Consider the following 72,089-nt stretch of genomic DNA (forward strand, 5'->3'; position numbering starts at 1 on the left):
ACATGATGGGAGGAAAAAAATACCCAACAATTTGATATGAAGTGCATATAAAACAAAAATGTTACCACTATTGGAAATTTTAAAAGAATCCAATAAAACCAGTGCTTGTAACTATTATTTTTAAGTTTGTTTGGATTTTACCTCACACATTTATGTAAATTATGTACAAATTATATCACATTATGAAGGCACTAGTTCATCAGGTTTGAGGGAGGATTTTGTGAGCGCTCTGAAATTAAAATAAATTTGCTACAAAGACAATTTAAAAGGTTTGACATTGCATGGGATCTGAAGCTTTCTGCCTTGTCCCTCTCATTCTTAGCCATCTGGAAGATACTGTATGCAGATGAGCAGCTTTTACAGTTAAGAAGAGGATTAACATCTTCTCTTGTTAATTCTGTAATCTGGTCACCATTTGAGAGAGCAGCAAAGCAAAATGGAGTGTGCATAGTAGAGGGGCAAGCAATTGAATAATTAGATATAAATTCAAGATTGTACATAAGATTGCGAAGAAGTGTGTATACCTGTGCAATGATAAAATGCCACTTGATTTCTCCGCTAGCTTTCCTTCACAGTCAAGTTAATAGTTGCATTATTACCTAAATTCAAATGATTTTTTTTTGCCATCAAGTCACATCTGACTTATGGCGACCCCTGGTGGGGTTTTCAAGGCAAGGGATGTTCAGAGGTGGTTTGCCATTGCCTGCTTCCATGTCATGACCCTGGTATTCCTTGGAGATCCTCCATCGAAATACTTGCCAGGGTTGACCCTGCTTAGTTTCTGAAATCTGAAGAGATCAGGCTAGCCTGGGCTATCCAGGTCAGGGCAAATGATTACATATGGAAAAATTAATTTATAGTGGCTTTTATTATATAGCAGGTTCTATTAAGCTGCGTTGGTATGAATTGTGAGCACAAATGTGGATCTTGTGAAGTGACAATGCAACAGTGCTGGTTCCTTTTCTAGTAGCCCTCCAGAAAGCTGGGAAGGTTGAAGGACTTGTTGGACAAAAAAGCCAGGCAGTTTAGGGGACTTCATGTTTTTATTCCAACATCAGCTTTTGTGGACTAGAGCCCGCTTCTTCAGATGCATGAGGAAGTGGGATCCAGTCCACACAACTTAATGCAGGACTAAACATGAGCTTTTTAGGAGCTGCAGCTATGGTATGTGTGACTGTACATATGCTGTGTATGCTAAGATGAACTGGTTTGCATTTCTGCTTTGACGAGCCTTTTAGTATGGTGAATTGCTGTCCTTATACTAAAATAATAGAAAACTGTGAACTTGAATTGTCCTTTAGAGTTTTGATTAACTGTTAGTGCTAGGTCTCTGTAAAGCTAGGAGAGATGGAAGCTTTTCTACCTTCCCTGTTTGCCTGTGACACTGCATGATGAAGCATGAGCCAGCTATTAGTGAACTGATGCTTTTCTTGTCCCAACTTTGCCAAGTAGTCAATAAAAGCTTACCAGAAAGCCACCACTTGCTTTAGAACTGGATCCGAGTCACTTAGTGGTTGTTATCTGAGAAATCCTGCATGTGTAGAAGCTTGAGGGAGTGTTCCTTCTGCTAAAGGCCTCATTCTAGCATTAGTTGAAGAACTTCTTTCTGTGATCTGCTTTCAAAAGAGCTACTTGTGGCTTTGAAATTGCAACCCAGTGTCTCTGATTCTCAAAGCCCAGATCTGAAGGATTCTTCAGCTTGTATTTGTAGACTGCAATCGAAGCTCATTGTCAGATAATGTTGCTCGGTAAGGTTAATGAGGAATTTTTGAAGAAAAGTGGGCAAACCCTTCATGTTGATCACATCTGTTGGAATCAATGGACCTGTCTCACTTTCTTACAGGGCTTTCTGTGAGAGTTTCTGTGAGAGTTAGTGGTTCGATAAATGCATTTAAGTTGAACCCTTGTGAGTCTCAATTCTAGCATTCCATTTTCTATAGTGCCCAACCAGATGTTTTTGAGAAAACATCAAACATAGGGTGAAGCTGCCCCTACTGTGAACCCCAAGCAAGTGGGAGTTCATCTCTTCTTCCTCTGCCATCAGGGCCAGAGCTGGAATTTGAGGAGGTGCACTTGGGGGTCGCTGAGTTGGAAGGAGCTACATGAAGATGGCAGATGGTGGTGATGAGGTTGGCAGTAAGGGGCTTCGTGCAGTAAATCTCTCATAGCAGGTAGAGAGCAGTGAGGCACTGCAGGGGCCAGGCAAGAGATTTGGCTGCTGAAGGAGCAGCAGCAAGATATAGCTCAAAGCACACACATGCCTCTTTTGATCTTCCTCTGGTTTTTCTATGTCATGCTGAACAGTTCCCACCTATTCTCCAACCTTACCCCTCCTTTCAGCTACTACCGTGAAGTTACTATCTGATGGAAGGTTTTCCCCCCCGTTATGGTCACAAAGAAGGAGGCAGAGAGAAGAATGTGAGAAGCTGGCAAGGAGGAAAGAAAGAGAAGGATGCAAAAGGCAGGAGCCACCATTAGGGAGGGCTGGCTGTAACCCATTTTCAGAGGTTTCACAACCCACTTTTGGGTCCTGACCCATAGGTTGGGAAACACTGCCTCTTCCTTTATGAAAAGGCCTTCCTTCTCCACATTATGGAGAATGACCGTTATTGGTGTCATATTGCAATGGTAGTTGCTGCTTAATAAATCTCTTGGTTATGTCTGTATTAATTTAATGCTATGTTGTTTTCTTTCATAGATTGTAAATCATGCCTTTGGTCAAAAGGAACATTGAACCTCGGCACCTTTGCCGAGGAGCTCTGCCTGATGGAATTACTAGTGAATTAGAATGTGTAACCAATAGCACTCTTGCTGCTATTATACGCCAACTAAGCAGCCTAAGTAAGTCGTTCAACATTTTTTAAAAGTTTATCTTAGCTGGCCAGTGATAACTGTGATTCACTTTCCTACTATTTATTGCATGCTAAGAGGCAGAATGAGTAGGGTAGATGTGTCACCCTGGCTACATGTAAAATCTTCTGTACAGTGCTCCTTCAGTTGTGGGGGTGCCAGTCTAAGCAGAAGAGGCACTTTGAGGTTTCTTAAGTAGATGCACTGGCCTTATAAGCTTGGTCTTTTGTTTCTCCCTGCTTATCTGGGATTTGGAATTGCTCTGATCATGTGGAGATGTGCAGCATTCCAACTGCAGGATTGTGCCAAAACAGAATGTCCTTCAATCAAATTGCAGGATAGAACTGAGAGTTCTTAATCTGCTTGATCACGTGTATATAGCGTTCGCAGTATAGTGAAAATATTGAACTCTGAAGAAACTCTGTGTTGCTGCTTTGTGCAGTAATTTATCAATAATATGTACTGTTGTGATTTAATACACTTTTCAAGTCTTAGGGAAATGTTCTCTTATGTCTCTGCAGGCAAGCATGCTGAAGACATATTTGGTGAGCTGTTTAATGAGGCCAACAACTTCTATATTAGAGCAAACTCCCTTCAAGACAGAATTGATCGCCTTGCTGTCAAAGTAACCCAGCTGGATTCAACTGTTGAAGAAGGTAGGTAACTGCATTTGAGCATTGAGCCGGAAGCGATACTGACAAAAGCACAGTAATTAATTGAACAACAGTTATCACATTTCCTGTGGAGGTGCTGTTTCTCTCAAAAGCTGGCATTTTGTGGAAAAATCCAGATTGGGGATAGGTGGAAGACCTACTCTTTAGGATGAATTGTTACAAAGAACCCACTCATTCTTTGACATTATATAGCAGATCCTCTTAGAACAATGGGCATAATCAAGATAGTGCCATCAGAGTTCATTGATTTCATTGTGGTTGGCCCCTTCTCATTACTGAAAAGTAGCTTTCTGGCAAATTCTGTTCTAAAAATAAATGTATAAATACTTATTCTAAAAGTAATAGGAATTATAGTCAGAATTGTAAGAATATAGTGCATTTCTTTGAAGGTAAGTATGATTTAACACTGTAATGTACTGCATTTTAACTCAGGTAGAATTTTTGCTATAGCTGAGATCAAAGAGATACATGATATTGTCGAAGGCTTTCACGGTCAGAGTTCATTGGTTCTTGTAGGTTATCTGGGCTGTGTAACCGTAATCTTGGTATTTTCTTTCCTGACGTTTTGCCAGCAGCTGTGGCAGGCATCTTCAGAGGAGTAACACTGAAGGACAGTGTCTCTCTGTCCTTCAGTGTTACTCCTCTGAAGATGCCTGCCACAGCTGCTGGCGAAACGTCAGGAAAGAAAATACCAAGACCACGGTTACACAGCCCGGATAACCTACAAGAACCAAAGAGATACATGGCCTGTGACTGTCGTTTGCTTGCAAGAATGATTCTATTTCTTACACACAGTTCAACGTCATTCTTGTACCTGGACTTTCAGGGGGATTTGAATGAAATAATTGCAGTCTTCTTGCTCTGGATACGAGGGCATCTTCAGGATGGGTTATTTTCCTTCTCTTGGTCAGGGTGGCAGGTGCAAAAATTCTAACACTTCCTGTCACCCGGGGAAAATAGCCCCTCCTCCTACAGCTCCATTCTTTTCCTGCCTTGATAGGGAGAGACAGGGTTTTTAGGCAGCTCTCTGCTGCTTAGATTTTTAGGAAACGTATCTTACTAGAATTTTTACTTTGTTTTGTTAGTCTCGTCTACGTTTATTTGTTCCCTTGTTCGTGTTCCCTTGGTATTCTGTGTGGGCTCTCTTTTCGCCTCAGGCTAAGCTAGGCAGAATTTCCCGCTAAAAGAAAATGGCGGTGGTCCGCTCAGACGAATACATTTAGTCAAAGGACCTAGACCCAGGTTTCCTTGTTGCCTCTCAGAGCTGGGAAGAGCCCTCAGGCAGCCACAGTCTCAGTGGCAAGACACAGAACAAAGAGACCGGGGGAAAACGAAAGAAGGATTTGGCATCAGAAAACATGCCAAAAAGAAGAGGAAAGACGCAAACACAAGCAGCCCGAAAACGGCCGAGTCAAAACGGCGCGGAGATGCTCCTAGACTAAAGGAACTAGCGGCGTGGCTCCTAGTCATTCCCCCTCAGCGCCGTGGGCATCGGCTTCCACTTCAGTGGATCCACCCGTTCCCTGCCTTGCTGTTCAAAGTGTTGCAACCGCCCACAGACCTTCTGCTCAAGCAGTGCCGACTCTGAGCACGCCGGCTCAGCCAGCAGTCACCCTGCTTCGGAGAGGCTACGACTGGTACAGTAATACCCGCAACGATTTCCAAAGCGGAGGGGGGGCTTTCCCTTTTAAGAGCTGAGCTAATTGAACTGGTCCGTAGCACTTTCGTGGAAGGGCTCCAAGCCGTCCAGGTTTCTTCCCCGGCCCCTTCGCATTGTGCTCCCCCCTGTACAGCAACAGTGACAGGAGCCCCGGGGGGAACTAGCCTGCAAACGGGGGATACCCAGACAGCAGCCAAACAATCCTGGCCCACAAAAGCGGCACGGAAGCCTCCGCTTTCTAAGCGTAATCAGCCCAGCCTTTCTCCCAGCACTTCAGATGAAGAATCAAGGGAGGACGGGCAGTTTTCCTCTGACGAGGAGCTTCCAACAGTAGAGGAAAAACAAACCAGGCTGTTTCCCCAGGAGGATTTCCAACCCCTCCTTATTAAAGTATTAACAGCCTTGGATTTAACAGAAGAGTCTGACCCCATGGCAGAAGCTAAATTAAAGGGCTCCAGAGAGTTTTTTCATAGACATTCCTCTACCTCTACAACCATCCCAGTCCCAGACTACTTTACTACCCTCATGAGGGCTGAGTGGGAAAGACCTTTGGCCACCAAACAGTTCCCCGCTGTCACAAGAAAATTTTATTCCCTTGCCAACTCCACTAACCAGCTCCTTCAGGCTCCAGTCCCAGCCCTCCATTCCAATGACCTGGTCGCAAGAGATGGTCAGGGCTCTATCAGAGACCCGCTTGACAGAAAGGTGGCACTGGCTATCAAGAGGGCTCACAAGGCGTCCTCCTTAGCTATTAGTGCCTCAGTCACCTCAGCACTCATGCCCAAGGCCGCCATTATCTGGATACATAAGCTGACCCATCTTATACCAGATGAGAACCGCAAAGCATTAGAAGGGGTGTCTAGGGTGCTAAAAGTGGTCATCTTTTTGGCGGATGCCACACTAGGCACAGTGTATTTTTCGGCAAGGGCCCTGGCGACCCAAACTGCAGCCAGAAGAGCCCTATGGCTGCAACCCTGGCAAGCTGATCCATGATCTAAAACTGACCTGATGGGCTTCCCTTACCAGGGAGGGAAACTGTTTGGGGATCCTCTGGAATCCATTCTAGTGGAGACAAAGGATAAGAAGAAAGCTTTGCCCAAAAGCTTTCGTAGGGACAACAGAGGCTTTTCCTCATCCTCCTTTTGTCCCTTTCATCCCCTCTCCCGCTTCCGTAACAACCAAAGAAGAGGGTCTTGGGCCCCTAGTAGAGGGTCCTTTCGCAGAGGAGGGCACTTCTTTCACCCCAAGTATGGCTCAGACAGACCAGGCAGTAATAATAACAACACCCGCCCTTCTAAGCAATGAAACTCTTCTGGTGGGGGGGCGATTGAGCAGGTTTGCTCACCGCTGGGCAGCTGCCCACGCGGACAACTGGGTGTCCCAGATCATCAACTACAAATACTACACAGAATTCCTCCGCCCCCCTCCCGATCGTTTCATCTCATTCTCCCGCCCACTATGCAGAGAAAAGATCCTCCACATGTCAAGAGCAGTGTGACACCTCCTGGTCATTCATGCCATCGAACCAGTCATTCCATCAGAGTAATGCTTTGGCGTATACTCAGTGTTTTTTACAGTCCCCAAGAGGAATGGGAACTCTGACAGACAGCGTGGCGGCAAAGGCCCACGTCAACAAGCAGGGCAGCTCCCGCTCATCCACACTACACAAGGAAGCCAAGCTTGTACATATCTGGGCGGAGAAACACCTGGCATCCATAGCTGCGGAACACATTCAGGGGATCCTGAATGTAGAGGCGGACTGGCTAAGCCGTCAGCACCTCAACGAGGCAGAGTGGCAACTCAGTCCAGCTGTCTTCAATCAGATGACGCAACTTCTCGGCTCCCCAGAGGTGGATCTCTTCGCCTCGGCGGGCAACCAGCAAGTTGAGAGATTCTTCTCCCGCTACAGTCAATTCAATGCAGAGGAGACGGACGCTCTTCTGGCCCCTTGGCCTCCGAGGCTATTGTACACTTTTCCGCCTCTGCCTCTGAGGGTCATTCGACGAATACGACTGCTGAAAGCCACAGTCCTCCTAGTGGCTCCAGATTGGCCCAAAAGGCCGCGGTACCCAGCTCTCCTTCAGATGTCCTTCAGGGATCCCTGGAAATTGCCACAGAGGCAAGACCTCCTACTGCAAGGTCCCATTTGTCATCCGAACCGGAACTGGTACCAACTGACTGTATGGTCATTGAGAGAAGGCTACTAGCCTTAGGCTACCAAGCTAGCGTCGCCGATACAATCCTGGTGTTGCGTCGACCTTCTATGCACCGCATCTACAATGCCACCTGAGAGTCTTCGATTCATGGTGCCGCAACAATCAGCACAACCCTTTCAAGCCTCGCGTCCGGGACCTGCTAGCTTTCCTACAGGACGGGAGACAACTGGGCCTCAAGGTGTCAACTTTACGCAGACAACTGGCTGCCATTGCAATGCTGGTGCCGAGGGTGTTGGGGTACCCCCTAGTTAAGCACCCCCACATCAAGGCTTTCCTGCGAGGGGTCAAGACCACCTCCCCTCCGGCTGTTCACAGATTTTCCTCATGGAAACTCCACACCATCCTGAAAGCCCTCACTAAGCCTCCATTCGAGCCTCTACGTGCAGTGGACCTCAAATGGCTCAGGATGAAGGTCCTCTTCCTGACTGCAATCACTTCGGCTCGTAGAGTGTCTGAGATAGGGGCCCTGTCCATCCGACCGGACTTGTGCATATTCCACAGGGACAAGGTGATCCTGCGTCCAGACCCAACCTTTATCCCCAAGATAAACATGCATTTTCACAGGCAGCAGGAGATAGTTCTCCCTACCTTTTCTCCTGACCCTGGCTCGGAAAAGGACTCGCAGTGGCGTACCCTGGACTTGACCGCCCTACGTATCTACATTAGGTGCACTCAGCCCATTCGGACTACCTGTTCATCATGCTGACGTCGCCTAACAAGGGCAAACCAATGTCCAGATCCGCAATCAGCTATACTATCAAGCGATGCATTGCTCAGGCCTATAAATCAAGCAATTTACAAGTCCCTTTAGGTATCACAGCACATTCCATCAGAAGCGCTGCCGCCTCTGCTGCTTACAACTGTAGTGTGTCTGTGGAAGACATTTGCAAGGCGGCAACGTGGGCATCGGTGTCCACCTTTGTATGCCACTACAGAATCTATTTCTTCCACAGATGCTGATTTTGGCTGTAAAGTGCTGCAGAGTGTGGAGGAAGAATAATTTAGCCCACCCGGGTAACGGGACAGAGCTCTTGTAAGTCCCATCCTGAAGATGCCCTCCTATCCAGAGCGAGAACAAGCCTTGGCCTACTTAACTGTGAAGGCTCCTTCTGCTCTGGTATACGGAGGGAATCTTCCCCCTCCCTATCTGCTAGCAGTTTCTAAATTATCACACTCAATGGCCAGTACAGGTTCAGAACAGTACATGTTCAGATCAGTACAGAAGGAGGAGCCATGGTCCTCTCTTCGATCCTAACATTATGTTTTTCATGTCTCCAATGTTTTTATGTCTCCAATGAGTTGTTGCTGCACATCTTAGCAGCAAAGTTACCACTGTTCATTTTGTTATTACGGGCAAGGCCATGTTTTTGCGGTCAACCCAGTTAAAGTTGTTTGAAGCTTCCTGTTCTTCCTGAATTTTTTTATGCATTGAAATAGAATGGAGCTGTAGGAGAAGGAGGGGCTATGTTCCCCGGGTGACAGGAAGTGTTAGAATTTTTGTACCTGCCTCCCTGACCAAGAGAAGGAAAATAACCCATCCTGAAGATGCCCTCCGTATACCAGAGCAGAAGGAGCCTTCACGGTAAGTAGGACAAGGCTCGTTCTATTAATCATTAGAGGATATTGTGTTAGGGAGTAATAGAAAATGAGCTTTTTTGTTTACCATTTCTGTTTACACTTATGCAAGTGGAATGGAGTGGGCAGAAGAGACCTTTATGCTACCTGTCCCTTATGTCTTCAGTCTTTTTTTTTTTGCCGTCAAGTCACATCTGACCTATGGCAAGTCTTGGTGGGGTTTTCAAGGCAAGAGACATTCAGAGGTGGTTTGCCATTGCATGCCTCTGTGTCAAGATCCAGGTATACCTTGGAGGTTGCCCATCCAAATTCTAACCAGGGCTGACTCTGCTTAACTTCTGAGTTCTGAAGAGATCAGGCTAGCCTTGGGCTATCCAGCTCAGGATCTAGGTTCAGTCTTCTGGACTCCTGAAGGTTCAAGGAATTTGGAGAACGGTGTGGGATAGGACATAGGGGAACTGCAATGTGAAAGAGGAATAGGCGGAAATCGCCTTACCATTCACATGCATGATCTCCACACAAGAGGGGTGGAAATGTTCCACTGATGCTTCCTTCCCCACTGCATCTCTCCCTCCCCCAACTCACATACCATATTATTCCTGAATGTTACCCTAACTTCTGGAGCTATTTTTTATTTGGAAGGAGGTTGGGAAATGGAACTAGAGAGAGTATGAGGACACTGCTGTGCTTGCAGAAGTTTACACCCAACTTAGTGCCTTTAGCCAAATCCTGATATGACCCACTATTCAAGAAGTTGGTTTGTTCTATTTAACGTATGTCCCAGTCAGATCAGAAAGGAACTGAACTATGTTTAATTTCCAGCCAAAGGGCATGTGAATTATATAAAATCTGTATAAGAACAAGAATATAATCAGTTTTGCTCTTTAGATATTTTCAATACTTTTGTATTTGGTTTAGCCATTAGACTTAGATGTGCTCATTCTTTATTATCATGTATATAGCTAATTCCTCTATGAACAGTTTCATTACAGGATATCAACATGAAGAAAGCTTTCAAAAGTTCTACAATACAGGACCAGCAAGTGGTTTCAAAGAACAGTATTCCCAACCCTGTGGCTGATATTTATAATCTGAGTGACAAACCACCTCCACTGAATATTCTTACAGCATATAGGTATGGTAATTTAATCCATTTCATCTGGCCAGCACTAGTCGATTTTGATGTAAGCTATTAGAAGAAAGATTTCCTTTCTTGTACATCATATGTCTTAGTTTTCTACTATCATAATGATTTAAACAGCGCTTTTAAAGGCCTAACTAACGCTGACATCAGGATCTCTTGCTCTTTTTATGTTAAGAATGATTGTGGAGAATCCTAATCTGGCGTCTAATCTCAGTTTTCTCTTCTCCCATTGACATTTTTCTAATTTTAATTTCTCTATAACCTGAGTTGCTGGTTGTCATTGGGGAAATCATATATAGAGACCATACAGGTACCAGTATGAGGCAAATTCAGATTCACAGTGGGGGAGGTACAGTTGAAACAGAGTAAGTGGGAAAAGATTAACTTTACTTCCCACACAGATTTGCCTTCAGGGCCCTGTACACCCTTTCCCCCCATAATGTCTAGTGTTAAACTGGTGTAGTTCACACCAAATTCTGGATAGAACTACTGATTAGCATTGCATTTCTGGGTTTGCAGGAAAGTGAGACCTTTGTTAAGTAGATGAACCTCTCCAAGCTTATCTGCCACTTGCAGTGGAACTCCTCTTGCCTTCATTAGGAGTCGATCTACTGGCTAGAAATGGCTCCATGGTAAAGCCCTACCTGCTAACTCATCTACTCATAAGTAACCACTCAGCAGGAACTGCTGCATGTTACCTGTTTCCCAACATTTGTTGTGTTTTGTTCACAGAGATGATAACAAAGATGGATTAAAATTCTATACTGATCCTTCTTATTTCTTTGACCTCTGGAAAGAAAAAATGTTACAAGACACAGAAGACAAACGGAAAGAGAAAAGACGACAAAAGGTAAACAGATGTGGTTTGTTGGGGGGAAATGTGCATGCATACATGCAGCATCAGTCATGTTTTGGGTTAAATGGCTTATATTTTAATTTTTTTCACATAAGAACACCTGTAAAATAAATTGTAGGATTATTTTATATCACATATATCTTTTTACCTTTCAAATATAAATATACTTTCCTGTCAGTTCTTTGAAAAAAATTGTCATGAGTACTTGTTAATGAAAAATCAAAACTTTTCTAGTCATTTTAGAAAATAAATATCCCTTTTCATGGAAATTCTTTAGCTTTAAATGGATTTTTCCTTAGTGGTTCCACTGTAAAATACAGATGGAAGATTTTGTTTTTCTTATTCAGAGATCTCTCAGACCCAACCTGTGCATTATTTCTTAATGTGTGAATCATTGTAACAAGCAAGTTCAAATATAAAATATTACAAAACCAGTAGAAAACTAAGACATAACATGTGAAACATATCAACAGAAAAGAAATGCCATCCTATTTTATTCCAGCTGAAACATGTTCCAGAGGAGAAAGCTGGATCCTAGTTTTCTTTAAATTAGTTGGAAGCATTTGGAAAGACGGATGATTGGTTTTGGTACGCATGCTAATTTCACTGTTGCTTCTGATTGTTTTGTATTATTTCTGTCTGCACTCAGAGGAGATGATTTAAAAAAACCCAACTAATTAAAAACTTCCTTAATATACTACAGAATCAATTATTTTCTGCTTCATTCTTTTCCTGTTTTTTCCTGTTGGTACAAACTACAATAAGTACCTTATGTAAGATTTTCTGTTCCATCTTTAATACTGAGTACCGTATTTTTCGCTCCATAGGACGCACCGCTCCATAAGACGCACCTAGTTTTTAGAGGAGGAAAACAAGAAAAAATCTTGTTTTCCTCCTCTAAAAACGCGGGCAGGGAGCGGGCGTGCCAAGCGCTCAGAGCGGGCGGGGAGGAGGCGGGCGGGCGCTCCAAGAGCTCAGAGCGAGCTGGGAGGAGCCGGGTGGGAGAGGCGCGCCAAGCGCTCAGAGTGGATGGGGAGGAGGCAGGCGGGCGCGCCAAGCCGCCCCCCCCCCTCCGCTTCCCAGCTGGGAGGCGAGCAAGCGCACAGAGCGGGCTGGGCGGGCGCACAGAGCCGGCTGGGCGCGCTGGAACGGCGCGAGGCAGCTTTCCCCGGCTGCCTCCCAGCGTGCCCAGCCGGCTCTGTGCGCACATTCGCTCTATAAGACGCACCCACATTTCCCCTCACTTTTGAGAAGGAAAAAAGTGCGTCTTATGGATCGAAAAATATGGTATATTTGTAGGTATTGAATAAATAAAACAAATACTTTAAATGTTCACAAATATACCAAACAGTATAATTTTATCATCCAGGTTATATATAATGTGTCTTGTCTTTTTAAAGTACTAGAGATCTGATAAAGAAAACATTGCATATAGTTCAGTTTTCCTTAAATCTGTTTTATACTGGATAAAAAGGATTATTTCATGTACCTCATACTTTCCCAAAATTGTATCTCTTCTGCGGATATAGAATTCGGTGGTTTGCTAGCTACTGCTTTGCAGATGGGAACAGTCTTTGTAATACATTTAAAAAATCACTTTACATTGACTATCATCAACTTTGAGTTCAGATATGTTGGGAGGGAAATAACTAGTTTTATTTAGATTTAAGTACTTCATACAGACTTGAACTTTTGACTCCTTTTCTAACCCACACATTACAGATGTTGCAAATATCATAAGCTCTAATTTTGTTGTTGTTTGACCAAATGTTTGCTATGATTTACTTATTTAAAGATCATACAGTTATTTTTCTATCTGATTAATGAAATACCGGCTGTCAGCATGGCTTCTATTACATTTAATTTCATTCTGCTTTGCCTTCTACTTGATGATCTTAGCTGTAGGTACTAGGTTAAAGAGCAGTCGTGACCGATATCTTTTGACCATAAGGCCTTGGCAAAGGCAGTGGTAATTTGATTTTTCTCTTTGAAATTTCAGTTGAGAGCTAGATGCATCGTTTTACATATCTGCCTTCAAAACAACATGGGCAAAAATGGATAATCTGTGTAAACTAGCTTTAAATTCTGGTTAAATTATTCCTGGTTCGCCTTAACCATAGTGCCAATATAACGTTTAATCGTAGTTCAGACGGCTTTTTATTTCTTAGCTAATTTTATTACGTCTACAGTAATTTTTAGTGACCTAGACAAGATTATTTTTCTTATCCTTGGTTCTTATCTATAATAAGCAAATAATAAATGCTAGCATATTTAATGGAGTTTGTGGCATTCCAAATCATGAGATTCCACAAGGTTAAGCTTCCTGGGGAAGAGAAAAAATCTTCCTGGATTGCTTTTTGGCTCTGCTCATGAGATAGGAGCGAAAGTACTGCAAAGAAGTGCCTGCAGCCCTAAAGAATACCATGGCCACTGGTATCAGAGGCCACGGAGCGGATGAGAACAATTAACACAGTTCCTTGCTTGATCTAAGTCACTGGTTCCCAACCAGGGGTCCGTGGACCCCCAGGGGTCCGCGAGAACTAAATTAAGGTCCACGAAACAAAGTTATAAACCCATAATAAATTAATATTTTCAATTAAAAGTTCTCTATTATAAAATATATATATTCAAATATTATTCTAAGTTTAATGTTTAACTAACAGTTATGATTAAAGTTTATTTTCAAATTCTCGGAATTTTTATTTTGAACCTTGGGGTTCCTGCACCGAACAAAAAAGTTCTAGTGGTCCCTGGTCAAAAAAAGGTTGGGAACCACTGATCTAAGTAATCTCTGGAAGTGGCCAAGGCAGTTTATCCTGAAATTATACTGATAGGGATTTAAGTAACCTTGATCAAGCTAAGAATGCCTGGAGCTGTGTGGGAGAAAAATCTTAAAGGAGAGAGTTCTTGTTTGTTAATAGTGAGTAATCAAATGATATGTTTTCATGGCTTCGTGGTAAAATATTTTTTGTATGTCTTACATTAAAATATTTTCCAAAAGCTTAGGGCAATTAAAAACCTGCTACTTAAAACTCACAAAATAATGAACCTTAACGCTAAACCCAACTAAACCAGAAAAAGCAAAATTTTTAAAACTCAGCTTGAGGAATCTGAGAACAAATCAAGACAATAAACTTCATCAAAAGCAACCTACAGGGTATTGCTTGACCTGGCGGCTAAAAATGGGCAGAGAACCTCAAATAGGAGAAAGGTCTACAGATACGGCACCTCTTTGAGAATTAGGTTTTTGGATAATCAGCTGGCATTGTGCATACAAAGTCAGGTTCCCTTCCCTCTAAGTTTTCAAGTGTTTTTTTAAGCAAATGATAGACAGGTGTTTAATCAGATAAACTTGTGAGATGCTGGAAAAATAATTACGAACAAGAGACAGCCTGCTTGAAACATGAAAAGAGCTGAAAGTAAAAACAAGGTTGTATTTTAAGCAAGTTTGTGAGTAATTTGAGCTAATTGCTGGTTATCATTGATTCAGATATGTTCGTAAATCTTAAAATTTGCAATAATGTTTTGTGGACAAACAGTAATATGCAAATATAAGCAGTTTTTCCCCTGTAAATGTTCAAATACATCTGCTGCCTGATGGATAAATAACCTTTTCAGTTCTTAAGTTTATGCAGATACATAGTTCATTTGTCTTAATTTTGCACAGCTTCACCTGCTTATCCGCTTATTTTCATACTTTTAACAGCATTTAACTTGCCGTCTTCTGCTTTTCTTTCTTTCGCATGCTTTCTCTCTGCATAATGTTAGGAACAAAAACGTATAGACGGCACAGCCCGTGAGGTGAAAAAAGTTAGAAAAGCAAGGAACAGGCGCCAAGAGTGGAATATGATGGCCTATGACAAAGAGCTTAGACCAGACCACAGGTTGTCTCAAAATGTGTACCATGGAGCATCCTCCGAGGGATCTCTGTCCCCTGATACTAGGTCTGTTTTCAAGTATGTTTGTAGCAAGCATTCAGATACTTCATATCCTTAGATTTATTAAGCATGTGACTGTAGAAATTGAACAGGCGCGTCTTGAAATGACAAAAATGGATCGCTTGCTGTACATCTGCTTTCCATATCTGTTGACTATGTCTGTCTATTCTAGATTGATTTGTTATACTGATATAGACAATTCAGTACAAATGTCTTTCTTCACTAAATGCACAGAGATAATTTCAAAGTAATTTTGGTGTTCAAGAAGCTGTGATTAAACATACAAAGAAATACACCTTTTGGCTGCTGAATAATGAAAAATGTGTTCTTATTGACATTAAAGTTGTGTTCAGAGTGGAGCTGGGTGGGGTCATATAGAACTTTGTCACTAGGGGTGGTGGTTTCCTTTGGCATGAGTAAAGGTTCTTCCACAGGCACAAAAGGAAAACAACATCTTCATCAGAGAAGCTGTGTAAGGAATCCTGCCTGTTATTTTTGTTTAGAGAAATGGATTTAAGAGAATATGTTGTCTTTGAGCTAAATGGGGGGTCTTCATGCATAAAGACACCAGAAAGTTCAAGTTGTTTGGCCAGCGATCCCATGACTCCTTCATGTTAGTTCTGCAAGTTAATGTATTTGGGAGCAAGGAACAAGCACCAGAGAAGTGTAGATTAGCATAACTTCATAGTTTAACTAACATCTGTTCCTTAAGCTGCTTCTTTTTAAGCACAGGCCAGGAAAGTAAAATCAGCGTGGTATTTTCAGGTCAAGAAGGTTCCAAGATGTTAACTACTGTGAAAATAATGGCCTCATCCAAACAGAATATCAATAGGCAATTTTGGAAATTAATATCAGTACATCCCACTTATACGATTGACTCTTATATTACAGCTGAGGTATGGGAAGAATTCTTTCAAAAACATTACTCAGGTAATCATTCAGCAGCTGTAATACAAAGTCAGTTTTGTTAATAGTGCTACATTCCAGTTTTGCCTATGATTCCATCATGGAAGGTGGGGCAATAGACTTACATTTTGCAACAAGACCCATCCTCACAACTTTTACTAAGGCTGTGCTCAATTCTGTATTGTCAGAATGTTTTGTCTGCACTAGGACAAGATTATCTAATATAAAAAATAAATTAGTGTTCAAAACATGCTATCGTGTATGCAGCTACCTGCAGACTTTGTGGGGTGGTACTTTCTTTCTTCTCCTGCTTTAGTCCACTGAGCCCCCTCCCTCAGTTTTGTTCTGGGGTTGCAAACTGTCAGGAGTAGTGCGGGGGTGGGGAGTGGGGGGTCTGTAGTGGGATGGGAAGTGGCAGAAATTGTCACTCCCTTGTCCTCAATGGGAAATGCTGTTTCATCTATGGAACTGCATGGTTAGATTCCTGCTGTTGTATCTGTGTTTTCTTTGTAAAATCCTAACTTTTAGCAGGATAATATTTCTGAAATTATGCCAGTTATGTCAGTATTCCTGTCACTTAACAGCAAATTCTGCTATCGTATCTCCCCCCCTCGCCATTATTAACTGAATGTATTCACTTCAGTCATAGCTACAGTGCTGTCCTTTAGTTTACTTGAGGGTTCTACTGCAGTATATGTTTCTCTTTTATCTTTTTCTGTAGTGTGAAAATTGTATCTCGTTCTGTTGTGAGTAATTTATGATCATTATATGATCAGTATATTGTAAAAGCAATGGTGCATTAAAATCAGCCATGCACACGCTCCCATCTTTCTTCTGATGCAGAGTGCTTGAACATAAAATAAATACTGACTATAGAAGTTCTTTAAAGTACCCGTTGGAATTGGAAATTCATTTATTTCCTAACTGGAAGCCTATTTACAATGCATTTATATTATGCCCACTATGATTCAGAGAGAAAGGCACAAGCTGAATCCAAGCCGGCGCCAGCAAATTAATGTGAGGAAAGTAAGGACAAGAAGAGAAGAGTGGGAGAGAAGGAAAATGGGCATTGAGTTCATAAGTGATGCAAAGAAACAAGAGCAGGCAGGAAGGACAAAAGAGGCCAAGATGCCCAAAGGGTTTGTCGTTTTGTTTTTCTCAAAACTCTCGGGTGCTTTATCGCTTGCCTTGGCTTCTGTCTGATATACGAGCCTCATTTTTACTGACATCCTCTTAAACCAAATGACAATATTGGCAGTTTGTCTTACTAATGCAGCTTTTTTTTTGCAGCTTAGGGGTGTGACTTGTCCATTGGCTTCTGTTGATAAGCATTAGAGATTTTGCATCTTTATGAGTTCTGCGTTCAGCTAATAATTCTTTCTGTCTCTCTAATCCAATTGCTTATTTGCAAAAAAAAAACCCAAGCAACCTCTGCAAGATGAAAGCCTTGAAGTTGGTTTGTTTGACCAAAGATAATCTTTTCAAATTTACATCTTTTGCTTTTCTTGTTACTATCGCAACTGTTATTTTCCCCAAAGAGCTAACCTTCCATAGTACTTTTAGTTCTGCTGTGTACTAGGAAACTCCGACTGTATGAGGATTCAGATCCTATCCTATGAATATGAACCATGATTTGGCTATTGCATTAATAATTGCTGCTAAGTGTATTATGGTCCACTAAGAACTGGAAGATTTTAAATAGGACATTTGCAGCTGATATTTCAAGTTTTCCCCTTCTCCCACTTGAATTTTAGATCCCACGCCTCAGATGTTACCAACTACTCGTATCCTGCTACTCCAAATCATTCCCTCCATCAGCAGCCAGTGATGCCTTCGTACGGAGCAGGAGACGGGTCCCAATATATGCTTGCAAACCAGGGCCTTGAACATGAATATAGGCCACCTTCCACAACAGTGCGACATGCTACTTTAAACAGACCTCAGCAACCACCTCCGCCCCCACCCCAAGCTCTAGATGGACAACACGGCACTGTGCCACTTGCAGCAGCAGATTATGGGTAAAACTTGTTTTCACCCTGGTTGATGTTCATGAAAGTCCGTGTCGGGGATATGCATGTTGTATAACTAGGTTGCTCCAGCAAACGGCTCTCAGGCTTGGATAAAAACACTCCAGCAAAGTTGGAAAGGTGGAAATTCAGTCAATCAATTGATATTGGCATATTCTCAGAAATATAGGAGATGGAAATTACAACTTCCCATTTGTATACTTGAGCTGCTTGGTGTAAAAATGGAAAGGGGGACGTGTTGATACTGAAACTGATACATGTGTTGAATTTGTTTTAAAGAATTTAAAGGGTTTTTTTTTGTGTGCATTATTGAATAAGTAAGACACAACTGGAAATATCTTGTAGTGTACATTGAGTGCTCTAGCCTGTCCTGGGAAAAGTTCAATTGTTGGGAAAGTGGAAAAACAACAACCCAACATTTGCATGCAATCTAAATATGCACACTGCATATCTGCCAATTGACACTTTTTGGTTTAACAAATATTGTGTTCTATTTTGTATATAGGATGCTTGCAGCTCAGATGGTGGATTATTACAATCCTTCAGGACCCCCGCCGCCTCCCCCTCCACCCATGATTCCTTCTGCACAGACTGCTTTTGTTAGTCCTCTCCAAATCCCTGTGCTACCTACCCATCCTGGACTAGTGACTGGATCTGTGTATTCTGCTGCTCTTCACCCTCCTTCTACTGGGCTTGTTGTTACAGCTCCCCCTCCTCCAGGCCCGCCTCCTCCCCCTCCAGGCCCTCCTGCTGCAGAATCCTCTGTCTCATCCTCTCCGATGCATGCTCCTGCAGTGGCTGAGGCAAAGCGACACGAGTCCTCGCAGTCCCCAGTAAGCGACGCTCGAAGTGATCTGCTTGCTGCTATTCGGATGGGTAAGTGTGCACCAAGCATTCCCCAAGATGCCCGGTGTTCTTTTTTTTTATATATATAATTTTTTTTATTTTTTCTCATTCATTACAAACTAAATCAGTTTTCATCATATAATTCTTATAAATTTAAACAAAGTAGAAAACAAAGACAATTATCTATTACAAAAAAAGGGGACCCCCTTCATTCTAGTCTGTCTAGCATTTAATTTGTATATACTTTTGCCAACATGTAATCCTCATTTGTAGATTTACATTATATTTATCTTATTTATCTTATATTATCAAATCCAGTTCATATAATATTCTAAAATATCTATAATAAGTTCAAATTAGGGATTATATTAAGGAATAACCTTTAAAGTGACCTATTGAGAAATAACTTTCACAGTATATTCTCCACGCCTCCCACTCCCCAAAAAATTGTTCATTATCACTTTCGTTAATAAAAGCTGTAAGTTTAGCCATCTCCATCATTTCCAGCATTTTACTTATCCAGTCTTTTTTTTCTGGTATCTCGTCAGACTTCCATTTAGGTGCATATATCTAGCCGCTGTTGTGGCATATATCAAAAATGTTCTATAAGCTGCCCGGTGTTCTTAAGTGCTGAAATAATTGGTGATTTTAACTGCACATAATTTGTCATTGCTGTGAGCAGGGTGTTCCAAAGTGAAAACCAGGGAGAGCCGTCCTAGTCATTTCTGTTTCTTTTGTAGCTTCCTCTTTTTCTAACACGCAATAGTGATTTCGCACATGGTGTAGTGAAATTCATGTCTTCATTATGTGCCATCAAGTCACTTCCAACTTATGAAGACAGTGGTTGCATTCAGAAATCACGACAAGCAGAAATTGGTCATGAACTCAGCTTGTTGCTCTGCTTTCATGCTCCCCTTGTTCATCCACCATTTGCTCAACTAGATTCAAAAGTTCCTGGTTTGACAGAGCTGTAATTCACTGAGACCTGACCGCAGACATCTCTGTGGAGTTTGTTTACTTACAGTCTAATTTCAGTGTAGAATCCCAGTCTGCAAAGAATAAAAAACTCCAGTATGCCAGGGTTCTGTTATTCAGATGTCAGGATGAACTGTAGCTTGATCAAACTAGGAAGTTTGGAATCAAACATTATGTTTGAAGTGAGGTGGGAAGAACAAGGAAGTATGCAACCATGGTGGCAAATTGTGTTTGTAGCCAATCTCAGTTCGGTGTGACCCAGGAACGCTGCCAGTGTTTGTTTCAGTATAACAAACCTATGAATTCTAATTATATATGAACAGATTATATTCACATAACTTTTCCTGTTTTTGTTCTTTAATTGTGCCAGTAAAAGTTGTTACAAGATTTCTTGTCTCACTGCCATCCTGTAGGAATCCAGCTGAAAAAAGTGCAAGAGCAGCGTGAGCAGGAAGCTAAGCGTGAGCCGGTTGGAAATGATGTGGCCACAATTCTTTCCCGGCGCATTGCTGTGGAGTACAGTGATTCAGATGATGATTCGGAATGTGATGAAAATGACTGGTCAGACTGAGACTGGAGTACCAAAGCGTTCTATGGATTTTGCTAGGAATTGTCCATGTGGGCATGGATGTATGTTGGAACAAGTAACCTAAATTACTATAGTCTAGTAACTTCCATTGAAATATTATGTTTATGAAGATTCCCAAATCTGGTTTATTTTTAGTATCTGCTTCATAATACTCAAGTGCCACTGAATGTAGCAAATCATGTTGTGTCCAAAGGGAAAGCAGCGTTTTTTTCTTCTTGAATTTGTATAGATTTAATATTTTCAGTACCCCTTGGTACTTTTGAAACTGGTAAAGTTGTTTAGATCTTGCTGAAGGTTAGTTGTACTGCTTGGCAAGCCAATATACTCAGGTTGCAAAATGTCATTATTTTGAATTTTTGGTTTAACTTTGCTAACTTCCTTAAAATGAAAGCGGTTAAATGTTTCTTTTGCTTTTTTGAGGTCCTATTCTGACTTGCATCTTGTATGTTCACAAAATTTACCATCTTAACTACACTTTAAAGAATTCAGGGGTTTTGGATGAGTTGAGTTAAAAATTCAGATTGTATTCAGTTGTGTCAGTAAAGGAGTGCAGTAATGTTATTAGTTTAAATATTGGAATGCTGATCTGCTCCACCTGCCATCTTTAATTGTTTGGAGTATTTTGATTTAATAATATAAAAAATATAATTTACTTCAGGCACACTGAATGGATGCTAACACTGAACTTTTTCTTTTCTTAGGAATAACTGAGGTTGACGGATGTGGATAGTTTCCTTATTTCATCCCGGTTATATAGAAATCAGGAACAGTGTTTTTTGGTGCTACCACCAAATGCATCCTCTAGATTTTAATGCTATAGGATTCAAATCATAAGTAATATAGGTAATTCTCATGTACGGTTACAATATTGGGTGTGTAATGTATGGGTAGACATATAATGCCATTGTCAGCTTAAGGGTGCATTTGTATCATGTTATATTCTCATGTGCCCCTTTTAAAAAGTGGCTTATAACCCTCATTTTGTGTTAAGCTTATACATCAAGAAAGTTTCTATAGTTTTCTTTCCATTCACACCCTATTCATAATTGAGTATAATACTGATTCCCCCCCACCCCCGGTCTGTTGGCTACAGTTCCGAATGCTGTAATCTGGTGCGTAGGAAGCTTGGAAAAAATCTATTGAAAGCTGCTGTTATACTATACTCACGTTATACAAACTCATGAATATACTGAATGAGATCTGTACATGGGGAGTTTGATAAATTACTTTTAAAATTACAAAGCAAGTAAAGTTGTATAATTACACATCTCATATGATTAAGTACTTTGAGTTTGACCAAGAAGTAGGAGTTACGTATCCATTTTCTATTTGAACATTCCTTCCCCCCGCCCCACTTCCCAGATAGAACACATTTGAAATTTCTCTATAAACAACCCTGCTGTCCATCTTGTCTTGGAATGGTCATATACTGCATTTTAGCTACATGGTAGCTATTTTCCTTAAATATGACTTTGGTATAGAGAATTGGTGCCACATCTGTCTGTAGGAATAAGTGGGGGGTGGGGAGATACAACAAGGGTCCAAGGCATGTTGTTGCCCCAACCAGTAGTATATTTCTCCATCCTACTAAAATATACAGTAGTATATTTCTCCATCCTCCCTCACAACTAAAATGGTGGTATGTAATGAAATAATAGGATTTAAAGTACACAATTAAATACAAATATAGGGATATTATCTTAGAGTTCTTATTTTAAGAGCACATTGCAAGTTTTGTACAGTGTAATGTTCATTGTAGAAATAATGAGCCTCATGCAAATCACAAACCAAACAGAAGAGCCAGTGAAATTTGTGCCAGGGCATCATCCTGATATAAAAGTCTTAACTTAGTCATCCTGGGCAGATGCAATGTGCTTTTCCCTCACTATACAGTTATTTGGTCCAGGATTTGGGCTTCCAGATAAATCTGAATACTACCCCCATGGAAATTAAGTAGTGGAGGGGAAAAAATTGTATTTCTGACACATGGAAACCTTAAATTGATTTGACTTCTTCCAGGACTGTTCATCATAGAACTCACACCTTCAGCAAGGAACTTAAGAATATAATTTTGTTTGAAGGTGGAAACATGCTTTCTCTTACAATATAAAGTTTCAAGCTTGTGCAATCATTTCCACAATATTACTACTTTATATTTAACACATGTGCTGTGTGTACTTTGTCGAGGCTGCCTTGCATGATTTGTGTATAACGTTTAATCTGTTCCTCAGAATCAGGAGGAGCTTGGTGGATGTGTATAACTATAAACACCAAAGTAGAATAAAATCAGAAAACTCTGTTGGACCATTAGAAAAATGCATAGATCAGTGAAATACTACAAGATACCCTCTGCCATGTTGATTACAATTTGCAATCCAAAATCAAAGGAAGCACACATAAATTCAGTATAAAGGAATTAGTACCTCACTAAGATAATGGCAGCCTACGCACCTAGTGGGTGGGTGGGTGAGCTGAGAATGCTGCCTGATTAAATAAGACAAACTGGCCAAGCCTACAGAATTAACTTAACTGCAGGCTGTGTAAAGTACCACACTAGTCAGTGCTGATCTGGGCTCAAATGATCTGTCTCCATTCCCCCCTCCCCAGCACTTAATGAACAAAGGCTTTTTTTTTTACATGCAAACAGTGGGATATACTTATTCTACTCATCTGTTGCAAGATATGCATGTTTTAAAGTTACAATGCACTGTTACATTTGGCAGTTCTTGGCTTCATAACCTGTGAAGCTGAGACTTGATTAATTTGATTTTTTTTCCTGGTAAGTTATTTGCGACTCAGGAACCTGCATATTCTTTTATAAACAATGAACCAAGTAAGACTCCTGACCTGGGCAATGTGTCTTATAAGTGCAAATATAATGGCAAGGATTGACTTTACTCTGTTGATTAATTCCCAGGGAGTCTGAAGCTTGCTATAATGAGTAGCACCTACACAGACAAAGCACAACTTCAAATTCTGTGTGAAGACTATAAGAGCGCTTTCCCAATATGTACTCATGTTGCCTTAAAATTTGGTGGAGAAAATCTACTCCTGACCTTGCATATGGAACTGCAAGAGGCATATTCATATGCATGGTACAAAAATAATTGAGGATGGTTCATCATTTACACAGGTGTGAGTTCTTCCATTTTCTCAGAATTTCACTGTGCTGAATGATAGGAAGCGAAAGTAGTTGTTGGTTAATCCAGCAGTGACCTGACCTTTCCACTCAAATCCTGGGACTCCCATTGGGTACAGGATATAATCAGATCTTCCAGTGGCCACTCTTGCTTCATGCATTCAGTGCTGATGTTCTTTAGGACAGCAGCAAAATTGTCAATTGTGTATTACATGAGGATGGCAATCATGCATAGCATGAGGTAAGTATTGGTCATTAGGATATTAAACACCAGTATGTTGTTTTGATGGAACAGATCTAGTGCTGTAGGGCGGGTAATACTATTGCATTTCTCCTCTGTTAGGGTGTGAAATATTTTTCTGAGAGGTTTTCCATAAATTGAATGAAACATTCTGACATCACAAATTATTTCAGCTGTAGAAATACAATAAATATATTTTAGGAGCACAAAAACGAAACAAATCACAGGATGTTTGTATTTTGAATTAATTTTTAACTACTAAATACGCGATTTTGGAATTGATGAGATTTCATAGTTAGGCGAGCTTGAAGTATTTTTGTCATCTTTCAGTATTTTATTAACAAAAATATGCGTTTTAAGTTTAGTGGTCTAAATTTACACTAACTCTCGTGTTGTTTGTATATGTTATCCTGGGTTATATAAAAATATAGTTATGAATAAAAGCTCCTTTTTGAACTTTGTTATTGTATACTGATATCTGTCTGCTGTTAGTGCTTTTGATTCTGGCTAATGGAAATGCATGATATTCTTGAGCTGTTCTGTTGCAATTTAAGTTCTTAATACTGTCATAGTTCACTGGTCTTCATTTCTCTTTCATCCGATAAGATAGTAATCACAAATGGGCATCTTCATTAAATGATTTTTATCCACCAGATTATGCACTTTGAGTAAAAACAAATGGCACATGTTCCCTTCTCCCAATGAAGTGAATGAGTTTGTGTGTGTTAAGTGCTGTCAAGTCGCTTCCAACTCATGGCGACCCTATGAATCAAAGTCCTCCAAAATGTCCTATCTTTGAATGGGTTTGCAGCTGCTTCATCTTGCTTGGTCAGGGCCCATAAATCAGCTTTTCTAGCAACAAATGTTAGGAGATGGGAACAGTTAATGAGTGTTGGAGTATTTTGAACAGCTGACCTAAACTCAGAAAATAATAAAGTAGTATAATGACCAAAAAAGTTGGTCATCTGAATGGTGCATATACACAGTACATGCAAATTTTCAATTAAAGTACATTTAAGCATTCTCAGCGGAAGTATTCTTTTGCCTGAACGGAGCTTGAGCTGTAGGTAGCGTTTGTTGTATCATTCTGTGGTAAGGTTTTTTTAAACAAATATGGATGGCTTGTGGAAGCACTTTCCACAGCGGCATCTAAATGTGCCCTGCACATTTAAATGGACAAGATTCTGCTCAAGCTGGGATAGCTGCATTTCTATGGAAAAACATTGACCTCTGGTGGCCAATTGCGGAAACTATCTCAGTAACTATAATGGTGGGCATAAGACACTCAAAAAAATCCATTCCTCTTTCCTTCTACACCCAGTGACACTCTTTTCTCTTGAGAAATACAGGCATTGATTTTACTTCTTTACAGTGCTTCAAAAAGGCTTTGATTGTATTTTACCTCAACCAGTAGCTCCTGGGACACTTTGACCTTGCTACTTTGCATGCTTAATCAGAAGTAAATCCCACTGAGATCATTGGCACTTACTTTCTTAATTCTACATAGACATAATTCCAAACAAATGCCCTGCTGGATCAGACCAAGTGGTCCATGTCCAACATTTCTTTCTTTCACACATCAGCCATCTGGTTGCCCTCGAGGAGCCAAAAAACAGGGCATAGAGCCCAAGGCCTACTGGTTTTACCTCAGACCAGGTTCCATCTAGACCAGAATTCTGTTTCCAATAGCAGCCGATTTTGGGGGCAGGAGGGGCTCCCAGATAGATATGGCCTCTGGAAGCTGATAAACTGGACACGATCGAAGAAGATCGCCATCTGCATCTGGTGATCAGTCACCCTGCCTCTGCATATACCGTGTGAACAGAGGCCCTCCGAGATTATTGTTTTGAATATGAAGAAATACAGGCTTTTAACCCCATGCAACAACCAAAGAATTTTTTTAACACTCAGAAATGAAGGGTAGTTTAAGAAACAAAGACAGGCCAATCTTTTCCCTTTGCACATCAGCATTAATAGGCAATAAATTGCAGGCCTACATGACAACAAAAGGGGCTAGAAGAGTAGAAAACTCAACTTTGCAAGAAAATTGCAATTTCGATATTTTCCCTATGGGTACTAAATTATCTAGATGCGTTTCTCTCTTTGTCAAATGCATTTTCCTCTGTCATTAATTAGGGCTTAGCTCTAGGCATTTCATAATGTGCTTTCCATTTCCTTGTTGTAGGAGGCAGGTGCAGGCAACAGGGAAGAAGGGGGGGACGTACAGGAACAATAAGCATGTTCCAGGAAAGGAAAGTTCTATTTATTGTGCATTTTCTTTCCAGGCTGCAGCAGGAGGGAATTTTTGGACCTCCTGTGATGAGTCTTCTTTGGAGTTCTGAGGCAGAGTCGCTCTGAAACTACATTTTGGGGGCAGGAGGGGCTCCCAGATAGATATGGTCTGAAAACATCTTCAGTTTAACATTACAAATCCCTTTTCCTAAGCAGCAAGTTGACAAGGAGTGCTAGAAACTGTAGTTTAGTTTCATAATCCAGTGATTTGCCAATTCGAGGGTGGGAAGTGCTTGGGTGTGCTTGTATGTGTTTATGTCTGCTGCAGGTGGAGATACAACAGGGACAGCTCTGTTTCCCACTGTGACCCTCCATTTCATCCATAGGTTTTCCTGCATAACAACACTGCATCCAGGGTATGCAGAGGGCTGACCCTGTTGGTCATCCGCCTTAATGGAAAGTAACAACGGGAGAGTCATGCCTGTGTTCTCGCAGGAGATACAGAGGTGGAGACAGGCTCTAAGCTCCGATGCCCCTGAAGCCCCCCCCCCTAAAGTGTATTCAAAGGCCCCAACTGTGTTTTTTTTTTACTTTGTCTCGGAAATGTGGGGGGAGAGATGGAGCCTCATTGGCACAGCAGATGCTGAAAGCTGCCTGTGGAGCTCTTCTTTCAAATACTGGTGACAAAGTCTGCATGGGTAGAACTGAGGGACCTTAGTCTACAGGGCAAATAGTGCTTGGCACTCCTGCACGGTGTTATCTGTGCAGCCGAAGCAGTGGCATAGGGGCCAGGGGTGGGGGGGCTGTGCAAAGGGATGGGTTGGTAGGGCTGAAATCAAGTGTTGGCAGATCTGTCCTGCAGATTGGGGCATATTGGGGATGGCCTCTATGGGTGCTGGGTAGGAGAGTGGCATCCCTGGATAGGGACCTTGGAGAGTTGCCTTGCCACTGAGTCCACCCTCCCAAGCAGCCATGGTCTCCAGAGAAAAGGACCTCTGCAGACTGGAGATCGGTTGCCATCCTGGGGGATCTCCAGGTCCCAACAGGAGACTCCCATCCCTCCCATGGTCCCTTTCAGGGGGCGGGGGGCAGAACGCTGACTGGCAGCTCATCTGCCTAGTCCCAACCCTCTCCTCCCCTGGGCTCAATTCAGCCGCCATGTTCTGCCCCATGCCTCCGATTGGCTGTGGGGGCCCTGAAGGACAAGGCACCCACAGCCAGGGCGCCACTGCCTCCACCACTGCAGTGGAGTGCCACGGCACTACTGCTGCATGCTGGTGCGTTGTCAACAAAAACAATTCTTTAAAACCCTCCTTTTTTTCTCTAACTGAACGTGGAAGTGTCCCCACCAAGTTTGGACCAGAGGCACCATAGTTGCATCGTGGCCCATCATAGCAGCCATCATGAACCTCAGGATTGTGCTGCCTGGCTCTAAGAAGGAAATGTGGAGTATAAATGGCTGTAAACTAAATGAAAAATAAATGTGTTGGTAATATTTAAGATTTGTTTTTTTAAAGGTATGAGAACCCGCAGAAGCGATACCCCCGCCCCACTAATATATTTAATGAATACTGGATACTGTTTGTTACATTCTGCAACGAGAAAGTGACAAGATTTACTTATTTGCCCTTTATGATTGGTTGTAGATTATTAGATTTTTTTTTTCTGTTTTCTTTTGTTAGAGATATGTTTTATTTATTGAAAAATTATACGCTCCCTTTCTGCCTTCATCAGGACCATCAAGGTGGTGAATAGATTAAAAACACATCTTAAAAACCATTAAAACCGAGATAAAATACACATAACCTAAAACCACTTTTAAAAAGGACATCACGGAGGGATCCACTGAGGGAACAGCATATAAAACAAAATGTCTTCACCCACTGGTGGAAGGTGGTAACAGAAGGGGACAGGCGAGTGTCTCTGGGGAGGGAGTCCCACTGTTTTGGTGCCATGACGGAGAAGACCCTCCTAGATTGCCACCCGCCTAATCTCAGAAGGCAGGAGAACCCAAAACACCGCTGGCTACACCCAAGTTCCCCACTAGGCCAGTTTTCCAGAATCCCTTGTGGCACTCTCAATTTCAGACCGTGTGTGTGTGTTTTTAGTTTTAAGCTCTGCACCATGACAGTAGACTGGATCGGGCTAGATGGACCAGCGGTCTGTCTCAGCTTAAGGTCACTCTGCAAAAAGAAAGCTGATCTTGTATGCCAGCAGCAGTTGCTGAGTGATATTGCATATAGCTTTTCTACTCTCCAATAAAGCACTAGAATACCTCTATCCTGTGGAACCACAGGGTGGGACATTTTTAATGTTTCTAAGTGCAGCTGTGTAACTGTAGTTTTATTCTCTTAGTGCCATTAGTTGCTCTGCGGCAGTCACTAGAAACAGCTCCCCTAAAAAAAAAGGCAAGAAATAAGTTGTTTTTTGGCGTTTGCTTTGGATGCAGGGGCGGAAGCAGTGATGGAGCTCGCTGCTGAAATAAAACGTTTCCATCATACTAAGCGCCGTCGTACAAAAAAGCCCTGTCACAACATGAAATACAAAACTCAACAGCCACCCACAGAACTTCCAGTCTTACACTGATTCACGGCTGGAAGGATGGAATTGGAGCTGTTATTTTTAGAAAGCGGAGATTGTTCCTGAACAAATTTCTTTACTAAAATTAAGCATTTAGAGCAACAGTGAGAGAACACAGTCAACCTGTAAAGAATTTTTAAAACCATTTTTAGATTATCTTGGGGAGGGCGGCTGCTTTGTTTATCAAGGGTGTCGTCACGGGCACTATCTCATGGCATCCTGTTCCACCTTGGGCTTGCTAAGTGCAATCCAGGGCAAGAAGGAAGTGCATTTCTTAAAAGAAACAAGCTACTGAGAACTGCATAAATGTATCATTTCCTTCCAACAGAAGAGCTGCTTCAAGCAAAGAGCTGCTAATGCAATGACTGCAAGACAGCTATGCAATTATTGTGCCTCTCCCCAAATTTCTCCAGCTTTGGACCAAGGTTTCTCAGTTCTCAATTCCTCCAGCTACTGGGTGGTGTACATTGTCATGATGGGAAATATGAACCTCCTTAGGTCGCTCTTACTGTGCAGTTAAGTTCTCCAGATATTCAAGCAGGTGCTTCTAAGATGTGGCTTTGGTAGGTTTGGATTTCATTCCATCAGGGGTGGGGTTAGGTAAATGGCCTTATCTGCGTGGGGAACAATGTGCAGCCAAAGGATCTTCTCCAGTCACTCACGAGTCAGAATCATTGGTCACGCTAGCAAAAACTACAACAGTAAATAATAATAAGGAATCAACACGCAACATGACAACCCTTTGCTTTGGCAAGCAGTGAAAAGCCATCAGAACTAGCTTGTGTAAGGTGGATATTTGTTGTTTCACTGACTGTATCATTTGTTCTTAACCAGTGTGGTATAGTGGTTTGGAGTGGTGGACTGTGATCTGGAGAACTGGATTTGATTCCCCACTCCTACACATGAAGCCAGCTGGGTGACAGTGGGCTAGTCACAGCTCTCTCAGCCCCACCTACCTCACAGGGTGTCTGTTGTGGGGAGGGGAAGGGAAGGCGATTGTAAGCCAGTTCAATCTTTATTTTACAGTCATTTGACCAAAAGTAGAACAGTTGTAAGCCAGTTTGATTCTCCCTTAAGTGGTAGAGAAAGTCGGCATATGAAAACCAACTCTTCTTCTTGTTTCTACATAGTATAATCGCTGCTGGTTTTAAAACTGTGATTTTAGCCAGGCTCGCAAGAAAAAAAAAATTCAGCCCAGCATCTTTTTAAGCAATAACCAGTGAAGCAGTGATGGCAATGGATGTGGCAAGAGCCATCATAGAGACCACGGAAATATACTCTTAACAACTAGTGCCTAGCTAGCTTTTGTCTGTTCCCTAGGCATACCTAGCAAGAGTGTTCTCCGGATTGCCCTGAATATTCTGCGAATATTCTTTTTAACCAGTTTGCTACAAAGTAAAAGTAATAAATTTCTAAGAACATAAGAAAGGCCCTGCTGGATCAGACCAAGGCCCATCAAGTCCAGCAGTCTGTTCACACAGTGGCCAACCAGATGCCTCTAGGAAGCCCCCAAACAAGACGACTGCAGCAGCACCATCCTGCCTGTGTTCCACAGCACCTGATATAATAGGCATGCTCCTCTGATCCTGGAGAGAATAGGTATACATCATGACTAGTATCCATTTTAACTAGTAGCCATGAATACCCCTTTCCTCCATGAATATGTCCACTCCCCTCTTAAAGCCTTCCAAGTTGGCAGCCATCACCACATTTTGGGGCAGGGAGTTCCACAATTTAACTATGCGTTGTGTGAAAAAATACTTCCTTTTATCTGTTTTGAATCTGTCATTCTCCAGCTTCAACAGATGACCTCGTGTTCTAGTATTATGGGAGAGGGAGAAAAACCTTTCCCTGTCCACTCTCTCCAAACCATGCATAATTTTATAGACCTCTATCATGTCTCCCCTTAGCAATCACCAGCCTAGTAATGATCTGCAACTCAATTAAAATAAAATACTTGGATCTGAGATTGAAATTAAGGGTCAGTAGCGCAACCCAAACTTCTGTTTTAGCCAGTACTAAGCTATCTTTCTTCTGGCACTGAGACTTTTGAACTCCACAGCTCCAAGTAGAAATTAGGTCCACTAGTTTGCAAAACCATGCTGATGATATGTATGTGGAATTGCACAATTCCCCTTTTTAAAGAAAGAATGAAATAACCATCCAGTAGCCGAAACACATTTCTACAATGTGAAGAAATGTAGTCTTTTTTTTACAAAAAGGAAAAAAAAATATAATTACGTACACAATATATAAAATCAACTTCCACACAAACAGTAATTTTAGTTGTTTAACAAAGTCATTACGATGTAGACTACAAAACTGTACAGTTTTAAATTCATCAGCTGATGACAGCAGAGTGCAAATGTTAGACATTTTATAAACAAAGCATTCATTGTGCAGTTTGTAAAAAATAAAGTGCGTTTGTCAATGCATCTGTATACAATACCTTCTGCATTTTCAACCCAAATCAAACTTCAGCAAAGTTCAGCTTTATGTTCATATACTTCTAGTACCAGAACTCGATGTAAAACTGTTTAGCATATAGTTATATATCCAATAACTGGTATTTTTACTAAAAGCATACAAAGTTCAAATGGTGAGAATTAAATTTTCACTGAGGTGAACATTTCTTTCTTTCTTTGTTAGATTTCTAGCCCGCCCTCACTCCCCGGCCAAAGCTGTGGTTACCAAATTAATTGAAAAAGAGGGGAAATAAGGAGTTCCCTTTTATTATGACTTGTGAAAAAATTTATTCCTCTTGATTTCTACCATGGTCACCTTTAATTCAATGTACTATTAATTTTACAATTAATTCTTGAAATCTATACACAGCAGTGGAAATGAAAACCAATATTCCCTATGGTCCAATCAATGCAAGGGTTAAATGGTGCCACTAACTCAAATAGTTCTCTCATTGACAGGTTCAGAAGGTGACCTAACGAGTTAAGAATGGACCTAAGAACAGACATAATGGAAGACTTCATTCCAGCGCCTCTGTTCCCAGCTCATTAAACTAAGGTGGCCACATGGTAATCAGAATGGGTAAAGGGCGGAGGCCCACACAAATTATCTCTATTGCTAGACATGGGCCACCAGTCTCAAATTCAGCAGTTTTTTTCACACTGGCTGCAACCGAGGAGTACATGGAAACACATTTTGTACCTTTGATGTACTCACTACAGATAATCTATGTGCATAAACCTACTTCCAAGTGCAGAATTCTGCTGCTGAATGAGAAAGATGTATTAAATAATGGTTCTGGCATTTAAAGCCTCGGTGGTTTATTTTCTCTTGAAAAGAAAGTTAATGGAATTCCAAGCCACCCCTGTATGGATTACAATTCTGACAATGAGTGCAATCCATCCGAAAGATACCTGCGATAGCCCCACAGAATTCAAGGGGAGTAGCATAAGAACAAAGCAGTGAGATGTGCACACACCTTTGCAAACGTACACTATTAAAAAAAAAAATACTGAAACACAGTTTACTGGGCAAGCATCACTGAAGTGAATGGAAGACGCTTTGCAGTCCCAATTCCTTTCAATTAAGCCTTTACAGGACAGTTCCCAGATGGACCCTATATTTCAATAGGTGATTGAGTAGACAAGTACCCAGTGTTAATCTATTAACATTAACCTGAATACAGTGAACCAGAAATGGTGATGAATGAGACCAAACAAGGTACAAACGTGTGTTAAGTGTCAAGTCGTTTCCGACTCATGGCGACCCTATGAATCAAAGTCCTCCCAAATGTCCCATCTTTGACAGCCTTGCTCAGCTCTTGCAAACTGAGGGCTGTGGCTTCCTTTATTGAGTCCATTCATCTCTTGTTGGGTCTTCCTCTTTTCCTGCTGCCCTCAACTTTTCCTAGCATGACTGTCTTTTCTAGTGACTCTTGTCTTCTCATAATGTGACCAAAATATGATAGCCTCAGTTTAGTCATTTTATCTTCTAAGGCCGGTTCAGGCCTGATTTGATCTATAACCCACTGATTTGTTTTTGTTTTTTTGGCAGTCCATGGTATCCGTAACACTCTTCTCCAACACCACATTTCAAAAGAATCTACTTTCTTCCTATCAGCTTTCAGTGTCCAGCTTTCACACCGATACATAGTAATAGGGACTATGATGGAATGAATTAACTTAAACTTGGTGCCCAGTCACACATCCTTACACTTACAAGTATGGTTAACTGTAGTTCACAATGGGTAGCCATGTTAGTCTGTCTATGGCAGTAGAAAAGAGCAAGAGTCCAGTAGCACCTTAAAGACTAACACAATTTCTGACAGGGTAGGAGCTTTCATGACCCACAGCTCACTTCTTCAGTGTATGTTTGCAAAGGTGTGTGCACCTATAGTGTTAGGTGACTGTAGATGAGATGATCTTAGCCAACAGGCAAAGGGGCAGCTGCCCTGGGTCCCATGTTGTGGGGGGGAAGGGAGCCTGACCGTCCATACCCCCCAAATGGAGGGCGGAAAGAAGGAAAAGAGCAGGCTCCCGCTGCGGTATCATTTCTAGGACATACTTAAAATGATACCTATTAAAAGTTATTTGTGTTTTTGCTGTCTTTGTTATCACCTGTGTGTGTGTGCGTGCATGCGCAAAGAGATGTCCTATTATCCCCTTTTGTGAGATTCTTCTAACCTACATCCCTTGCTCGTTGTTTTGCAATATCTTCTGCCACGACAGATTTCCAAATGCAACCTAGTAGGCTTATTCCCCGTGTGGAATATACAGGCTCATTAAGTCTCTGGTAAAGAAGCATAATTATCAACATCAGTGGAGATTGCAGGTGTAATATAACCCTCAAAGAAACAAGGGTTACAGGCTTTCCCCAGAAGCCATTGGAACACACCATTAAACTTGGGAGGGGAAAAAAATATGTCTGGTCTATTTTTACATCTGCAGTCCACAGTTCCACTGCAACGGCTCAGATGAATGTATTAGAATTCCACCACTGACAAGGCCTTTCGTATCAAATTCAGTGAAGACAGCCTGGCAAAAGAAAAGCGGCACACAAGCAAAGCCCACCTGCAATCCAGGCAGTGAACCATCTAAAAGCATCTTGTTGAAGCCTGCTGAGGAATTAGTGTTGTGTATATTCTAAATCTGAGGGGTGCCCTGATGTAGTCAGCAATCTCTGTGTGTGTTAAGTGCCATGAAGTCGCTTCCGACTCATGGCGACCCTATGAATGAAAGTCCTCCAAAATATCGTGTCTTTGATAGCCTTGCTCAGATCTTGCAAATTGAGGGCTGTGGCTTCCTTTATTGAGTCAATCAGTCTCTTGTTGGGTCTTCCTCCTTTCCTACTGCCCTCAACTTTTCTAGCATGACTGTCTTTTCCAGCAATCTATTCTCCTCTCTTTGTTCAGATAATTAAAGATTACTTTCTAAATAATGTTTTACAGCCCATTCCTGAGCCGTGCCAGCGGCCCGACCCGAAGCCCTTAGGAGGCCGACAAAGGCCTCCGCCGGCGCAAGAGCCCACAACCCCAGTGCCCGGAAGGGGCATACCGGCGTTAGGGGCCCCAGCGCCGGCATGTAGGCCCAGCCGCTGGTCCCCAGCTGCCACCGCGGCAGCACTGGGCCCAGCCGCCACCGCAGCCTCCCGCTGGCATCCGGCTGCTGGCACAGGCTGCAGCGGCGCCCCGGGAGGCGTTCCGGCACCCGCCGGGGCCGTTTTGGCTCGGAAACACCCCCTTTTTTTGCCGAGATACGCCACCTTTTAGATGGTGTATCTCCCGTGCAACCCTATTTGCTTTCTCTCAGCCTAGCCTACGTCACAGGATTATTGTGGATATAAAATGGAGGAGGAGAGAAGGATACCGTCAGCCACTTTGGGTCCCCATTGCGGTGGAAAAAGTAGGATATACATATCCAAATAAACAGACAAACGTGAAACTTGGCTTTGCTGTCCGTATCATACTGTTCTTTCTAAAGGTAAAGGTAGCCCCCCCTGTGCAAGCACTGGGTCATTCCTGACCCATGGGGTGATGTCACATCCCAACGTTTCGTTGGCAGACTATGTTTAAGGGGTGGTTTGCCATTGACTTCCCCAGTCATCTACATTGTTTTTAATTGTAGAATCTACCTTGAGTCTCAGTGAGAAAGACAAACTATAAATGAAGTATATAAATAAAAGCAGGCAGTCAAATAATTGCAAGATATTCATCTGGTGCTTGGTGCACTAGCTAGTAGCCCCAGCTAATGACATACTAGTTTACCCACAAGAACGTATAAGGTAGCCTGCTGAATCAGACCAGGGGGCCACCTAGTCCAACATCTTGTTTCATACAGTGGCCAACCAGTTGCCCTGGAGGGCAGCCTTGCTCCTTATTTTTTTAAAAGCAATTGTTACTATATTGTTAATAAATATTCATATTGTTTTAATTGTCTATAAACCACTTTGAGTTCCCATAGCAGCTTGTACAAGACAGTATGCAAATTTGAACGCTAGCATGTGAATGAGAAAGGGAACGGAGAGAGAAAAATCCTCACTGCTGCCAATTATGAGGGTTTCTTAGTCATATATTCAAAGATTGCTATGTTAGACTGCGAGCCGTGCAAGTGTAGAAACACACCCCATCTATAATTGACACACTACTAACATACTGACTAAATTACATTTTAAACAGTAAGGAATGATGTATTCAGCATGTGCCCCAATTATTGAAAAAGAATGCGGTAGAAAAATGTGACTTTCAGAAAAACCAAGCTTAATTTATACTTCTCCCTCTGTTTTTCACACACTATTATGCCCAGGAAACCAGAAGGTTGGTGAATCAAACTATTTAGCAAGAATTGCTAACTTTTATTTCTTTGGGGGCGTGTTACTTTCTCTGGACAGTGGTTCAGGAGCTGGAATTAGAATCTCAAACTATGGTATGAAGTGTTAACTAAACCCAGTCTTAACTGTGGTTTTGTGAGACCTACGAACACGGACACAAACACCCGGCTTAATCCTGGCTTGTTCCCTGGTAACACCCTCACCCATTCCTTAGCTACAGAGATGCCGCGCCGGCACAGACAATGAAACCAGGATTTATTGAAGAAAACCAGGATTTCAGAGATCGTCTGCATGCCAACGGCTAGTTTCGCAGACTAATGATAACTGAAATAAACCATGGTTTTACATTATGTATAAACCGAGCCATGGAACTCCAGAGAGCTTCATAGAACTAGAGGTACAACAGCAACCCAAACACGTCTAGAAAGGTCAGTGTTACATTTTCGCAGCCTTTCAAAGACGAGGAATAAACTTGGCTGCCCCACCACATCAAAACTAGTGTTCTACTGCAGAGTGTTGTGGGGTTTGATCTGTCAATCTGTCATCCCAATCCTGTGCACATTTGTGCAGAGATCTGTCTCACCAAGAGTAGAGGGACTTACTCCCAAGTAAGTGGACATAAGATTGCAGCCTGCTTAAAAAAACAAACAAAAAATAAAAAAAACAGCCTGTTACCTCAGGACAAATTCTGCATTGTAGTTTGTTTATATAATCTACCATTTGGCTTTCACAACAAAATGGAAATATCTTTTATGTAACTTCTTTGAAAAAGAGCATATCTGAAATGCACGCAGGCGTTTAAAAGTCGATTACCAGGCTACACATTCCTGCCGTTTACCTTTTTATGTGCAAGTAACGATACATGCCGCCACGGATAAATAGAATTTGAAAACCAAAACATTAATCTATCAGTAAACCATCACAGCTGTCTGTGAAATGAGTTTTTTTTTTAAAACAGAAGGAAGCATTAATACCTTCCACCAGACTCAATTAGGAATTCCCAAGGCAGTGCAAACCACCTTGGTAACTATCACGACAACTCGAATTTCATTCCATTGCTAATTCTTGTGTAGATCGCAAATTCAGGAACCACTGCTTAGAATTCTAGGCTGTTATGTGACTATACATGTCAGCCCACAAATGCATACACATATCAATTACTTTATGCAGTATGATCACAATGGGTAGCCGTGTGAGTCTGTCTGTAGCAGCAAAGAACAAGAGTCCAGCAGCACCTTAAAGACTAACCAGATTTCTGGCAGGGTATGAGCTTTCATAGAATCGTAGAATTGGAAGGGAGTCACAGATCACTTCTTCAGATCCTTGCAGAAGTATTTGAAGTGAGCTGTGACTCACAAAAGCTCATACCCAGCCAGAAACGTTGTTAGTCTTTAAGATGCTACTGGACTCTTGCTCTTTTCTACTTTATGCAGTATGAAAAGCAAAGGGGGAAACCCTGAAATGACTCCAATAGATCTTGAAGTAGTCACAGTTGCGCAAGATCATAAACAGCCTCCCCCTTGCTAGGTGTTTATAATGAACTGGTGGATTTGTGCAAAATCATCTAACTTATCTTAAAAGGCCGGGAGGGGGGGTGAAGAAGGAAGAGGTGGGGCAATAACCAGGCTGATGGACATCCTTTCATCCTAATTGCAGGAAGTACTACCAATTTAACTATAACAGTTATTCACAGAAACCCAAAAGTGGCTTGCTAATCAAGGGAAATCACGCAAAAATATAGGAAAAGAAGTTGTTTACACCAGCTCTTCATGCTGTTATTAGTGACGTCTTGCATGAAAATGATCTGGTACAGACACAGAGCCTGAGTCATTATAAACATGATTCAAAATCCTGAACCTGTGGGACCTTCCTCAACCTCCAACAGGAAACTGAAGCATTCTGGGTGAGTACATGAAGAGGAAAGCTTCCACATTCATAGTGATCTTATTCCTGCTTTGCAGCAGCTATATCCACGGAGCTCTGTGGTATTTAATTTTAGGGGTGAAAATGTTTCATGGATTTTACAAGGTGTATTTTGCCCCAACCTGGATGGCCCAGGCTAACCCGATCCTGTCAGATCTCAGATGCTAAGCAGGATCAGCCCTGGCTAGACCACCAAGGAAGTCCAGAGTGGCTATACAGAGGCAGGCAATGGCAAACCACCTCTGTTAGTCTCTTGCCTTGAAAACCCTACTGGGTTGCCATAAGTCAGCTGTGACTTGATGACACTTTACACACACATTATTTTATTTACTTTCCCTCAGAGACTCGAGGTGGGCAGAGATTTGGGTATATGTTAAAAGGGGAAAACACCCTTTACACATTGCTACCAGATCACCCTCATATAGGGAAATAATATCACAGCGAGCAGGGAAGGGAAAACAGGTAATTACATTTCTGATAAACTTTTAGTTTTTAAAACCATTGTTGCCTTCATAGTAAACATGGGGGGGGGGACTAAAAGAGACTCTCGAAACAGGTTTTTTTTAAATGAGGTAAAAGGCTGTCAAAGACAGGACATTTTGGAGGACTTTCATTCATAGGGTCGCCATGAGTCGGAAGTGACTTGACAGCACTTAACACACACACAAAAGGCTGAGGTGTGAAAGGAATGCAATATTGTTGAGGATGGATGCTTTTGCATTGGCTATTTTCCTCCTGTTGTTTACAGGAATGTGCTCAGGCTGTTTACATATTACTATAGATCTTTCCTTGACTTGGTTCTTTCTTTAGGATTTATTTTTACAATCTGAAGTCCTCTGTCCCCTCAAAAAACAAGTTGGGGGTACTGCACTATCTTAACCTGCGTGTTTTCCACTTTGATATTAGCCAAAGCACGCCTGGCAAGTCTGCGGAGTAATTTCTGCCCCTCCATTTCTTTTTTTTAATGTCCTATCAGATTGGGACCATAGTGCATGAGAAAGGGGAGGGGTTCTTCACCTCTGACTGAGACCCTGGAGAGCCACTGCCAATCAGAGCAGACAATACTGACCTTGATAGATTAATGGTCTGATTCAGCATAAGGCAGCTTCATGCGCTCCCCCGCACCTCAAAAGCCCCCAAGGTGGCACTATTTGCTGCAATGGGAAACCAAATTTATTGATTGGCTGCATGTAAGCTACTCCAGTGGGGTAAATAATAGGTCCCTGGGGCCATTTCAGGTTGGGAAAGTGATGGGGGAGGGGGAGACTTGAGCATGCTCTCCCTATGAGCTGGTGTCCCAATTCAGATTGGCCCCACGCATACCTGGGAATTAAGTTCCTAGCACAGAACTTGCCACATCTGTCTCATTTTGCAGATTCAGGGAGGACACATGGAAAATGTAACATGTACTTCAGCCCTTGATTAGCTTTACTTCCAACCATTTTTTGTGCCACAGTGATACATCTCTATGGCCATTTGCTGTCCACTTTCCCACAATATGTTTGAGGATGCAGTAAACAGAAGGACATTTGCAAAGCAGCCCCAAGAAAACCAAAGCACAACTAAAAAGAAACCCATGTTTAACACTGTGATGTGACTCATGGCTTCAAACATCTGGGGGTAGCACTGCAAAGGCTCTTAGTCATTCCCTACCGGTTAAAAAGACTCAGCTAGTTAAAAAGCAAACATCACCACCTCCTAAGACGGCACTCCTTTTCCTTGAAAATGAAGTGCTGTTCACAAGGAATTTGCTTAATAGGACAGGAGTCATCTAGGGCCAGTTCACATAGATGAGGACATGTGGGCTATACCTGTGGAGAAATAAGGGTATGAGTTTTAGGCCCATGCCCTCCCACATCCTTACTTTAAACTGGAGCCTACGTGCAAATAATGGCCAACACAAGGAGACTTAAAAGATCTGGCCATCAATTTTGAACAGTGGATGGCCCACGTGAGCAGGTTTTGCACAAAAGCCTGATCCATGTTACCGTTGGAGATGGTACAGGGATCCTGGTGTAGGCTCCCTCCAGTACCCCATCACTTGCGTAACTCTACATAAGAACATAAGAAAGGCCATGCTGGATCAGACCAAGGCCCATCAAGTCCAGCAGTCTGTTCACACAGTGGCCAACCAGGTGCCTCTAGGAAGCCCCCAAACAAGACAACTGCAGCAGCATTGGCCTGCCTGTGTTCCACAGCACCTAATATAATAGGCCTGCTCATCTGATCATGGAGAGAATAAATATGCATCATGACTAGTGTCCGTTTTTACTAGTAGTCATGAATAACCCTCTCCTCCATGAACATGTCCACTGCATTGGGGCTGTGAGTGTACCTGCAAGAACCAGCAGCAGAGAAGCAACTATTGATGTATCAAAAGAAGAAAAGCAGGCGTTCTAAAAGAAGAATGCTCATTCTTGTAAATGTAAATTTTCCCATTTGCTTTATATGCATGCAAACCTTCCAGATCCTACATAGAAAGGGAAATGGCATCTGCATCCCTGATATCCTCTCACCTCCAGCAAACATCCTCTAGAATAGGGGTGTCGAACCCATTTGTTACAAGGGCCAGATATGACATAAATATCACTTGGTCGGCCCGGACCATGCCTCCTCAGCCCGGAGTGGGACTGGGGGCATGGCTGCCTCGGTTGGCTCGCGGGCCAGATAAGAGCTCTAAAGGGGCTGGATTCAGCCCCCAGACTTTATGTTTGACATCCCTGCTCTAGAACCTTAGAGGCTAGAACAGACACTGGAAATCAAGGAAATAATAGATAGGCTAAAACCAAATTACTATTACCACTCTCCCTTCTCTGATGAGAATTAAAACTTCTGAAAGCATTTCCTGCTATCTTTACCCTTCTATTTATTTGTGACTTTATCCCATTCTGACAGCTCTGGGTACGTAATTAATTTAGGACTTCAGAAAGTACTAAAATAAAACAGAGAACCAGCATGGTATAGTGGTTAGACTAGGATCTAGGAGACCCAGGTTAAAATCCCTGCTCTGCCCTGAAGTTGGCCACATGTCCTCAGACCAGTCTCTCTCTCAGCATAACCGACCTAACAGGGTTGTTGTTGTGAGGGTAAAATGGAGGATGTAAGAATCCTCTGGGCCCCCGTTGGGGAGAAAAGCAGGGTACAAACAGCCACATACATAAACACTGTGATACTACCAGATTTAATACTGGTTGACACAGGCTGCCAATCTCAAGGATACTGCCTGGGGGTAACCCCCTTCAGTAACATGGGACTGACTTCCAAGTGGGTCTGCTTTGGGCTGGTCCCATCATAACCCAGTTCAAACAGCAGAGGCCCTGATCCAAAAAGGAGCATGCACTAAAGGAAAGAGAACCACAAACAGTTGGTGCTTCGCTTGCTGTTTGCATTTGGCACTTGACACTGCAAAGGGTCACTTGAAAATAAATAGCAATTTGCCTCTTCCGTATTGAGAACTCTTCAAGGAAAACAAGATTCCACTTGTACATACAAATGTCTTCCCATGTTCATGACCCTTCTTTGTTCCTGGTCAAAGCCTTACAAACACTTCTGAAAGGAGCCTAACAAATTTACCCGACCCCCATGAAACAGATGCTGGGAACACTAGTCTTTCGATCACAATGTGGATTCTACGCAGAAATAAGGAGGGCGCTCTCCTGAGCAAACATGATGGGACAGGAAGTCTATGAAATCATTGCGTGTTCGCATCAGCCTCCCTACACATTAAATCACTTCAGGATTGATGATAATGTCATCGCCAGAGAACAAGAATGAATGGGGCTCACCGAGCTAGAGATGTCCTGCAGGCACGGAAAACTTACGGAAACAGCAAGCAAACAAGGCAAAGAGACAGACTGCACCCTGAAGGCTAACACACTCCGGCATGAACTTTTACAAGAAAAAGACTACTTTGTCAATGAATACCTTACACCACACTGCCTGATGAGAATCAGTGCCGGTATTCCAGATGCATGCTGGTGATACCAGGGAAGTGATGCTCACTTTTTGCACATTTTCGGGAACTGTTCTCTAATTCAAAACTTCTGGCATACAGTTATAGATTTGATTCACGATATGACAGGATGTCAATTACCCTTTGATCTCAATATTATTGAATTTTTTGGAAAGGGACAGCTCTAGAATTTGATTTGGCGATTATCTTTAGTATGCGTACAGCAGCCAAACTCTGTACAGAAGCAACTGGGAAAAGCCCAAACCTCCTCCTATTATGGAATGGCATCAGAGGATTTACAAAACAGTGTTAATGACAACATTAACCTACTATGTAAGGTCCCAGGAAGCATTAAGTACTGTTTTTAATCCTTTGGTGGAAGGGTGATCAGTGTATTGATGGCTACAAGTTTTCCCAATGAGGCAAATAGTGGCTTCCTGGGGCCATTTGAAGCTAGGAAAATAACACAGGGAGGTGGAACTTAAAACTCCTCCCTGTGCGCTGTGATCCTGATCCAAATTGGACCCCCACATGCATGTGAGGTGGGGGAAACAAGGACTTCATATAGCATGTGAATTGGCCCTAAATCATAAGAACACAAGTGTTCATTATAGTCACGATCTCAGAAGAGCTTTTACTAGCTAGCTTGCCTACTAGGGTTGTCAACTGCGTGGAGTGGGGGGGGGGAGTCCTGTTCCTTTAACAGGTGCTTCATGAGATGTTGCCATGACCTGGATGGCCCAGGCTAGCCCAATCTCATCAGAGCTTGGAAGCTAAACCGGGTCGGTCCTAGTTAGTACTTGGATGGAGACCACCAAGGAAGTCCAGGGTTGCTACACAGAGGCAGGCAATGGTAAACCACTTCTGTTTATTTTCTTGCCTTGAAAATCCTACAGAGTTGCCATAAATTAGTTGCGACTTGATGGCACTTTCCACCAGGCAATATTATTGACCTCCATGCCTTGAAAACCTTCAGAACAAGACATTTTTCCTCTGGACAACTCTAGTGCCGATGCATACCTATGTTACCTATATGTGACACACTGGTTGTCTGAAAGAAAGTTTGTGTGTGTATATAGGGAGACTGAAGTTCTTCGCAATTCACAAAAGCTACCCTGCCTTCTTACCTAAAAGGATTCATACACATTACAGGTAGGTAGCTATTTACAAGCCTGCACAGACAACGGATCAGATTACTCAGGATGTTGAAGAGGGCCACAGAGAATGAGATGTTGTCAAACATATTCTTTGCCATACCTGGACAACAAAATGTTAAAAATAAATTTACTTTTTAATTTTGGCAAACAATCTACTAACGGTAGTTGTCGTATTGCATACATTACACACTTTGTAGGAAATCAACAGCATTCATACTAGACCATGTTATGAAACAATGCTTCCTTATTATACAACAGGAAACTAAAAATCACCGCAACTGCCTTAGTAAACAAAGAAATACAGTACAGTATTTTGTGACATTGATTCTTGCTGTGATCTACTCATCTGACAATTCCAGAAGTCACTGCACTAATCAGGATAAATCCTTAGAATTTTACAGATGAAAAAAATTCAGACTAGAGGTTGATTTGGCTTAAAAACTAAGTTACTGCAGTTTAAGCCTCTACAGTCTCGAACAAAGTGAGACCTATATACACGAGAAATCTTGTACTGTGTCTAGCTTATAAACTGCAACACCCGCTCAGTGGCTCGGGAGCCCTTTCACACGCCACACGTGGCTCTTCAGAGCACTGCTTTCCATGGCACCTGTCCCGTGTTCCAGGAAAGTGGGCAGGGCCACTGCTCAGCAGGGCTTGTGGTCGGCAGGTATTTCCCACCTTCAAATGCTGGAGGGACAGGAGGACAGGTAAGCTGAAAGCCGCTCGGAGCGGTGGGCTTTGTGTCAGGGATGGAAATAAAGGCCCTGTCCTCTCTGGTAAAAACCCTGCACCTCACACACACGCATCCTTCTCTGCTGCCTCCACACACTCATCCTAACAGCTGTGCTGCTGCCAGCTAGAGAGCAAGCTGGCCGCAGAGAAGAAAGAGCGAAACCCCCCACCACAGCCGCCATCCAAGACAACAGCAAGCGGTAGGGGGTGTTTGGTTTTACTCCCTGCCCCAGGCCCCTTGGCAATCTCACTCTCTTAGCTGACCTGCTGTGCCGCATGCGGAGGAGAGAACAGGAGGGCGCAGAGGGAAGGCCCTTTTCCTCACTCCAGATGCACGAGGGCTGGGTAAGGTTCAACAGTGGCGGGGAGAGACAACTCTACTTGCACAGAGGTACTCCAGTAATTTAAAAGGGTGTGGTTAAAAGGGGAGCCAGCATGGCATAGTGGTTAATTCCAAATGCATGTTCTTCCTTTTTGCATGCCCATAAAGGCTTGTGTTGTGTTGTGTGTGTAGTGGTTAAGAGCGGTGGTTTGGAGCGGTGGACTCTGATCTGGAGAACCGGGTGATTCCCCACTCCTACACGAGTGGCGGAGGCTAATCTGGTGAACTGGATTTGTTTCCCCACTCCTCCACATAAAGGCAGCTGGGTGACCTTGGGCAAGTCACAGCTCTGTTAGAGCTCTCTAAGCCCCACCTACCTCACAGGGTGTCTGTTGTGGGGAAGGGAAGGTGATTGTAAGCCGGTTTGAGTCACCCTTAAGTGGTAGAGAAAGTCGGCATATAAAAACCAACTCTTCTTCTTCTTATCTATTTAATAACAATAATTGTATCCTACTGTATGTGTGTGTTTGGTGGGGTGGCATACAGAGCTCACAGCACGCATGAGGCTCTTTTGGCTGGTGGTAAATGTGGAATGCGGCTTTCCACGAGCCGCGGAGTGAGTATCACTGTGTTAAAATCACACACAAAAAGCCACAGTCGTCAGAATAACAGGAAGTAAGGAACAACTGAAATGCTTTAAGGAACAATCCTAAGCAGGTCTACTCGGAAGTAAGTGCTATGTTATTCGGTGGGCGTCATAGAGGAAAGCGTCCTCAGAATCGCAGCCTTAACTGAGGAGGCGCAGCTCGCTCGTAGGGACCAAGCCACCTCAACGTTCAGGTCGGGAATAGTTCATTTAAAAAGTGCACTCTGTGTAAAACAGCACCCTACGTGAAAAAGTTAGCACATATCAGAGAAAGGGCTAGGCTAGAAGATTCCCCACTTGGAAAACGAGGCCACATACTCTACTGGACTCTTTAAGACTTCGCTATGGCTAACTTGTAAGAATGAATCAGCCCTTCATTTATTTAGCAAGATGAATATCAGCAATACGGCAATTTCTTCCATCTATATATTATACAGCTTTGTTTTAAAATATAACTTTCAATATTTCTGTAATACAATTAAAAAATGTTCATGGTTTGTACAGAAACATAACAAAGAAACAATATAATGTATTTCTTTTAACATTCAGAAGACATGTAAACTCGAGTTAATGCATAGCGATCACACTCTTTGAACAAACATTCTGGGTCCAAGCTCATACACTTCTGCTTCTCATAACACTGTTCTTCTCCCATTCCCAAGGGGACCAGTCTCTCTCTCTCTCCCCATCCCATAATTCCTGGGCTTGTTCCTATACTGTGCCATAGGTATATTTCCTGACTGAAGCTGTCCCTTGTTAAATTGCTCTGCTTTGCAGCCAATTAAAGGCACAGAACCAGTAAAACAGAAGGAACAAGAAGAGTTGTTTTTTATATGCCGACTTTCTCTACCACTTAAGGAAGAATCGAACCGGCTTACAATCCCCTTCCCTTCCCCTCCCCACAACAGACACCCTGTGAAGTGGGTGGGGCTGAGAGAGTGTGACTAGCCCAAGGTCACCCAGCTGGCTTTGTGTGGAGGAGTGGGGAAACAAATCCAGTTCACCAGATTAGCCTCCGCCACTCATGTGGAGGAGTGGGGAATCAAACCCAGTTCTCCAGATTAGAGTCCACCACTCCAAACCACCACTCTTAACCACCACACCACGCTGGCTAGTACTACTAGCTGGATCAGAGAGTTAAAAGAGAGGTGTCTCTCTTTCTATTGCAATCCCCAGGCTTAGTCTGCTCCAGCTCCTTAGCAGAGGGGCACAGAAGCCTGTGGTTGGGGTTCTGGCTAATGCAGACCCCAGGACTCTCCCCTCACTGGCTCAAGCAGCAACAGACACACTGACATCTCACCTAAATTATTAAAATTTCCATTAACAAGTTAGCATAAAATGCCTCTTGAATGGCATCATTTATAGAAGAAATTCCAACAACCTCAGTATTTCTTTAGTAAGATTTTTCCTTTGTAAAGAAAACAAAAGAAACTTTTCTACCACAGAACTAAAATGTGTTTTGTCACACATAGTTTAACCAGGTATGGCAATGACCTCCATCTTTCGGACAAGAACTGATATCCTAGGAAGAAACGGAATGATACACATATAGTATTGCACGTCAAAAGAAGTAATGAATTTACATACAGAACTACTGGAAAAGTGAGAGGGGGGGACCCATTTTCCTAAGTCTTCTACTAGGCAGAATAATGGTGGAATGGATATCAAAATTCAGAATTCGAGGTTAGAACAAAGAAAACACGCAAAAATTTATGACAAGCTTCACAGATCATGTTGAAAACGTTAACTGCTGAATTTAAGTAGGCGATTTTGTTACACTCCTCTTGCAGTCTGGAAGATGGATTTAAAAAGAAATTACCAGCTCATCGAACAATTTTGTGCGCAGCGACATGCCTGCTCGAGTGCAGCGACATCTCGCAGGGTGACTTGAATACTGGGTTTGGCAAGCTTCACAACCAGAAGGAGCTGTTACTCACCCGAAGTGTGTGGGTGAGCGGCTAACTAACGGCAAGGCTGCCTGAAAGATTTCATCTGAGAAACTGAACGTACTGAGCTTTATTCCTGGGGGGAAAAACCCTCATTTATTGCAAATTAGCTGCAAAAAATTAGTCAATGCTAACTGGGTGGTTAAAGATCCCTATTCAATTTACAGCTTGGCTTATATTAACAGGAACTCTGGTTCTTTTTCTGCTTTTCCAAGACCAAAAAGGAATTAAAAAAACAACAACCATGCAGCATAATTAATCTAAATTATGTAAACAATTTGGAAAGAAGCTAAATTTTTGCTTGTTCAGAGAAGCGATGGGAAAACTGAGGTCACTTCTGAAGTTACATTTTAAGCAAACTTCTGCACATGGCTTTCCTTGCAGGATCAGGTACCATGCACAGGGAGCATATGCAAACAGACATCTGAATGCACACCTCCTTTGCAATGTATACCCAGAAACAAGCCTTTCAATACACCATGCATTTTTATCTGTCTCGCAAGGCAAACAATGAAGTACATTCCAGTCTAATGTCTCCTTAAGCACAAGGCCATATTGCGTATGAGTATCTCTGGATCACGGCAACACATCTTAAGAACCACATGCAACTCTTCGGAAACAGTTCTACATCTCTTTAAAAAGTAATGTCATAAAGGATCCTATGAAAAGACACAGACTGTAATCCACAACAAATTTATTCTCAGACGGTCCTATCAATTGCTCTATAAAAAGTTGGTTGTGGGTTGCAGACTCTGCCCCGATTTGAGAGCTCCACGCACGCTCCGATTCACACCCAGAGCTCCACCGCAAGTGGACTCCTCGTTCATTCAAATGGAGAAAGCAGATCTGCTTCCTGTGCAGAGGTCGGCCCCTTTCATTGAAAGAATGGCAAAAGCCTGTGAAACAAATAGTTGGATCAAGGGGAACTGGCCTAGCTGCACAGCTACAAAACCAGAGCAACACTCAGAAGTTGGCAAGAAGACCACCTCGCTTCCAGGAATGTTCCTGGAATGACATACGGTGATTGAGTTTGATCAGTGGGATTCCTCATTCTGCAAAGGCCAATACTCTCTGTGAGCTGAGTATGCATTTATGTACAATGTAATGAAATGCAGCAAAGCCACACAACACAATGCCTAAATAAACAACATCTCCCCACCCCCAACCACTTAATCAAACATCACTGGGTGATCTTGCTCTCGCAGAAAGGTTAGAAGGGATGCAGCCACAGCAGATGAGCCAGAGTGCCTTTTGTATTTCTTGATTTCGGAAAGCATATATCACAGGGTTGATGATGGAATTGTACGTGGCCGGCAGGAGGGTAGCGTAGGTATACATAGAAGGATAGGTATAGTCGGCTATTAAAGAATAGAGTGTAAAAGGCATCCAGCAAGCAGCAAAGGTCCCCAGGATAATGGCTAAAGTGGACACTCCTTTCCGAGTCGTCACGTAGTGGGAAGTGGCCAAGAAATGGTGCTGCAGGGCTATCTGATGGGCATGGCGCATCACAATCTTACAGATTTGAATGTACAGCTGCAGCATAAGCGCAAACATGAGCAAGAACGAGACCGAGAGGACAGCCGCGTTATTCTTAGTGAGCGGCCTGATAACGCTGCAGGTGGATTCGTCCTGGAGGCAGTTCCAGCCCATGATGGGCAGCAATCCGATACAGATAGAAGCTCCCCAGAGCAAGACGAGCATGATATAGGTGAAAGTGACGGTCCTCTCCGAATTGTAAGTCAAAGCGTAATAGAGCGAGAGGTACCGGTCAACGGTGATGGCCAGCAAGCTGCAGACGGAGGCTGAGAAAGAGGCGACGATCAGTCCCACTGTGACCAGCTTAGTCGCTTCCGACTGGAGAAGGTAGGCAAGAATAAAATTGAAGATCAATCCGATTCCCGCTAAGAGGTCTGCCAGGGCCAGGCTGCCTATCAAGAGGAACATAGGGGCACGAAGACTAGGATTGTGGAAGATAATAAGGACCACCACGGCATTCTCGCAGGAGATCAGGGTCCCCGAGGTACACAGCACAATGTCCCAAGGGTTTACTATAAACTCGGGTTCGGGGTCACCGACAGGAACCAGGGAGGTCACAGCGGCCGAAATGTTCTCTGCCGAGTTGGCTTCTAAGTGATCCCGAGGCAGCCACGTTAAATTAACCTCCAGGTCTTCGTTCATATTTAAACCCCGTTCTTCTTCAACGAAAAGACAATTTTTGAAAAAAGATGTTGAGGTTCAGTACTCGTTCAGCAGCATGCAAATATACCTTAGACAGCTTAAATGACACCGGCAGGCATTTTATTACATCAACACCACGGCACAAACCACGACGGCAAACACTTGATTTTAAAACTCTTCCTTTTTTATTAACAAAAAAGGAGGGGAAGGGGGGGAAGGACAGGAGCCACAATCTCCTCCCCTCTTACCAAAACAAAAAGGAAATGCCATGGATTAGGGAGAGAGGGGACTAATAAAATACCAGGGGAGAGCTAGAACTGTTTGGCAGACTTTTTTTTCCTCTCCTGAAGATGGGTTTTAGATACAGGCATGGACATCCACCTAGGTTTGCCACACTGTCTGCAAGCAGCATGGAGCTCGAAGCAGCAGATCCTCCTCATCCACCATTCCTCAGCTTTTCCAATTAACGGTCCCACCACCCCGCAACCCGTGCCAGCGCCCTTTACCGCAGGCTCTCTTGACCTGGTTCAAGAGCAGAAAGTCTGGCAACTCCCAACGCAGTGGCCGTGGCCATTTATGCATGGGAGGTTTTGCCTTGGATTTGCCACTCTCTAAATGCACATTTCCCCCATCCGAATTCTCAGAACTCTGCAATGGAGGCTTATTGTTGAGTTTTGAGAATTTGGGTGGGGAAAATGTGCATCTAGAGAGCGGCCAATCCAAGGCAAAACCTCCCAGGCATCAATGGCCCGTGTCTCCAGCAGCCCCTCCGGCTCAAAGAGATCGTGGGGAAGCGGATGCTGCAGAGCCCTGACTCCCACCCACCCACCGCTACCCGTGGCGATGAATCGGCAGCAATCGGGGCGGCGGGGTGTGTGCGAAGAGGGGCTGTAGGTAAACGGGAGGGCGGGGGGCGTCATGCAGAGGGATGGTGGCGGTTGCTGTGCACAGAGAGACGCATGGAGGGGGTGGACGGACAGACACAGAGACGATCGCGACAGCCAGACGGCGGGACTGAGCCCTCGGAAGGTTGGTCACCTTGGCTTCTCCTCTGGAAGAGGAGGAGGAGGAGGTTTCCCCGTTTCCTTTCTATGCAGCAAGGCAAGGGGCGGCTGCTGCTGCTGCCGCTGCTGCTGCTGGTGGTGGTGGTGGTGGTTCTTGCGCGCTCATTGTTTGCACGGCGCAGGCAACAAGCCAGGCGAAGCGGCCGCCGGCGCGAGCGCCAGGCTCGGGCTTTCTGCAGGTAGCTCCGAGCCGTCTCTGCGCGCCGGCCCCCGGGTGCACGCGGCGCTTGCTGCAGCCCGGGCTCGGCGCAGGCACGCGCACAGCGGAGGGCCGGCCCGGGGAAAGGCAGGCTGGCGCGAGCGGCGCGCGCAGGGGGAGGAGGCAAGAGAGGCCGGGGGTGGGGGGGAACACCTGCTGGTCCTCGGTGCGCACGCGCGGCGTATTGGGGGGGCCGCTTCGACCTTACAACATCGCCTGTAGACTCATCGGCCATTGATGCCTGGGCTGTTTTGCCTTGGGTCTGCCGCGCTCTAGATGCGCGCTTTCCCCATCTGAATTCTCAGAACTCTCCGTGGGGGCTTGTTGAGTCTGGAGGATTTGGATGGGGGGAAATGTGCATCTAGACCAGTGGTTCCCAACCTTTGTTTACTAGCGTACCCCTTGACAGCCCATTTCTATAATTTGTACCTCTTATATTACAAAAATGTTTGTAATTAATATAGCTTTTTCCCACCATTATTCATTTTTTTCCGCATACCCCTATATGTTCTGGTTCGTACCCCTGGGCATATGCATACCCAGGTTGGGAATCACTGATCTAGACTAGGTATCTGAAGAAGTGAGCTGTGGCTCACAAAAGCTCATACCCTACCAGAAAATATTTTTGTTAGTCTTTAAGGTGCTACTGGACTCTTGCCCTTTTTGACTACTGCAGACAGACTAACACGGCTACCCACTGTGACTGATCTAGACTGTGTGTGTGTGTGTTAAGTGCCGTCAAGTCGCTTCCGACTCATGGCGACCCTATGAATGAAAGTCCTCCAAAATGTCCTGTCTTTGACAGCCTTGCTCAGATCTTGCAAATTGAAGGCTGTGGCTTCCTTTATTGAGTCCGTCCATCTCTTGTTGGGTCTTCCTCTTTTCCTGCTGCCCTCAACTTTTCCTAGCATCTAGACTGGAGAGTGGCAAATCCAAGGTAAAACCTCCCATGCATCAATGGCAGTAGAGTTGGAAGGGACCGCCAGGTTCATCTAGTCCAGCCCCCTGTACAGTGCAGGAAATTCACAACTACCTCCCCCCTCACAACCCCAGTGACCCCTACTCCATGCCCAGAAGATGGCCTTCTTGGCGCAGAGTCGGGCATCCGCCTCCTCCAGCTTCTGAGCCCTGCCTCGCCCTGGTCTCCAAGCTTTGTGGTCTCTCCCGAATGGTGCCTTCCCCCAGGGAAGCATTATGGGCCCCTAGGCAAATCAGTGTGCTGGGGCCTCTATGACAACCACTCACAGGAATAAAAAGTAAATGGTCGATAATATTAAACATATATTTATTTTATTGGCACTTCAACAAAACTGGTGTTAAAACATTAAAAACATGCTGTGCAGCAGCAACTAATCAGTTGAACAATACACAAGGCTTGAAAAACACAATAATACTCAGTAAGCCACACAGATTAGAGTATGAAATTACTACAAACTTATTATAACAAGCATTCGCAGAATTTCTTTTCAGAGAATTGCTTTATTATTGGCTTGAAGTCAATGGTCTTCAGGATGTCATTTTCCATGCACATGAGTGAAAGCCACTTCAAACGATGCTGCCCCATTGTGCTACGAAGCAGATTTTTTATAAATTTCAGTTTTGAAAAAGAACGTTCTCCTGTACAGTTGGTCACCATCATGCGTATGAACACTCTCAGTGCAATTTCAACATTCGGGAATACAGATTTCAAATTGTCCGAAATTATTTTTCTGTACAGTGCAGGTAGAGTCTCACAATTTTCATCAAGAGCTATGTAGTGCTTGAAATGCTCACATTCATTTAAAAGGTCATCATAATTCAGGTCTTTGTGATATATATTAGCCAGATGTTCACACTTTTTCTTTAGTGCATCAGAAGCAATGGCTTTCAATTCACTGAAGAAAGAAAACAGATTTCCAATCTGTGAATAAGCCTGTGCACGTTTTGTCAATTCAAAGAGAGTGTCCAGAATAGGGAGGAAAGTTTCCACCCTGAACTTTTCGGTTTTACTGAGAAATACCTCTTCTGATCCATCATATCTACTAAGATGCACACTTCGTTTTAGTTCCCATTTTTTCTCATCTTTGTAATCTGTATTTGGACACATACTCCTGGCTTTGAATTCATATTCACTAAATTTGTCTCTAGTTTCCAGAAGATAGGTTTTCATAGACTCAAAAAGATTTGTGGCAACAAGGATGTTCACATCCTTTGATTGCAGGACCTTGCTTGTTTTGTTCTTTCTTTCGAGCATGTCATTCCAAAGAATTGTGAGAAAAATTGTTTCCAGGTTTTCCATTTTTTTGCTCAATCCATCTGCCTCTCGCCTTGTATTCACTTGCTGTTCATTGTCAGCTGATAGAGAATCCAGTGCATGTTTTATTTTCTCGAAACCCCCATACAGAGCATGAACAACATCAAAATGTGCTGACCATCGTGAGTCAGATAGACGCTTGACCACAAAATCTTTTCCTACAGATGATGTCAATACATTCCAGTGATGAGTAGAACCAGCAAAAAATGAATACAGATGCTGAACAAAGTCAAAGAATTTTACAGTCTGTAGACAACAGACAATACCGTACAAGTGTTCAGTGTTGTGATTGAATCTCAGGTTCAATCACTAATAATCTATGCATAGCCCTATACCTGGGTTCATATACAATGCATAAATATATCCAATAATCATGTCCTTGCTATTAATAGTACTACAGTAGGTCTAATGTTAGTAATGTCAACTGAGTTTAAGTGACGTAACATATATGCTAAATTACGTTGTACAGCACGAGATCCATACACATAGGCCTACATGCAAGTGAGGTGGCACTGTGGCAGAGGTGACTGCAATACTAACCCAGGGATACTAAATCAGAGACAAATCACAATGTCCATTTGTAACACTATAACATTGCATCAAATATTATTTTATAGTTAGTATAGTCTAGACTACTATGTAGTAGTATTTATTTATGGCAAGTCACTTAACATACACAGATTAGGATAGGGCCTCTATGCTCGTGGGGCCCCCGGGCAAGTGCCCATCAGCCCATGTGTTAAGATGGCCCTGCCTTCCCCCCTCTCCCTCTTTTTGATCATGGCATCATTTTTGCTTTCTTACCTCCCCAAATTCCTTTTCCACTGAGCCTAAGCCAGAGTTTGGTCCCTTAGTGATTAAAACTAGAAATGAGGGGATGCATCTGCACGTGTGCAGAGTGCCTTTCCTTAGCCGCGATCTCATGGTGGCTGCGAGAGGATCAAAACAGGCCAACAGCAGGAAGAAGAAGAGAAGAGTTGGTTTTTATATTCCGACTTTCTCCCACTTAAGGGAGACTCAAACTGGCTTACAATCACCTTCCCTTCCCCTCCCCACAACAGTCACCCTGTGAGGTAGGTGGGGCTGAGAGAGTTCTAAGAGAGCTGTGACTAGCCCAATGTCACCCAGCTGGCTTCATGTATAGGAGTGGGGAAACCAATCCAGTCCACCAGATTAGCCTCCACCGCTCATGTGGAGGAGTGGGGAATCAAACCCGGTTCTCCAGATCAGAGTCCACCGCCCCAATTAAGCGTGCTAATTATTATGCTTAGAAAATATGCTAAATCAGCATCCTTCCTTCATTTTAAAGAAGGTACAAGTGCAATTTCAGTGGCTTGTGCTACAATCTGGGTGGGCATAACATTAATGCACTATTGCTTGAAGTTTGAGCAAATGTAATAGCAGCACTATGTACTTTACAGATGTATCTATACCATAGATTTAAACTGGTTTAACAATTCTCTCCCCAAGGGACCCTGGGAAGGAAGGCAGCATGGTGGTACAGCCCGATCTCATCAGATCTTGGAAGCTAAGCAGAGTCAGTACTTGGAAGGGAGACAACCAAGAATCTGCAGAGGAAGGCAATGGCAAATCACCTCTGCTTCTCACTTGCCTTGACTAACCCATGGATAATTGTGAAACACTTCCTAAGTAAGAAGAGGGCATGCACACATTACAACTTAACCAAGTGGAGATAACCTCTGGACACAGAGGAGGTATCACTTCACCCATGTGGCATGAATTCCTTTTGCCCAAGTGCATAAAAAGAGAAGGCATGGATAAACAAGTCCTCATACGTATGCATGTAGATGACATAGTATGAACAGTCACAACTGTCACATTCCCCCCACAAATCCTATTGGGAGAGTAAATTTTCCCATGGGTGGTGGGGTCAAAAATGTGTACCATTCTATGACAACAGTAAAAGCTGTGCTAGGTCAAAATCTGGATACTGAAACATTTGAAGCATTTATAGCTCACTGGAAAGTTCAATTAAGGCTGCATCAGTACAAGGGGCACGAAAACGCGTCCGGGCAAGGCGGCAGCAGCAAATGGAGTGAAAGCGTCCTCCACACAACCCATCTCTGTGCAGCTTGCCGCTGACACCCCCCACGCATCCTCTTTTCACCTTGTGACCCCCCCTTCCCATGGCCTTGAAATCCTCACTTTTCCTTTCCTTACGAAGCCAGGCTGTAACACAACATCATGGCTTGGCAGGGAAAGGGAAAAAACGTCTTTAATAGAGGGCTAAAAAGGGTGTCCGGGGCGGGATGGTGTGTAGCCAAAAGCTGCCTCCCAGACTAAAATCAAGGTGCTCCATCCCCCCCCCCCGCCACCCTGCTCCTGACATTGGTGGAATCTGCTGGAATCCTGCTAACATGGTGGCATCTGGGAAATTTCAAAGCCATCTGTTTACAGTTGTATTATAATGTTTTATTGTTGTGTTAACGTTTTATGGTTGGCTGAAGTTTTAATGTATTTTTAAGGTTGTCACCTCTCCTGAGCCTGGCCCACCGGGAATGAGGATGGGCTATAAATCTGAATGAATAAACAAACAAACAAATAAATAAACATCAAAACCTGAAACTTAACATGCACACAAGCCTTTGTTGATGTGGAGAATGAACACAGCAAGATACAGGCTGCTCTAGAACTTTTATTTGCTATGCTAGTTTTTCACTTGTGGGGAATTTTGAACATGGAGGAGTGTTCGAAAATGGCATTTCTCACCTACAGCCCGAAGTGGTGAAATGTCTTCAGTCACCTCAGGATTCTGTTATCTCATTCTGTCGCCCGTGTAAGCTGGTCCGCACAGGGGTTGTTGTGAGGATAAAATGGAAAATCCTTTCGTGCAAACCTCTGCAAGATACAAATTAGGAAATACAGAGTAAGCATGTTGAAAAATACTCAATATATTCTATATTTTATTTTGTTGAGCAGCTTCTTACCTGTTTTCTTGATATTCATTTACCAGTCAAATATTCCACATCAAATGTGTGTGTGTGTATGTTTTTTAAAAGATATATTTTGTGTAAAGAGTTCTTTTCACCCAAATTCTAGTTTTAGTACTTTCAAACCATCCTTTTAAAAATTTAACCAGTGCTTCTAAATGAATAATACAGGCATCTCCGTAATCTTGGATCATAGTCTGAGCCACTCTGAACCTGGCCTTGGCCAGGAAAGGGCAGCTTATACAAAGTACAAAGAGAGTTTAATACTGTCCAAGACCAGCATAAAAACATACCAGATATACATACATAACATAACACGCATAAAAGTGCATCAGGTGTGAGCCCCTATAACATCTTACAATCTCTCACTCATAGAAGCCGTTAAGCGCTTAATTAAAAAATATTATATGTTTGGAATTAGTATAAACATAAATATAAAATCGCAGCTTATAAATCTAATTAATAATAACAACAATCATAATAGTAATAACAGAGGTGTAAATACGTATACTGATCCAAGAAAGAGATCATCCCTGTGGAGCCACGGCAATTTATCCTCACCAGTTCTTTTGCTGGAAGAAAACAGCAAGGAAAGTAGCAGGAATGAACAGGTATAGCAAATAAATACAATAAATCAATATTATTGGGAATGGAATTGTACTATAGTATTATACAATATACTGTAATATTCTGGTTTGCTCTAGAAAACCATGTCCCCAGAGGAAAGAACAATTTCCAACAGCATCAGTGGTAAATTCCCAGGGAAAAGGATGGGGGGCAAAGATGAAAAGCTTTTATATGGATTTGCACTTTTATTCTGGTTTTGTGTTTCTATGCTGTTTTGTGCTTTCAATGCTGCTTTGTGTTTTTATGCTGTTTTCTTATTTTGTTGTTCTGTGTTGTTGTAACAGGTTTTATTGTATTATTTCTTTTCATTGGAAACTGTCACAGGCCATTAAATATACTGTGGACTATATATTCATAAAAACAATTAACCGAATTAAGGATTTGTTGAATTAAAAAGGACAAGATTTTAAAGGGTGGGAGCAAAAAGTAGGCCCTAGTTTGGTATATTCAATATGGATGGTTAAATGTGATGTCTTGGGGAAGATGGAGTTCTAAAATAAATGCAGAAAAAGAATGGGGTGCAAATCATCTAGTGATGACTGGTTATACAGTCTTATAGCATAATTAATTTAATGTATTATAATGCTTGGATGTCCACTGGTGCAAATAGTGCCATATATCACAATTAAAAAATAAATATTGTCACCAGTGGAATTTCTTTACCATAAATAGTATTTGTTCCAGAAATATGTACTATAACCCCATGCATTTATTAAGCCAGGGTTCTGGACATGTTTCCATTAAATATATCTGTTGCAACAAATTCCCTCTGAAGTTCTTTTATGTTTTTTTTTATTTTAAATGGTTAGTCTGTTACTTCTTGAGGGGAAAAGGGCCAAGAATTTCTCAAATTGCTTAGCAGCAGGCTCTGTGCCTTTTATCCTGGCAGTTCCATGCCTCGGTTCCATGTGCTTTTTTTATGCATCACTTGTCTGGCTGGCTGAAAACTGTTCATCAGGGAAATCAGAGGAACTATAGAAAAGCACGCCTGGGAATTTAAAATGTAGGGGAAAGACTCACTTCTCTGGCAAGGACTGAGCTGCAGTGCTCCTTCCCATTGGAACAAAAGCAATCAGAAACTGTCGCCTTGGGAAATCTTCTTCTGTGGAGCATCAGGCTGTGTAAATACACACACAACATGCATTTTATGCCTTGCAATCCCGGGAAGCTTGTGACACCTGTTATGAAACAGCTTACCAGCCTGCTTTTTAATTATTTCTGTATATATCACTAACGACAAACGACAGAGCTGTATCAATCCAATGTCAAAAATAAGAGGAACTGCACAAACATACCCCTGAAAGCAGCAGCTAGATGTGTCTTGATATTGAAAAATGAAAATGACTTTTTACATCACCAGATGTAATTCTGCTAGCCCTTTATACAAACACTTCTAATTTGAGGCTGTAATACAGGCCATTTATGCAGGGTCAATTTATGCTTGCTCAAAGCTCTTTTTAAAAATGCGATCTTTAAAACGCCTATTCATGGTCTCCACGCAAAAGGAGAAATTCCATAACCCCCCCACTCGCCTGTTCCTTTCTTCCTTCCATTAGCAACCACCGTGTGCATAGCACACATGTGGCTGTGATTTTGCATGCTTCCTTGAGGGGATTCTTCGAGCCAGGGGTGGAGCAAACACAAAAGCTCGTGTTAAAGGGGCTCTTAAGAAATGCGAAGCAGGTATGTGCCGGCTTCGCAGTCACTCCTGAATGACGATTCAGCATGAAAAACTAAAAAAATTATGTGGGGCACTTCAGCCTGGAACGCGCTGCTAATTACCAAGCATAAATGGCCACACAGTATATTGCATTGCTATAAGATACTGTGCAATCTTTATGTATGTAAACAGGACATCTGTGTTTTTAACAGTTGCATGAAGTGAAGAAGTGTGATAAGTGAAGCTTTTTTGGCATGCCGTAACGTTGGGTTGGATGCTGAGGTGCAGAAGGCATCTTCCTTTCCAGAGAGGGCTGTTTTACACATCACACTAGAATGCTGAGAAACTAAATCCCCAGATGCATTTCCCCCCTTGTTCAGCAGCTTACACAACCTTTTGCAGAAGAAGAAATGTAAGAACTCCTATAGAACTTTCTTATGATAGCACTGTGCGAACTCATGCACTGAACGTTGCTAGTTGCTATTTCCTTTCCACTCACAGTTCTTTGGATCCAACCCATTGACTGCTTAATAACCTGTTGGGTGTCTGCCTGCCACACAAGTCATAAAGGCAGAGAGGCTTTGCCATTGTGTCACTGCTTTGCGTCTCCATTGGACAGATTGCAAGGTATTGTTAGAAGGAGCAGTAGAGCCCCCACTGGAATGGATTTCAGTGCCCATGTCTAGTAAAGGAGCATTGAGAAGTTTCATTTGAAGACCCCTGGTTTTTGGTTCAAAGACTTTCTAGTCTTTTCAGCTGTAGAATTTGCATCTCTTTCCCCTGCATCAGAGATGTGGTAATTCAAGGTAAGCCAACTATAGTTTTTTTTAGATGGGGTATTTTATTTATTTCTATTAGTATACCCCACTATTCTCTCCAATGGGGACCCAAGGTGGCTTACAACACTGATCTCTCCTCCTCCATGTTATCCTCACAACATCCCTGTGAGGTAGGTTAGGCTGAGAGTATGTGACTGGTTCAAGGTCACCGATGGGAGAATGGGGATTCAAACCTGGGTCTCCCAGATTCTAATCCAACACTAACCACGCCATCATCCTGGCAAGTGCAGTTGCCATCCTACCTTCTGTATGAAGAAATGGGTGGAGATTGCCCCAGATTCAAAGTTCAGTAGCCAGTACTATTTTTTAAAATTACTTAAATGTTTGATCTTCTTCGGAATACCACCACCACGTGGTTTGCCTGCTTATACTTATTATTTGACAACTCCTCGTCTTTCTAGAGCCTTCTGTTTAGCCAGACTGAATGCTAACCCTCTATGGTTATGCAGGGCAGAATTCTGAATATACCATACCCAGACAGGACCTGTCCTTGCTCTTCTGGCTCTATTGATTCATTAGCTCATGCCCTCTTGGAATGCCGCTTTTATGAGGAACTTCGATCACGTTATATCTCTCCCCCTTTAACACATAAATCTAATGCCTCTGTGTCTGACATAATGCCTTTTTTACTACCGTGTTTTCCCGAAAATAAGACACTGTCTTATATTTACTTTTCCTCAACAAGACACACTATGCCTTATTTTCGGGGGATGTCTTATTTTTTATTACCATAAGTACGGTATGTGTCCCGAGTCCGCGACCTGGGGCGGACCCTCGGGACTGCGCCTCGCCCCCACCGCCACACCGGGGGACCCTCCAGGAGAACCCCAATGCCTGGGGAGGCAACCCCACTTACCAGGCCGGGGGGAAGAGGAGGCGAGGGCGGCTGAGCCCGCCGGATGCAGAGCCGGAGGGGGAAACGGGGGGAGGCCGAGCGCCGACCTTGTACCTCGGGGAGGCAACCCCACTTACCAGGCCGGGGGGAAGAGGAGGCGAGGGCGGCCGAGCCCGCCGGTGGCGTGGGTGGATGCAGAGCCGGAGGGGGAAATGGGGGGAGGCCGAGCGCTGACCTTGCACCTCGGGGGGAAGTGGGCCGGCCCGAGGCAGAAGGCACGGGTCCTGGGGGTGGGGGGACAACCCGGGGGACCCGACAGAAGCCAAAGCTCGGCCCTGCGTTCCAGTGGGGGAGCGGGAGCCCACCGCGAGTGACGGCAGATCGTGGGGGGAGCCGTCGGTGGGAGAGGGGAGTAGACGGGGAACGGGAGTGATCACCCCCTGGGAGGTCGGGGCCCGAGCACGGGAACAGGGGAAGACTGAGCCCAACGGCCCACGGAGGGCGGGGCTCAGGGGAGTTTAGTCTCTCTCTAGCCACGCCTATCACTATGTCTTATTTTAGGGGTATGGCTTATATTGTGCAAATGCTTGGAAATCCTGCTACGGCTTATTTTATGGGTATGTCTTATTTTTGGGGAAACACGGTAAGTGTCAGGGATCCCAAGGCTTCATTGTCAGTGGCAAGATTTGTTTCAGTCCTTATATCCCTCAAACATTAGATTTATGCTGCTCAAGATCAATGGATCAAGGAGCTTCTAAGGGATAAAGGTAAATGTTTGATCAGCCATATTCTCTGAGATGGAACCTGTTGGAAGACTGTTAAGAAATAAAATTGTTGGTATCCTGGGAAGGAACCTTTCGAAGGATTCTTGGATATGGATTCTTTAATATGAAATAAGGAACGGGATATAAGGTTGGTGAAGTGGAACTGATGAAGAACTGAAACGGCCGTCTTCTTCTTCACTTTTGATCCCCTACTTTGGGTCTGAGTAACACTTACCTGGAATCCACCCCTGAAAGAAGAAGAAAAAACCTAGAATTGGTATCTGTTGGACTTTTTGTCTGAATTTTGGAAACCATGGAATATTGTGACTTTGTGTCTTTATGCTTAATAAATAGGACCTTTTGTATGTGTTTGTCAATGTTATTGTATAATACAGTCTGCTGTTTAGCTACCTGGAGGCAACCCTAGTCACCACACATGTGCCAGTTATGGGATTTGGGGGGCAGTTAGGCAGAATAGTTAGGTATAACTTTGCTTCAGAATTACTGCTCAGTTATGTGCCATTGAATGCATATTTAATTGATCAGTTATATGTTTAATCAACTAACAGTTCTTTAATTGTCTGATAGCCTAAGGAAGGAAGAAGCGTTCAAAGTCCACAGAGTGAGATCGTAACGAAATTAGACATTGCTCCTCATTTTGGATGTGGATCGGGCTTTCCGTTCCTGCTGGATGCTGGCTCCGTTTCTCGCTGGCTTTGTCACAGCTCTGTTTGAATCCTGCCAAATCACATTGAGTAGCTGCAGGGGACTTTGTGACAGAGGAATATTTTAATGATTACAAAAATGTAATGAAATAACTTCCTAAGGAAAGGCCAGGTGAGAACATAAATAGAAAGCAACGTTGGCCTGGAGATGTTTTAACTTACATATATCCCCCTTATTTTACTTCCAAAGGGCCAATTTTCACTGAACTGGAGTATAAAATAAACATGCATCTCAGACATATAACATTAAATCCATTTATCTTTCATTTACTCTGAAATGGGGGAGGGGAGTTTCAGACTTGGAGTAGGGGGGTTGCATAGTTTGTAGATGGGTATCCAGGGTTGATTACAAAGGTTATTTATGCATGGGAGTTTTACCTGAGGTTCGTTGCTCGCTGGACTCACACCTTCCTGTTAGGAATCTATGCACCAGCAGTCTCCAAACTCAAATGCTGCTTTGTAATTGGCTTACATTGTAGTGCTTACTGTGAGAGAAAATCCCCCCCAAACCCAATTGCCAAATAAAAAAAGCGTTTTAAGAAGAAAAAACAAAAATCTGAAAGAAGTGGGGGGGGGATCCAAACCTCCTTTTTAAAAAGCCTTTCTTTTGCTCAGAAAGAGCTCAGAGGAAGCAGGAAGCATTGAGTCCTCGCCTCTTTACATGCTGCTTTGTAATTGACTGTGAGAGAAACCAAGCTTCTGGGTCCCATGCTTTGCCTTATTCATGGGGATTTCAAGTGGGCTGAGCTAAGGGGAAAGGGAATAGAGGGAAGGGTTAATAGAGGGAAGGGAAGTCCAGGGATTTGTGAGGGCTGGCAGCGAGGTCATCTCTAATGGACGGAAAACTCATGCATAACTCCAACGAACAACCGAGACAGGCCGAGGGCGAACATGAGCAAAAGTACCCATGCATAAATGACCAAAGTATGAAATTGAGAATCACCTCTGTGAGTTATGTGAGGCTATTTCCAAGCATGTATAGTGCCAGAGCTCTCAAAATGTGAGGCAGGTGTCCCTTCAGTGGCAGCAGGTGACTTCCTCCCTGACAAATCTCAGTGTGTGTTTACACTTGTGCTGTTCTGAGTGAGAGTGCTGGGTGGGTGGTTGGGAACCAAGAGAGGGAGGGCTTGTTCGGTCAGGGTCAGCTCAACCATAGTGCAGTAGCGCTATGGCACCAGAACTGAAGGGGCATCTGCTAAGTCTTGGGGAGAGGGAGAGAAACACTGCCTATGAAAGTGGAGAAGGTAGATATTTTTATTTTTATTTATGTTGTTTGTAGTCCACCTTTCTCACTTGGGCTCCAGGCAGATTACACCAGAGTGGGTCGATACAATTGACGGTTGGGTCATTCAATAAACAATGCAAAGCACAAGTATTAACATGACACATTAAATGATGCAAAATTCCATAGTAGGATCCTAGTTTCCTTTCCTTTATCCCAGGAGTGGGGAACCTTTTTTTTGCCAAGGGCCATTTGGATATCTTGGACATCATTCGGGGGTCATACAATTTTTTTTATATATATATAAAACAAAAAGTGACCAGCAGTGCAATCTTATGCAGGTCTACTCTAAAGCCTACTCAAGTCCAGTCAGCGGGACTTATTCATTGGAAAGTGTCAGTAGGTTTGTCCTGCAGATGTCTAGGATCTTAACCTATTGGCAGCCTAATCATTTTGGCCCAGAGAAACTATGAGGTACACTTTTTTATTGAGAAATTTTACATGCTGCCTGGAACTTGACTTGGATGGCCCAGCCCAGCCTGATCTCATCAGATCTCAAAAGCTAAGCAAGGTCAGCCCTGGTTAGTACTTGGATAGGAGACCACCAAGGAATACCAGAGTCATTATGCAGAGAAAAGCAATGGCAACTCACCTCTGTTCATTTCTTGCCCAAGCCAGCAATGCTGTGGATTGAACTTGGAAGGGTCCAGATTGGGGAGGGGCACAGAGTACACAGAGAGAGATACTGCACATTTGGTAGTTCATCCTGTACCTGGGACCTTCGGCATGCTAAGCAAATGCTCTGCCACTGAGCCACAGCCCCTGCCAAGCAGATGCTCTACCCATGAGTCACAGCCCCTCTCAAGCAGATGCTCTAACTCTGATCCTCAACCCCTCTCAATCAGATTATCTACCCCTGAGCCACAGCCCCTCTCAAGCAGATGCTCTACCCCTGAGCCACAGCCCCTCTCAAGCAGATGCTCTGCCACTTACCCCCAGTTCGGGCCACCAGCTGGGGGATCAAGTGGGGAGGGGCCATGCAGGACGCTCTTGGCGGCTGTGCGGGAAGCGCGTGCCGGCCGGGGGTTCAAGCGGGGAGGGGCCATGCAGGGAGCTCTTGGCGGCTGCCCGGGAAGCGTGTGCACCAGCCATCTGGGGGTTCAAGGGGGGAGGGGCTGTGCAGGGGGCTCTTGGCCGCCACGCAGGGAGCGGCACTGGCCGGGGCTTTAAGTGGGGAGGGGCTGTGCAGGGGGCCCTTGGCTGCCACGCGGCTAGCGTTCGCACCAGCCAGCCGGGGGTTGAAGCGGGGAGGGGCCGTGCAGGGGGCCCTCTGCAGGCGGGCCGTGGGCCGGATAAAATGATCCCTAACTTTTGTAAGCCTGCGGGCACATTTGGAATTCTGGCATGGTGGGCACAGCAACAAAATGGTGCCACAAAATGGCTGCCACACGAGGCAGAGCCAACCACAAAACGATTGCCACAGCTTAACTTCGCCTCTTGCCTTCAAAACCCTACGGGGTTGCCATAAATTGGCTGCAACTTGACACTTTCCACCTGAACCTCAGGACTTTTGCAAGCAAGGAGTATGCTCTACTAAGAAGCTAGATTCCTTTCCAGAGCAGAGGTAAAAGGAATCCTGAGTGATTTCCACTTCTTTCCCTTCAATGTTTGAGTCTCATCCAAAGGGAGATGCACCTTCTTGCAAAGCAGTAATAGAATGCACTGCCAAAAAAACAAATCAGTGGGTTATAGATCAAATCAAGCCTGAACTGACCCTAGAAGCGAAAATGACTAAACTGAGGCTGTCGTATTTTGGTCACGTCATGAGACGACAAGAGTCACTTGACAGTCATGCTAGGAAAAGTTGAGGGCCGCAGGAAAAGAGGAAGACCCAGCAAGAGATGGATGGATTCAATAAAGGAAGTCATAGCCCTCAGTTTGCAAGATCTGAGCAATGATGTCAAATATAGGACATTTTGGAGGACTTTGATTCATAGGGTCGCTATGAGTCGGAAGCGACTTGACAGCACTTAACACACACACATCTCTCTGCAGAGGATTTATTCATTTCCTCTCTTCAGACAAGGCTTAGGAGAGAAAACTGCAAGTCTGTTATGTTTCCTCTTTCTCACCTTCAGTGGGATTTCCAAAAGCTGTTTTCGCTTGTGATAGAATGGTCATATAAGTCTGCCCTATGGGTTTGTCTTTTGGGAGGCAATGCCTTCAGTGCAGCATCCCCTTCACAAAGACACATCACAAAATGTTCACGTTCTATGAGAGTGTTCTTTCCTGGACTGCTCCATTGGCTGGCTTTGTTAGAGCCCACATGGAAGCAGAACAGACATGACAACTGTGCTCTGAATCACTGTAGCTAGGAAATAATCCCCATATAAGGCATGCAGTTCAAACACTGATGATATAACCTTTAATGGGCCAGGTGGGTGTTCTGTCTGAGTTTGACTTCCTCTGCTTTGCATATGGGAACATGTTTGTATTTCTATATTAATATGTCTGCATTAATTTTCCTCACTTGTCTCTTCCATGTATTACTCTAAAGGGAATACTGAAGGTAATTTCTTGTTTATGTGGCATAGTAATGGGCGAATGACACTTCTCTGTGACACAGGATGTTCTATATCAGAGCTGTAGTCAGATCCATTTTTCTTCAGCTTGTTTTATTGCTACAGGAAACCTAATGCTTGTGACTTGCGTTGTATAGTGGTTCACTATGGAAGGAGACATGGGCAAGCATTATACCATGTGGGGATTTTGCCTCATATGGCTAGCTGGATGTCCCCACTTTTGTTTTTTGCCTCCTGCTGAATCAGACCATTGGTCCATCAAGGTCAGTATTGTCTTCTGAGACTGGCAGCAGCTCTCCAGGGTCTCTGGTAGATATCTTTCACAACACCTACTACTTGATACTTTTTTAAAAACCAGAATTGAACCTGGGACCTTCTGTATGCCAAGCAGATGCTCTACCACTGAGCCACTGCCCCTCCCACAACAAGTGTGTCTCCAAGTTTTTTTCCCTTTAAGCAAGAAAAAAATCTCCTTTGCTCGAGCTTGAAGCGGAAAGTGTCAGGTGGCTGCCAGCAGAGCATCCAGTGTCGAAGCTCCATCCTTGACAATCTGGGGACTGGGCCAAATTAAGCTCCATTGTGGACCCACGGGCAAGTGGCTCGAGGAAGTAGGGGAGTAAATTCAAATAAACACAGATACACTGTATTCTTTGGGAAATAAATGGCCACAGTTTTATTGATCAAACCAGAATGGAGCGTTGACGGAAAATCATGGGGGCGGATCCAAGATATCGGGTCACTACCCTGTAACCCGATAGTATCGAACCACTCGATAACGCCCCCCCAACACCCGTGGGGGGTACCACACCGGAGTAGCGCTTAGGTGGCCCCACCGGACACACATCTCTATGTGGAGCCAGCTCCACCTGGGACTGTAGCTCCCAAACAGGTCCCTGAGCCGGGCAACGCTGTTGAGCTCCATCCCAAGACCCCTTATGGGGGTCCCCACAAACGGGAAGGAAACGCCCATCTTCCCTTCTTGGATCAGACCCCATGCAAAAACCGCCCAAAAACTGTGACAAAAGAACTAACAACACAACAACGTAACATAGGGTGGGTGGGCGGGATCCTCGCCGTCCCCTGGCAAAGAGGACGGCTGCAGGGCTGGGACGCATTAAACAGGTGTGGGGGCAGGGCGCCTGATGTCACCTCCCCCCCCGCGCCCTATCCAACCCCAGGAGGAGAAGGGGAGAAACCGCGAGGCCAGCGTGGCCTTGCGAGACGGCCCCACGCGCCGTCCGGCAAAGAGACCCCCCCTACCTCTTTGCCTCCCGGTAAGCCCACAACGGGGCGACCTGTTGAATCAGGTCGCCCTTTTTCCCCTGCCACTAAGCCGTTTCACAGGCTTTTTTTGTTCTTCCAGCTGAGTAGCTATGCTGCTGCTCGGCTGTAAAGGGGAAAGGGGAAGTTGCGGTTTTAAGCCCTTTAATGGCCTTCCCTCCCCACCTGAGCAGTGATATCACCATTCAGCTATGAAGGAGTAAAGGGGGTTGCCAGTTGGGGCAACACCAAAACATTCATAGTGTCAAAAATACAATCTAACCAACATTCCCAAAGTGTATAAAGACCAAGTAAAGAACAGACTTGCATCACTAAGTTCAAGTGAATGTGAACCAGATGAACTAGGGGTTGAAACCAGAGATATTATCAAGGAAGAATGTGCCCTGGAAAAGACAACAATGATGGGAAAAGTTGAAGGCAGCAGGAAAAGAAGAAGACCCAACATGAGATGGACGGACTCAATCAAGGAAGCCGCAGCCCTTGGTTTGAAAGACCTGAGCAAGGGTGTTAACGATAGGACATTTTGAAGGTTATTGATTCGGAAGCCACTTGATGGCACTTAACACACACAGAGAGTTGAGGGGCTGCTGTTGTGGTTGCTTGGCACTTTTTCACTAACTCAATAGATCACAATGTGGAGGGTTAGCGAGAGCAGCCAAATGATATAAGGCCAGGGCCATGCGGAGGCTATCCCCAATCTCCGCCATCCCACAGCGGCGGTGCCTTTTCCTTCCCCTGTGTAGCAGCTTGAGTGTTGGGCCTCAGGAGGCCTGGGTTTAAATCCTCCCTCTCTTTCGGCCAGGCCTATCTTGGACAGCTGTTGTGAGGTTAAATAGGAGTGGAAAGAATAATGTATGGCTCCCTGAGGTCCTTACAAGAAGGATGAGATTAAACTGTAAGAAATAATAATATGTTACTCTTGATTGTATGAATAACAGTTGAAACAATGTTGGGAGAGAAAAGATTGCAAACAAATTCTTGTAGCTCAAGATTCCAAAAAGGGGTCAAATTTATATTCTGCTGTTTAATTTTCTAACAAAGTAACATTGTTCTAAAATTTACCAGCAAGACCTTCAAAATATCCATCAGGCCAATTTCTACAGTAAACTTCGGATCTGTCAAAAATAGCAAAATCTGAATCCAAATTCAGAGTTGCCAAACTTTGCATTTTTTCCAAAGTTCTGATTCAGCTGTATGTTGAATCTCTGGTCATCAGAATTCACAGTGTGTCTTCTTGTGGACAGATCAATGTCAAGACAAACCCGTATAATTGACATAACTTTTTATCCAGACTTCTTATGTGAACGTTTTGGCCATCTCAGTGCATTTGAATAAAATACTTTGCTAAGTAAGGAAAAGGATGGTCTACAGGTTCAGTCATCAGCTTTTCCAATGAGGTAGAAGGACTGAGATCTGGAAAAACTCTACCAAAACCCTTGTGGAGTAGACAGTACTAAACTGATAGTAGAATGTATCATCTGAACCTGATGAAGACACCTCTTTCACTTTTATAACACCATTTTAGTGTGTTTATGGGTTCCTTTTCATTACAACTCTCCAAAATCTCATTATTCTCACTTATAACACTTTGCAATTGAATCAGCAAACTACACACACCCATAGAGTGACCTGAATTAGGACTTGATACACATTTCTCAAAAACAAACATGTTTTGTGTGTTAAACTGAAATGGATTGGATCCTACAACCCTCTTTTGATTTCTGAAGGGTCTTGTTTAAGTATGTAACCCCTTCATGTATAAAGTGGGAGATGGTGAGTCTAACTTTAAGATCATAAGAGGCACACAGGTGAGGGAACTGAACCGGTCTCACCTGCCTGACCTCACCTAGTCCGTTGTCCTAGATGTGTAGTTTCCAACATTGTCTATTTCTGTTACTGGAGCTAGGATATGATTAAAATGCTAAGGAGAACAGAGTACGGGGGGGGCAGGGTCTGACTCAACTCACCCCATTGCATCATATCTAAGCAGGAAAGACATATGGACAACAAATATGGCGGCCACTGTTGCGTCTATTTTGGCCTTTTGTCTGTCTGTTGAATGGCAAAACTCAGTTTTCCTGAGTTTTAATGTAAGTTCTGAAGGGAAGAGAGAAAATAAAGCAGAGAAAAAGAGCAGCTGTGTTTATTTAAAGCACCAGTGCAGTCATCTGAGCCATCTGGTTACACGGGAAAGAACTGTGTGTAATTCACCTCAAGTTACCTCTGGTGACACAACAAGGTGTGCTTGAGGCATGGTGAGAACACTGAAAAGTGAAAAATAAGGTCAATGCTAGCCGTGTCCGGATGTTCTCATTCTTCATTGTAAACACAGCGTGTGTAGAAGGACAGTACTTCCAATGTCACTCAAGGACACAGGTAACATTAGGAATCCCTGAGGGGTGGTGTCATGGTTAGTGTTGAACTGAGACTTACATTCAGATACCAGTCATGAAATTCACTGGCTGATCATATTTTGATGGTCTTTCCCCCCCTAGCAGCCTAACCTCCCACACTGTATTATGAAGGTAAAACATGGTAACTTGAGCAGCTGTATTTAATGCTGTCAAAGGCACATGCTTTTCCTATGACCTGTTTCAGTTGGGTCTCCAGTGGAGATTCTGCTGGATTTAGGGTTGCTGTCCTCCCAGGTGTGGCCTGGAGTTCTCCTGGAATTACATGTGATCTCCAGACTACAGAGATATGTTGCCCTGAAGGAAGTGGCAGTTTTGGAGGGCAGACTCTATGAAACCACATGCCCACTTTGCTTCCTACCCTCCCCAAACTCTGCCTGCCCGGGCTCTGCCCCCAAACCACCAGGAATTTCAAAAGCCAGAGTTGGCAACCCTTGCTGAGTTTCCAATGGGAGGAAATTCCATATCTAAGGGGCCCATGAAAACAAATGTCTTGCTGTGCCCTCATTAGGTGTACTTGGCCCATGGACGGTGTATTGGTAGGGTTGCCAACTGCCAGGTAGTAGCTGGAGATCTCCTGCTAATTCAACTGATCTCCAGCCGATAGAGATCAGACCACCTGGAGAAAAATGGCCGCTTTGGCCATTGAACTCTATGGCATTGAAGTCCCTCCCCTCCCCAAACCCCGCCCTCCTCAGGCTCTGCCCCAAAAATCTCCCGCCAGTGGCAAAGAGGGACCTGGCAACCCTATGTATTGGCTAGCTTGATGGTGAAGCAAGAGACAGTCTTACAACCAGTCAGAGAATAAGCTGTTGGGAATAGTATGGATCAAAGTCAGCAGCTTGCATTTGTGTTGTGTTTTATGATCATTATCAAGCTAGCAACCCTCTTCTCTCCCTCCCTCCCATATGAAGTTTGGAGTAAGGATCAGACAGGCTTGACACTAATTTTGCAGCCACTGTAAATTAATCATTTAATAAAGCCGTGCCCTGTTCTTTGCTTGCCATCAATCATACTCCAACGGCTCAGGGTGTATCCAGACAAACTCATTTGCTCCTTTGTCATCAGCTTTCCACAGCTGGGCCTCTGCGTTTACCCGACAATTATGAATATGGATGAGACCATTAATTAATGTCCACCTTTTAAACTATGAAGTCAAGGGATCTGTCAAAGAATTACAGCCGAGTGAGTGATGACATGTCGAAGATGCATTCATTACTTTCTGCTCGAGGCGCATTGCCAGTGGCTTCGCGAGCAGCTATGATCTCATCCGTTCCCTTCATCTGACCCACAGCTTCCACTCTCAGCCTATTTTAATAGATTTCTTGTCACCTTTGTTCATGAAGATCCACAGGGCTTTTTGCGTGACTTTTCAGATTATTAATTAAGACAAAGATGTCCAATAAATAGTCAATCCTTTGCCAAATGCCAATAAGGCAAGAAAATAATTGAGGTTTTGGAGTGATTACTAGCACTGATGAATGAGCACAGAGACTCCTGCCTGGAAGGTATTCCAAATGATCATTATTTATGAATCAGAGAGCTCTTAATTCAAAATAGGATTTTTGTGTGTGTGTTTGAGTCTTCATGTTTGTGCCACAATGGTGGTATTTGCTGTGGTGAACATGGCAGGGGCTCTAGCCCAGTGGGTAATGTGCACATATCCCAACTTCAGTTCCTGGAAAAAAGGAAGTAGTGCTGGCAGATCACAGAACGAAGCATTGGAGAGCTGCTACTAGTTGGAGTAGAGTGGGTTCCCCAACCTTTTTGAGCCTGTGGGCCCATTTGGAATTTTGACAGGGCATGGTGGGTGCAGCAACAAAATGGCTGCCAAAAAATGGCTGCTGCAGGAGACGGAGCCAACCACAAAACCATTGCCACAGCTTAACTTCACTTGTACTGTGGTGGCAGCTGCTGCCAAAGCAAAAAAAAATTAAAATCTGCTCAGCCAATCAAATCTCTAATAGTCAATCAGAAGTCTTGCTGGGCAAAAGCCGTAAACTTCTTTAAAACACTTGGCAGGCACCAGACTGTACATGACACAATTCTGGAGGAATATAGAAACACTGAAGAATTCTGCTTCCTGAGAATTTCCCACTTTGATTCGAAAAACAAATTATGCCACTATGGCTGTAAAGTCTTGACCTGGATAGCCCAGGCTAGCCCAATCTTGGAAGCTAAGCAGGTTTGTGGCTCAGTGGTAGAGCATCTGCTTGGTATGCAGAAAATCCCAGGTTCGATCACAAGCATCTCCAGTTAAAAGGATGAGGTAGGAGGTGATGTGAAAGATCTCTACCAGAGAACCTCGAGAGCCGCTGCCAGTTTGAGTAGAGAATACTGACTTTGATGGACTGATGGTCTCATTCAGTATAAGGCAGCTTAATGTGTTCATCTGTGTCAGCCTTGGTTAGTACTTGGATGGGAGACCACCAAGGAAATCTAGGGTTGCTATGCAGAGCCAGGCAATGGCAAACCAATTCTGAATGTTTCTTGCCTTGAAGACCCTATAGGGTTACAATAAGTTGCCTGCAACTTGACAGCAAGAAAAAAAATGGCAGTGAAGATATAATTGAAAGTATATTCAAAATGCCTATTGAAATTTCGAGAAGCTAAATATAATTCTTAGTGGTTAAAATGGTACTCTGCTTAGTTTCTTGCTCCTGTTGACTAGCAAACAGAATAAATTATGAAAGTAGGGGGAAATTGCAGAATTGTGCAAAATAAGAGAAAATAGGAACATTTTCCTAAAATAGCATCATTTATACAGGGTGTAAAAAGCTACTTTTCTGGGTACAATATTTGCATTATTGTATGTGCATTATTGTACATTTCTACATACCCTTATGTAAATAAGGACCTTTCCCTGTTTTTCCCCCAGAATACATACAAATGCAGGTAGCATATCTCTTTCAAGAATCTGAAGTGGTGAAAATGACCTAGAACAGCATGGTCAAAAGATGTGCAGAATGTAGTGACAGCAGACTCATTTTCTTCAGTGTTTGATCCCCTTTTAGTCTCATAATAATTTTTGTAGTTTAATCCCAGGCAAAGTGATGCCCTTCTACTTCAATTTCCTGCATTGTTTGGGGTTGGTTGGTCTAAATCAGTGGTTCCCAAACTTTTCGGGCCACCGCTTGCTTTGTTTCTCAAACTCAACCCCAGCGCCCCCTACCCTATCCAATAAATGCATCATTCAAAATAGGGGTTTGCATGACTCACTACAGAAGATAATGACAATAACATTTCAGAACAGTGACAATTAATTGCATATCTATTCAGAATCAAATGAAAACTTTTTAGTTGAGATTTATTCAACAAAACTGATGAACTTGATCCAGTGGTACCAGCTCTTCAATGTCTAGAAAAAAATTCTGATACTTTCCACCAAATTTGCCAACATGGTGCTATAGCTTGATCTATTGTAAATTAGCGAACAACACTGTGGAAGGGCCCCACCTCTAGTGCCCCCCTGCTGCTCTCTTCCCTATTAGTGCCCCCTAGGTAATCCCACCCCCCAGGGGGTGGTACTGCCCACTTTGGGAACCATTGGTCTAGATGACCCTTGAGGTCCCTTCCAGCTCTGTTTCTATGTTTCTAATGGACTTAGAAGGGTGTGTCTCTCTTTAGGATTGCACTGCATATGATACACCATTCTGTATATTTCATACATTGTTATATCAGTCTTTCTCCAAGGAGCTTAAAGTGGCAGCATACATGCTTCTCTCTTCCCCATCTTATCCCCCTCAACAATCTTGTGAGGTGGGATATAGGGCTGTTGGAAATTTTTTTTGGTAAAATTCGGATTCGGCAAAATTCAGCCCATTTTTTCCAAGAAATGCCGAAGTCCAAACTCCCCCAATTCGGATCTGTGGACTTCGGCACTAAGTTCGTAGTTCGTGAATAAATTCGGCCATTTAAAGCCATTAAAAACACATTCACGCCTTTCCGTGGCTCCAGGGGGGGCATTTTTGGAGGTATAGGTCCCACACTTTCAGTGTAGCTTGAGGGGACCCTTCTTGCAAGAACCCCCAAGTTTTGTGAAGATTGGGTCAGTGGGTCCCGAGTTATGGGGCCCGGAAGGCCCCCCATCTGCCATTCCAATAAAGCCATTACAAACATGTTCGCGCTGGCTTTCCGTGGCTCCAGGGGGGCATTTTTGGAGGTAGAGGTCCCACATTTTCAGTGTAGCTTGAGGGGACCCTTATTGCAAGAACCCCCAGGTTTTGTGAAGATTGGGTCAGTGGGTCCCGGTTTATGGGGCCCGGAAGGGCCCCCCATCTGCCCATTGCAATAAAGCCATTACAAACATGTTCGCGCCGACTTTCTGAGGCTAGGGTGGGGGCATTTTTGGAGGTAGAGGTCCCACACTTTCAGTGTAGCTTGAGGGGACCCTTCTTGCAAGAACCCCCACGTTTTGTGAAGTTTGGGTCAGTGGGTCCTGAGTTATGGGGCCCGGATGGCCCCCCCATCTGCCCATTGCAATAAAGCCATTATAAAAAAGTTCGAGCCGACTTTCTGCAGCTCAGGGGGGGGGGGCATTTTT

At 43.5% G+C, this 72,089-nt stretch overlaps 2 protein-coding genes across 3 annotated transcripts; one reads left to right on the forward strand and one right to left on the reverse strand.

Moving 5' to 3' along the window:
- The first annotated feature begins 2,702 nt into the window (after positions 1-2,702).
- On the forward strand, positions 2,703-20,348 carry WASF3 (WASP family member 3). 2 transcript variants are annotated; one of them, XM_056858274.1, is made up of 8 exons: positions 2,703-2,841; positions 3,372-3,506; positions 9,957-10,110; positions 10,852-10,969; positions 14,744-14,919; positions 17,574-17,837; positions 18,352-18,722; positions 20,081-20,348. In XM_056858274.1, exons 1-8 carry the CDS (start codon positions 2,709-2,711, stop codon positions 20,236-20,238), a joined length of 1,509 nt encoding a protein of 502 aa, XP_056714252.1. In that variant the 5' UTR covers positions 2,703-2,708; the 3' UTR covers positions 20,239-20,348. The 2 variants fall into 2 exon arrangements, with proteins under 2 accessions (XP_056714252.1, XP_056714253.1); XM_056858275.1 differs by lacking the exon at positions 14,744-14,919 and adding an exon at positions 16,792-16,958.
- A 26,731-nt stretch (positions 20,349-47,079) lies between these two features.
- Positions 47,080-48,093, reverse strand: GPR12 (G protein-coupled receptor 12). The gene has a single exon (XM_056858513.1). The coding sequence runs from the start codon at positions 48,091-48,093 to the stop codon at positions 47,089-47,091; it is 1,005 nt and encodes a 334-aa protein (XP_056714491.1). The 3' UTR covers positions 47,080-47,088.
- Between the last annotated feature and the right edge of the window lie 23,996 nt (positions 48,094-72,089).

This window comes from Euleptes europaea, chromosome 12, assembly GCF_029931775.1.
Source record: "Euleptes europaea isolate rEulEur1 chromosome 12, rEulEur1.hap1, whole genome shotgun sequence".
NCBI classification, from domain to species: Eukaryota; Metazoa; Chordata; class Lepidosauria; order Squamata; family Sphaerodactylidae; genus Euleptes; species Euleptes europaea.

Excerpts from the sequence above, each read along its gene's own strand:
- WASF3 (XM_056858274.1), top strand. The coding sequence starts at position 2,709 with ATGCCTTTGGTCAAAAGGAACATTGAACCTCGGCACCTTTGCCGAGGA. Across the intron at positions 10,970-14,743 it reads AAGAGAAAAGACGACAAAAG|GAACAAAAACGTATAGACGG; the intron begins GTAAACAGATGT and ends GCATAATGTTAG. Across the intron at positions 14,920-17,573 it reads TCTCTGTCCCCTGATACTAG|ATCCCACGCCTCAGATGTTA; the intron begins GTCTGTTTTCAA and ends CTTGAATTTTAG.
- GPR12 (XM_056858513.1), bottom strand. The coding sequence starts at position 48,093 with ATGAACGAAGACCTGGAGGTTAATTTAACGTGGCTGCCTCGGGATCAC.